This window comes from Brachyhypopomus gauderio, chromosome 15 (genome assembly GCF_052324685.1).
Source record: "Brachyhypopomus gauderio isolate BG-103 chromosome 15, BGAUD_0.2, whole genome shotgun sequence".
NCBI classification, from domain to species: domain Eukaryota; kingdom Metazoa; phylum Chordata; class Actinopteri; order Gymnotiformes; family Hypopomidae; genus Brachyhypopomus; species Brachyhypopomus gauderio.
Genome location: NC_135225.1, coordinates 16,094,419 through 16,166,507, shown reverse-complemented (window position 1 = coordinate 16,166,507; position 72,089 = coordinate 16,094,419). Strand labels below are relative to the sequence as shown.

At 41.6% G+C, this 72,089-nt stretch overlaps 1 protein-coding gene across 1 annotated transcript; it reads right to left on the bottom strand.

Moving 5' to 3' along the window:
• Positions 1–18,997: 18,997 nt before the first annotated feature.
• Positions 18,998–64,450, bottom strand: kcnk12 (potassium channel, subfamily K, member 12). The gene is made up of 2 exons (XM_076974858.1): positions 62,745–64,450; positions 18,998–22,268 (listed from the first exon to the last, which is right to left on the bottom strand). Exons 1-2 carry the CDS (start codon positions 63,082–63,084, stop codon positions 21,376–21,378), a joined length of 1,233 nt encoding a protein of 410 aa, XP_076830973.1. The 5' UTR covers positions 63,085–64,450; the 3' UTR covers positions 18,998–21,375.
• Positions 64,451–72,089: the final 7,639 nt, after the last annotated feature.

The following is a 72,089-nucleotide window of genomic DNA, read 5'->3' as shown; positions in this document are numbered from 1 at the left end:
GTAGCCACAAGTACCACGTCAGAAAGCTGTACTTGAGAGGAGAGAGTCATGCCAACATCGCCAGGAGACATACTACAACAGATCCACAAGACCACTCTCCCAACTATCTGTCGGGATGCCTGTCCGTTTCCAGCAGGAGGATGGACACTCAGCATGCACCCACCACAGACACCCAGCACGCACATACCAACAGCACACAGCCTCCACACACTGAGCCTAAGGACCAACCGCAGCCTAATAACCAGCTCCCTGGTTACACATCAAGGTTTGGCCGTATCACTAGGCCGAGGCAAGTCCTTGACTTATAAGCACTGCCCTGAAGAAAATACTTACATGTTCAGATATGCCTGTTTGTGTTTTACCCTTACCTGTTAACTAAATGTGCTAATATGAAAAGTTTACCCACCTGTGTATGTTATGTTGTGACAGTTGTGAAGCACTATCTTCCAGCATTAATAGCCAGATAATGTGTATGGTGTAGCACATGTTCATAAGTGCACTTACATATTCAATTGCTCTACGAGTACAAATAATTGTTTAGTTCTCCATATGTCTATGACTATTTGCCTTAGAGCTCCACTCTGAAGCTGTTCTGGATCCAGATCATTGTTGCAGAACCCTAGAACTATAGCAGCTGCTGCCCTGTTATGGTAGTTCTGATTGTGGCTTTGTAATTATTAATGTGTATTGTATTTGTAACCCAGGTGGGAAAAGAGACATAAATAATTAAACAGATCAATAGGAGAAAGAGATTTATATATATTATATAATAAGAATTTATATATAGTAATTTATATAAATAATTTTATTTCATTTATTTACGTCAGCAGAGTTTATTTATAACTATAAATTATACAGCAATCTCATCACAAGGTGTGGTTAGCCAATCAGCTTAGAGGTGTGGAGCAGGTGAGCTGTTTCCGCTCTTTTTTTTTACTACTGAGAATCATTTTCAGTAGTAATCATTTTCCACAGCTTTCTCAACAAAACAGGTTATTCTGCAGTGGCAAGGAATAGCTGTATAAACCCTGTCCAGGAAACAAATATATAAGAGGGAAGTGTAAAATGTCTGTATTAGTGTCCATCCAAGAATCTGTGAATCCAGGCAAAAGTGGTTAAAATATGGACAGGCTGAAATAACTCCGATGAATCTATCATAGTCAAATACTGGATGACTACCAGGAAAAAGAAAACTACAACAGGTAGACATAGACACAACAGTTTAGGTTCACAAAATACTGACAACTGATAAGATAAGAAACAGATTTGGGTGATGATTATCAAGACTTCTTGGGAGCCATGCAGAGCAGAGGTCATCAAATACTCAAACTAAAAATCTGGTTGCCTTTTGTAATTACAGGTAGCTAATTTGTTTGTGCCATACATTTTCCATGCCCTCTTTACCTTTGAGTCAAGTGGGATAGCATTGCCCAAGCAGTTATATAAAATGTTTAATTATCTACAATTGATTAAAAGATCCAGAACTGGAAATTGGATTTCAGGTCCAGAGTTGAAGACTGGAGAGTTTTACATAGTTGCGTAAGAATAAAGGAACTGTGGACTTTTCCAGATTTACCACTATATATATTTGCATTCAGAAGAAACAAGAAATTAGGGATAAAATGAATATATCCATGCAGTGGTTTGTTTGTTAGACTGCATATATAAATCTCCACAGATATTTGCAAATCCCTCCAAGAAAGATAGCAGGGATTTCACTGTTGTGCCATAAATGCATTATGCATGCAGTCCTGTGCAACTATGTTATGGTAGATGAAGATTGGGAATATTTGAATGCCAAATATTCAAGAGAGACATTTACTGTAAACTGATCCTTCACATATATGCACACAATGACAAACACAACCATCTACTTTTCACTGAATTTATAAAAGAACAAACAAGAAAAATATATTTTAGCACCATGCTGGTGATGTTTTAACATTTTCAGCATATCGCAGAAAATCCAGATGTGTGTTCCCTGGTACAGCTACTGTTTTGTATTGTCTAATGATTAAAAAAATACATTTTGCTCTCAGTAATAACAGTAATAACAGATAAACAAAGCCTCTCCAAAAATCTCACCCTACAGTTTTTGAGTATAGTAGCTCAATTATACATCATTCTAAATTCTGTAGTTCCAGCTTATCATGTGTATGGTGCCTGTTTAATTCAGGCTACACAGTCCAGTCCTAAAGATCAGATGATGCCATGCATCATCATTACCCACATTGCATCCTGTTATGTCTCCGGCTACCACTGACCCAGAACAGGGACGCTTCCAGTTCAGCCAATCAGATTGGACCAATTTCACTGCTAATTAGGACCAGACACCAAATGACTCTACTGGATGCGATAAGCAATTTATTCAAAAGCTTTTAAAGATATGTTGAAAAAAGCACAACAATCAAAAAGGGGCAAATGTGACCTTGTACACCACTCTCCACATTGGAACAGCCATATAGTCCATGTTCCTCTGAATTCATTTGGTTCTTTGGAACACAAATGTCACTTCAGAGCAGCAGTAAAAAGAATAAATAACCAGTCCAGCCACATCATTACTACTCCAGCATCCCTTCCACACCCCTCAATCACAGACCCTGTCCAACTCCCTGCTTACCTCCCATAAGCTCTGCCTGGTACTGGAGAACAGCAGAAGGAGGGGGCTTGATCTGTATCCACTCAGGCATCCCTGACTGGGTGCCCAAATACATATTCAAACATACTTCATCAGCTTCCTCAATGTCCTAATGTGTTTTGCCCCAGGGCTGGTAAGCATAGGAAAAACATTGCTGTGCTTTATTGCTATGCCATAAATCAAAGGCACGCGATTCCTCCTGTAGATGCATGTTGCATTAAAGCTGAAGACTGAAATGTAGAAAACACCAATTAGGCTTCTCCAAGAAAGACTTATGACCAGTCGATCATAAACAAACACCAAACCTCTGGTCCATATTTACATGATAGCATCACGCAGTTGCTGCAGATTTGTTGGATTCCATGATGCGGATCTCCCATTCCACCACATGCCAAAGATGCTCTAGTAGGCCAATCAAGTGCAGAGAACTCATTGTCCTGTTCAAGAAACCTGTCTGAGATGATTTGGGCTTTATGATATGGGGCGTTATTCTGCTCGAATAGCCATCAGAAGATGGGTACACTGTGGTCATAAAAGGATCAACATGGTCAGCAACAATACTCAGGTAGGCTGTGGCGTTAACACAATGCTCAATTGGTACTAAGTGTGCCAGGAAAATATCCTCCACACCATTGTACTACCACCACCAGCCTGATATAGCCATTGATACAAGGCAGGATGGATCCATGCTTTCATATTGTTGACGCCAAACCCCACCATCTGAATGTCCCAGCAGAAATTGAGACTCATCAGACCAGGAAACGTTTTTCCAATCTTTTATTGTACAATTTTGGTGAGCTTATGCGAATTGTAGCTTTAGTTTCCTGTTCTTAGCTGTCAGGAGTGGCATCTGGTGTGGTCTTCTGCTGCTGTAGCCCATCTGCCTCAAGGCTCGATATGTTGTGCGTTCAGACATGCTCTTCTGTATGCCTCGGTTGTCTGGCCATTCTGTTCTCACCTCTGGCATCAACAAAGCATTTGCACCCACAGAACTGCCGCTCACTGGATATTTTCTCTTTTTCGGACCATTAGTAGAGAATTCTCTTCCCTAGAGGTGGTTGTGCATGAAAATCCCAGTAGCTCAACAGTTACTGAATTACTCAGACTGGTTTTTTTTTTTTTGGTTTTTTTTTTTTGCAGAAAGAATATTCGTGCGTCCTCAAATAGTTTGCACCCTGGGCAGTTGCCCACATTGCCCATAGCTAAAATTGGCCCTGGTAGCCCTGTAACCTCCAACAATTAAGTTCTTCTAGCAACGGCTCAACCCTGGCAGATGGACTACTGTGCAGCTGTTTTCTGTCTGCAACATACCAGTCCCTATACCTCCTATAATTTGTTTTGACACCAAGAGGAAAATGTATTTAAGTGTCATTCTGATCTTTAAGTGTGTTATACATTGAGATGAGTATATTGTAGAAAATGTATTTAATAATTTAATTTGTACTCTTTCATTAAGTCCCCATAGGCTTTTATTGTGTTGTCTCTGAAAGCCTGTATAAAACAGCTCCAAAGGATGTGATATCGAGATTTATTCAGTAACCCATGATTAAAGCAAAAGTGTTCTACATGTCTTCTACATATGATTTACAAGCATAACTTAAATGATATCCAACAGGCTGTTTCCTCTTCTCACTTTACCAGGCGTGTTACACACATACTTCATTCTAAGCTCCCCAAGAGCAATTTCGGCCACTGTAGAGTGTATTACCAACCAATTTAGGTTCTTGCACTGCAGCCAAATTAATCCAGTGCAAAAAGTGTGGTTGGAGCCTCTTTCTGCAGGCACAGGTGCAAATGTATTGGCCGCTTCTGGGAGTTTCACATCTGGGTTCAAGTCAGAAGGGATTTAATGGCCAGTCTCACTGAAAGAGTGTCTATGCACAAGTGTTCGATCATCTGAGTAACAGTGTTCTCTCTGTAAATTAAACCATAGCCAGTTTTGCAGAGTGGACAATTAACTCCAGTCAGCAGATTCCAATCCATAGAGTAGGGAGGAGTGTTTAAAAGGAACAGAGCATGAAGGAAGGAAGGTGTGTATGTGTTTTGTGTGTGTGTGTCTTTTGTAAAAGGGGGAATAACCATGCAGAGTGACTAATTTCATATTTCTGCAGGCATTCTGATTTTGTTATCTATAGAAAATATTTGTTTAATAGTCTAGTTTCAGGTCTAGTTTAGTTGTATGTTCTTAAAAACTGTTTAGTGTTTACCCTGCTCATGTTGTCTGTTTATTATATTCTCTGTGAGAGTTTCTCATAATCATGCCTTGCCGTCATCATGCCCTAAATAATATACTTTCTCTAGAACTGAAAGACAGATTAGCGATTGGCCTATGTTGGAGAGTTCATGGGTGTCATGTCTGGTTCTCCATGTGGTCCCCTGTCACTCTCCTGTCATTTGTAACTCCTCCCCCTCATCAGTGTTTCAAGCTATGTCTTGTTTGTTTGTTCTATGCCTGATATGCATCTTGTGTAGTTAGGTTGTCTTGTTTCCCTTTTGATTCTATGTTTCCCAGGTTTTTATGTATTATTGTCTTTTGTTTGTGCTATTTGGTTTTTAGAGATAGTTTATGGTCTGTCTATGTTCTCTGTTTTTTTTAAACCCCTTGAATATCTACACCTGCGTCCAGCCTCCAACAACCCATTGTTACAGGGTGACCAATATGTGTATGGATGCAGCGGACAGAAAGAAGGTACACCAAGTTAGCTCTTCATTGCAGATGAACCGCGAGGACTACTTGGGACAACTGAACAGCCTACAGGCTCATCTGGTCTGGATGATACTTGGTGATGGGAGAATATGAATGCAGACATGCCTTGTGCCTTTATTTTTATTTTCTGACATGCCCAACACCACCAGAGAATGTTCAGGTATTATTTGTCAGCTCATTGCTTAGAGGCAAAGCACTAGATTAGGCAAAAATTATGTTCATCAACATAACGGGTTAGACACGGGGTGTTCAGGTTAGGCTCTGAGTCTCCCAACCTGTTTACAACCCAACTGGCTTGTTGTTTTGTGCATGTCCTTATCAAAGACAAACATTTACGAATCATGGCAAGTGAGGTGTTCATCTTTTCAGCTTCCAGTGAACTATTGGTTAGAACAGCTATGGTTTGTGTGGTTTGTGTTGTTGTTGTTGTTTCTGTTGTTGTTTCCGTCGGCTCCACTGTTGTCTTTGGGATTCCGCCACCCCTTCTCCATAGGAGAACTGATACTACAACTCCCGCCTCCTCAAACATGCATGCATGTACATTTACTCTCCTCCCCTTTCTACACACACACACACACACACACACACTAGATGCCGAGTCTTCACTGTAAATATACTGATCCTTGTTGATGCTGCTTGTGTTTTAGAAAAGTTGGTTTTAAATAAATGTATCATTTATTTTCACCAAATTGTCTGTGTTGATATCATTCAAAAGTGGTTGTTGCCAAAACCTCCAAAGAATTCATAGTTAAATCCCTTAGATACCAAAAACATTAATTATCCATAGTTGATAACTAAATGTGCGTGCTGATAAGGGAAAATTGAAGACTCTTTCCAACAGGCAATTGCGTCAAGTTAAAAGAGCAGCTGCAAAAATGCCTTGTCATAGCAGAAGACAAGATTTTGAAGCTGCTGGTGCCTCCAACGCCCCCCGAACCACAAGACGCAGGGTCCTTCAGAGGTTTGCAGCTGTGCGTAAGCCATACTATCAACCTCCTCTATCCACTACACATAAGCAGAAAAGGCTCCAGTGGGCCAAACAATACATGAAGGCTGACATCAAAACTGTTTTGTTCACCAATGAGTGCCATGCAACGCTCAATGGTCCAGATGGATGGAGTGGAAGATAGCTGGTTGATGGACACCCCATGCAAACAAGGCTACGGCACCAACAAGGTGGAGGTGGAGTAATGTTTTGGGCTGGAATCATGGGGAGAGAGATTGCATAAGTAGGTCTTGCATACTAAATAAGCAGGTCTTAATCCTCATTGATTACAGACTCTCTACAATAAGCAGAAACTTCAGATGTCGCTAGTGTAATCGCCTTCTTTCGTCTCTTTTGTGTTTTTTGTATTTGGCAAAAGCTCCAATTAAAGTGGTAACTGAGTCTGGACTTTTATAGCACCTGCTGAATTGTAATTGAAGGGTGCTTCGTTTTAATATGAGAATGCATGTTTGATGTGTTTCCATCTTTGGTGGAGGATTTTTGTAAGTAGATCTTACGCACTGACTCATCTAGGTTTGCTGGCTCTCCTTTTTATTTGAAACAAATCCATAATGCTGCCAGTGGATGGGGGTGGTGGTTTTCAATCACAGTTTTTACCTGCCTGGCGAGGTGTAAAGGGTTGAGGTGGGGTTATCAAGTAACTGCAAAAGCGACAAGCTGATGCTTTCGAAGTGATTGATGGCTGTTCCAGCCAATACCTCATTTGAAGATGAAAATATTAACACCTCACTTGCCGTGATTCGTGATTGCTTGTCTTTGGGAATGACATGCGCAACACAAGCCATATCGGTTGTAAACAGGCTAACCTAAGCTAAAATAAGGTAAGCTCTCCAGAGCACACGTGATTGACTTTGGTGAAACTGATGCAGTCACTGATTATTTTGTTAGTGAATATTTTGATTGCATATACTTTTAAACATCATATAAAAAGAAAAGGTTTACTTTACTAGTTTATGTCGAATTGTTTGACTAGAATGCTATACCGGAAGTTAGCTATGATTTAATCATAACATTATGATTTAGTACATGCCATTCTGATTAGTAGCACTATGTTATCTGCCTGTCATCCCTCTACTAAGAGCTGACCTATCAGCTGTTTCTGTGTACACTTGATATGTAGCTTTCTTCTGCTAAAAACAGGACAGCTCCATATTAGGAGGAATACACATGTGAGACAAAAACAACCTACTGTGCGTCAATATGTTGGAACATGCTGCCTGCTAGAATTGTATATATAAGGAGATAGGACTGCCCTCTCTCCTGAGAGCTCTTGTGCTAGATAAGACCCTTGTACTTATTTTACTTATTTAATAAATGTAACGTTCTGCGTGGGGCAGAACAGGGAGGCGGACACAAACGCTGAGGAGAGTGAGATTTATTACAGGAAATTCCAAAAGCAGAGTCGTAATAGCGGGCGCAGGTCACATCGGGAAGGCAGTTCATACAAGAAATATACACGGGCATAGATACGGACAAGGAAAACAACAAATCAGACTAACTCAGGGAGGACAGGCAAGATACACGGAATACAGGTAACACAAAAGCGCAAACTACAAATGGCAGTACTCACGAAGAATAGGTAGGAACAAAAAGACCGATACAGACAAGGGAGACACAGGGACTATTATACACAGAACTAAACTAGGGACAGGTGATGACAATGACACAGGGGCGTGGTAACAAACGAGGAATCATCAAAATAAACGAGCAGGGCGGGACAAACAGGCAGGGAACACAGACATGAGGGAACCCAGAGTGACAGCTACGAGAGGGGGCGTTGCCCTACGTGACAATAAATTTCTCTTTTAACCACGTCTGAGTCCTCATCTGTTTCAGAAATTTCCACAACAATGTCCAACGTTATTATTTTTGTTTTAGTAAAAAAAATGTTGCATGCTCTTATAGCGTAGTATAGTATACCACTATACTATAGTATAATGGCCAACATCTTGGATAAGGGTGTGGCATGTTTGGATAAAGGCGTTGCCTTTGAGACCTTGGACACTTAGTGAACAATACTGTGGAGCTCTTCAGTACTTCCATGTATATGCTCTGTGACAGTGGGTGCAAGACGATGGACGAGGCACAGATCTAGCGTTTCTTGCACACACGTTACTTTATTTATTTTACAAGTAGTGCAGACAGCGCACAAAGAACACTCAACAGTAAGCGTGGCGAGACACAAACAAAGACGAGCACAGGACACTGCATGAACACACATTAAATAGACAAACTACATAAGTCCCGAGTGATGACGAGACGAGCCACAGGTGAGACAGATGAACACAAGATGTAACCGCACCCACGGAGATCCACAGACGCAGACAACTAGACGTAGACAACGTAAACACACGCCCAAAAGGGAGGTGTCATCAGGCAAGGGGGTACATCGGTCGCCCGCAGGTCCCTTGTGTTCAAATACCAGACTTTGGTCGTAATGATTCCTAAGCGGAGTGCTGAGTTCGTGTCGCAGAGAGATTAGACAAGCTCGAAAGATATATTTTTTAATCCCGTAGGGTAAGTTTATTCCCAGCACACATGAACAAAAGGAAAAGAAAAACTTGTAAACAAAAAAGAGGACAAACGAAAGTAAAAAATCTTGGGATTACCAGCAGAGATTTAAACTGTACAATAGCACGTTATAGCAACCTCTTTGTCACTGACTTACTGCAGCCAGTATGGACACGCTCTACAAACAAAAACCAACCTCAACCAAACCAATCCTCTCTTCTCACTGCACTCTGTCTATACCCATAACCCCACCCTCTTCCTAATTGGACCAAACCAATTACCGACTGGGGTGCGTTCATAGGGGTATGCAATAAAATGGCTTTAACATAAACACACACATAAGACAAATAATAACACATACACAACACAGGTACCTTCGAACAATATTTACATGGACATCCATTTTGTATTATTTACCTTCGTGTACTCTTTTCCAAGGATACTTCAGCTACCCCTTATGCTATACGGCCATGAGCTCTTCTGGCCTGCATAAAAGAAGCCCTGAGGTAGAGGTCTGCGCAGGACTACTTTTTTAATCCCGCTCCCGCCCGCACCGGCATGTTTTAGTCCCGCTCCCACCTGCACCAGCCAGAAAATTGCTTGTTTTAATCCCGCACCCGCTCGCCACATACACATTTCTGTCGCCCCCCGCCCGCAGTCCTAACATGAATTGAATTAATTAAATTTAGTACTTGAAATTTTCTTATGTATTTATTAAAACAGCAATATAGTGATGAATCGCGTTGTCCCATTTCTTACCACAGTCCAAAACACATGCCGTCAAGACCAGTTCCCTAACCGCCAGGCCATGACTTCCCTGTGTACATGACTATACACACACACATTTTGGAAGAATTGAAGTAAATCAGAAGATGTTTTTAATACCATTTTAGATGGTATATTTTTCTTTAATTTCCCAGGCCTCTGCCACAGACATCTCCATAGTGCCTAGAAGTGGTCTTCTGCATGCTCAAAGCAAATGACTGGATCTTCATCATCTATAGATTCATCATCTATAATATGAGCTGTCACACCAAGATAATTCTTGTTGCTAACAGAGGTCCAGTGATCCCCAGTCAGAGCCACATTTGTGGCGCTCAGCACAATAACCTGTTTTACTTCCCTTTCCTCATCATACAGCTGCTGGATTTTCTACGACATTGTCTTTCTGGACGGTAGTTCGTAACTTGCATCAGTTGACGCAATGTGCAGCACTTCTTGTAAACTGCTCAGTAACCGGCGAGCAGTTTGAGCTGCTAGGGCACACCAATGTCTCCTTTGGCAGCACGGTGGCTTGGTGGTTAGCACGTTTGCCTCTTAGCACTGGGGTCTTGGGTTCAAGTCCCTATCTGAGTGGAGTTTCCATGTTCTCCCTGTGTTTGTGTGGGTTTCCTCCGGGATCTCCGGTTTCCTCCCACAGTCCAAAAACATGGAGGTTAGGTAAATTGGCAGTCCCAGATAAATTCTCCCTGAGTGTGTGTCTGTGTCTCTCCCTAAGTGTGTGTCTATGTCTCTCTCTGTTCAATAAAAACAAGTTGTTGTCTGAGTGTGTGTGCTTGTGTGCCCAGTGGTGCATGGTGCTCTGCCACTAAGGTCTGTCCTCTCTCCCCTTCCTGCACTCCATTCAGTCCCCCAGGGGGCTGTGGATCCCGGTAGAGAGTACGCTGTGCGCAATTGGCTGCCGCTTCTCGCCGGTGTGTGATTGGTTGTCTGTGACGTAGCTGTGTTTACAATTGTAAAGTGCCTTGGGTATCTTGATAAGGTGCTATATAAATTGAATCATTCATTCATTCTTTGACTTCGGGCAGGGACCTGTGGCGCATGAGTTTTGGGTCGGGGATGTGTTTGATTGCTGCATCCTCGGGAATGACTTCTTGACTTTTTACTTCTACTCCTCACATTTTCACGCCATTATCTGTACTTTCTACTCCTTACATTTTAAAATTAGCCTTGTTACTGCTATTTCATTTCAACTTGTTTTCATTCCGGCGTGTCATCGTTAAAATAAAACCCTATCCTGACTAATCACGCCATCCGGATAGAGTGAATTTCATTGTGGTTGGATGAGAAGTATAAACATATAATATTCCGACACCCTATTGGTTTGTACGTGATCCATCGCACCTGCACACGTCACGTCACTCTCCAGCGAGGACGTAGCAAATGTATAGCTTAGTATAAAGATGCCGGTCGCAGAGACTCAAGAGAATTCGAGCAAAGTGTCCCAACTAGGCACCAGCGAGGAGGTTGGTAGCCAGGAAGACCAACCAACCCTTGTACTAAAGTAGATTCATTTTCAATAGGCATATGTGCCCATTTTTCAACATTAACATTTTAATATAACATTATAGTCATTATGGCTTTTAGAAGAATGGGGTTTTTGGGGAGGTGGACTAGTGCACTATAGACCCCTGTGGTGCAACCTAAGCTTTTGTCTTTAATGGCTTTATTTTTCCTTACATTACTTTTACTTTTATACTTTAAGTAGTTTTGAAAGCCATATTTTTACACTTTTACTTGAATAAAAAGCTTGAGTTGATACTTCAACTTCTACAGAAGTATTTTTAAACCCTGGTAGATAACCCTATACTTCTACCTGAGTAATGAATGAGAATATTTCTGACACCTTTGCTGATCACTGATCAGCTGCTGCCAGCTGTCAGCTATTCTCCCCAACATGACTCCCTCCTCTGGTAAACATGCAAACAGATGTTCTGAAAACAGCTTTGTCAATCAGGCTGTCAAGTATGGCATCTTTGCTCTGTCCCCACACTGCATTCCAATTAGTCGTCCGTCTAAACGGTGAGAATTGTTAACACTCCCTGCCTGTTGGATCTGCCATGATTTTCTGCAGTGGTGGGATTCACTTGCCAAGCAATGTACTTGCTGGGCTGCAGGCCAAATATCCTCAGACCAAGTGCAAGCAACATTACAGCAGACCTGTGGAGAGATGGAATACCTGATGGAAACCCCCATTAAATGGCTGGGCAAGAAAATGGCTGACTGAAATGCTTGCATCATAAATGACAGTCTTCTTTGTTTTGTATAGCTAAAATATTATCTACTGCATTTACTGTACAAGATATTTGCACAATATGGAGTCTTCAATGTAATTAGCTGTTTTTCTATACAGAAAAGCACAAAGGATACTGTGGATACTCTGAAACATCCACAGATGTGTAGAACATATGTACTGATATATTTCATTGCTACCACATGGCTTATATTGAATGATACCAGAGGTGGGGACTCGAGTCACATGACTTGGACTCGAGTCAGACTCGAGTCATTAATATTAAGACTTTTGACTTGACTTGAAAAAATATTCAGAGACTTAGACTTGACTTGGACTTTTACACCAATAACTTGGGACTTGAATTGGACTTGAACCTGTTTACTTGCAAAGACTTGATTTTTTTACCCCAAATCTAAATTTTAAAACGCATATTAATATTTATAAAGTGCGCCCCATTAATTTCATTTCCGTACTTCTGACGCAGACCGGTCCTCTGCTTTTCCACACTCTGTACGTTATGTGTGTGTGTGTGTGTGTGTGTGTGTGTGTGTGTGTGTGTGTGTGTGTGTGTGTGCATGAGCTGCAGCACAACCAATCAAATAGGGGGGGGGTCAGCGAACGTGAATTGTTACCGGGCGGGGTGTAAAATGGACACAAATTAAGTATTATATCGCGATCGATCAATCGCCAGTGGTTGGTGCCAGAGCGAACTAGTAACTCATTGAATCATAGATAAGGATCAGAGGTAAATAAACTAGATTTTTTTTCGGCGTGAGAAATCGGATGTGTGGCGTGAGAGCGTGTAAAGACGGTCAAATGCGTGTGTCTCACGCTCAATGCGTGAGGGTTGGCAACCCTGGGTTCTGTATCTGAACTCAGGGAAGAGAACCTCTCTCTGTCACCATCATATCCAGTTCTATCTCAGCATGGATTGTGTATTTGAAGATATCTACGTCGAGAAAAAAATATATTGACAAAAGTGGAGCGAGTTTTCAGCCTAGTGGGACATCATTCATCGTGCACAAATGACATACAGACTTTTGGCCAGTTTGGTCTTTTGCTAATGCAATGCAGAATAGTTTACTGAAATGTCTAAAGTTGCATTCCTGATTCCTGTTAATTGTTCAGTTCTTATATTTGTTTGTCTTGTGTCACTCACACATGGACACACATGTTCTCCAAGAAACCAGATAAGAGAAGAGAGGGAAAAATGCTGTTATGGTTCTTTGTATTGTACTGTGAAAATATCAGCACTTTTTATTTGAACATGGAGTTCTATTTATGACTTTTTCACAGAATATTTATTTCTGGAAAATTGTAGTTTAAAGTATGAATATTTTTGCAGCTAATTTTAACAAATTGAACTGTGCAATAAAGAGGTGTAATTTAAATTTTTTTTATACTTCGTGTTTTCAGTTACACATGTTTTATCAAGATTTGAGGAGAATACAGATTTAAAAAAGAACACATGTCTATTATTTACATTTAAAATATACCTGCAACATTGGTTTAAAAAAAAAAAAGACTCGAAAGGACTTGAAATTCCAAGTTTCAGACTTGGGACTTGACTTGACTGTTGCCTGTCTTGACTCGAGACTTGACTTGACTTGACTGTCTTTGCTTGAGACTTGACTCGGGACTTGAGGATAAAGACTTGGACTTACTTGAGACTTGCAAAACACTGACTTGGTCCCACCTCTGAATGATACCAAGCACATTATTTTGTAGTTTGCATACCGAGCGATTTCTTCAATGCCATCTTTATGTGTATGACTAGTATTTTGTTATGTGGATTATTCTCTTATGGGATTTGCCCCCATTGTTACCATAGACTGCCATTTTTGGATTGTATTTTGTGCATGACCTGGACTGTTATTGTTTCTGCCTTTTGGATCGTACAACATTAAAAGAAGCCTTTTTGTACCTGAATGCACCTGTCTGTGCTTAACCATGCAGCAGCCACTACAAAGGCATTTTTTATGCTTTTGGGGTGGCAAAGATAGGTCAGCTACTGCTGCATTCTGTCGTTAACTACTTCTTAATTAGTTAAATAGTTGCATTTGATATTCTTGTGTAAACTTGTCTCGACAGTTACTACCTTATTAGGCTTCCTCCAATATTGAGAACTAGTCATTTTAGGCAAGGTTGACCTATAGTTGGCTTTCTAATCTGAGTTTTCAACTCAATATTCAACAATAAAATACCAACTTCTTTGTTTCTTTGTTGATGGGGCATGTGATACAATATCTTCAACCTAGTGTGCATTTAAAGCAGGGCAGGTCCCCAGTAACACATTGCCTAGAACCTTTAGCTGAAGAGAATGACATTATAAATGTACTTTCTCATCAAAATGTTATTGGAACAACAGTAGCGTATTGGCAGCCCTACGCAACCCCCCCCCCCCCCCCCCCAACTCTTTTCTAGAGATAGAGAATTTGGCCTTTCTGACCATTTTTTAACAAACTGCAGCAATGATAAGAATAGTTCCTCCCACATATGAAAAGATCAGTGTGTGGTCTCTGACACCAGTCGATCCCCAGGAGTGTGTGCAGTCTTCTCTGCATAGATACAGCTGCTGTCAGCAGGCTTGTGTTGAGTGGGAAGCAACATTCCACCCTTCCACAGCCGTTGCTCCTGCTCATAACTCCCGTTAGAGGCACGTCTGAGGACTGCATGTGTCTCTCCCCAACAAGGAGAACATGCTAGGAAAAGACGTGGATATGTGACAGTTCGATGCAGAAGCTTGCCCAGGCAGCCAAAAATCAATGGCTCTGCATCTCGGTTTGACCAGGAATGGATCCTGGGACATAATTATCTTGCTTTCGGAAGCGTGGTTCAATATCTGACATTAGGCGTCTCACTGAGGTGCACAGATCATGAATATTCCTGTGATGCTGGTCTGACAGTAGATCACTGCACTTAGGTAGCTTGGCATTTTCTCAGGCATCTACTTGCCTTTGCCTGTGCAGTGATCACAGGCCCACTCAGTGTGGAAAACAATTCGTTCAGTAGTGACAGGAAAGGCAGAAATGTTGAGTGTTCCTTCACTTCGAGTGAGCATCAAAGGCAAAGACTCAGCTAAGTGGGTGGACACACTGTCATACAGCAAAACACACACACACACACACACACACACACACACACACACACACACACACACACACACCCAAACTAGTACATCACAATTCCTATTGTTTCAGGCCATTAATAATAGAGGTGATGGCTGTATGTGAAAACCATTCATTTTTATCCATACTACCCCCCCCCCCCCCACCTCCCCAAAGAAAAAGTATCTATTGGGTATCTTTTGTTGCAGTTTTATAATTAGTTGCATAAATATAAAATTACAATCATTGCTAATAAATGTGCAACTTGCAGCTGGGAGGAAATTGCATACAATAAATCAAGAATACAGCAACATAAGAAATTTAGAGTTGTGGGACAAAGAGAAATGAGAAGTCAGAGGTGTGAAGCCAGGTTTAAAGTCCTTAGGTCATGTAATTACCACACTGGACCCATTAGATACATTAGATTTAGTGGCTGTTAATAAAGAAAGTAAGCTCAGCAGATAGCACTTGCCATTGTTCTTAAATTGTATGTCTGTCTATGGTTATTTGTGCTTCTTGGTAAACATTTAACTTGCAAAACACTAGGTAATGACATTGACTCCTGTAGTTTAGTAGTAGTCTGACTCAAGGGTATCTTGAATTCTGGCCTATCTGTACTAGTACCTAGGATGAATTCTGTGATCAGATGCAAAGCACTGTATAAGTCGCTCTGGATAAGAGCGTCTGCTAAATGCCATAAATGTAAATGTAAAGATGCAAGCAAGTTTATTGAAGTCATAATGACTCATTTTGTATCTGTACCATAACTAAGTTTAGTTTGCTATCCATCACAATCAATGACCTGTAATCAGACATGAGAAAATGGCTAATACTGTCATCAAAGAGGAGATCAAAGAGGAGATGTAATTAAAATAAATCTGCCTCTTTTTACTCCAAGCCATATAATGGACATATAATTGGGTAATTAGCTGACAACATCAAATAAACAAAACCCAAGACAGAAGTGGAAAAAGCACTTAGCTATGCCCATGGCATACCACAGCCTTGTCACACAATCTGAGTCTCGTTTTATTTATTGAACGCTTGAATATTCGTTTCTCAACACAGCTCTGTAAGTCCTCTGACATCAGCAGATCTCATGTGCTCTAAATGTCACAGTGTCTCTTCCCTCAGGTCAGCACTGATAAATGTCACATTGCCTAACCTCACACAAGCAGCGTTGAATTTTACCCTTTACACACCCACAAAAACACATTTCACTTAACAGGCAGTAAACTAAACATGGATTCAGACAATATACATCAAAATTCAGCTTACATGTTTTAAACCAGGCAGCCTTGCGGCAATCTGTCAACTCATTTGGCTTTCATATTGCTGTAGATAAAAAAAATATGTCAGTCAAAGATGGTTGAAGTAAAAGCAATGGTGAGAACAGGAGCTACTGATTCCAGAAAAAAGGAAAAGAAACATTCCTTCCCTACTCCTGCAGATGGGGGGATTATGAGTCTGAGGCATTAAGGTCCATTGCAATCAATGGAGATACATTTTGCAAAATGCAAAAGATTATATGTTCTACCGAATAGGTGATCACGTTACACAAAGAAAATAAGGCAATTGATATTGAATCATGCATGCAATATTTTTTTTTGTGACTAACTATCCTAAATACATTTATTTATAAGGTTTCAAAGGAGTAATGCATCCACAGGTTTCTGAAAACAGCATTATTGTACACTAGCTGTCACCGGCTCCAACACAGACCTATGAGAGATGTTTTGCACATCTTTATTTCAAAGCTTCAATCTAGTTATGTCACATTATCTTATTATCATAGTTAGTCATGTCTGCCTTATTGGCCTAATAACGTACGGGCTATCTAAGCACTTTGTACCAATGTATACCCTCCTACACATTTGTACAGAATTAGACTAATTTAAGAGCTTGTACAAGTGAATTTGTATGGCTTCAACATAAATATATGCAGGAGACTACATCAAGTCTAAAGTACAGTGAGGAAAATAAGTCTTTGAACACCTTGCGACTTTGCAAGTTCTCCCACTTTTTCATATTAGGTGCATGTCCACTGTGAGAGACATAATCTAAAAAAATATATATCCGTAAATCACAATGTATGCTTTAAAAAATGTATTTGTGTGTTACTACTGCAAATAAGTATTTGAACACCTGCTAATCAGCAAAAATTCTGGACCTGTTAGTCCACCTCTAAAAGTCTACCTTCACTCCACTTATTCTAAATTAGAAGCACCTGTTTGAGGTCATGAGCTGCATAAAAACACCTGTCCACCCCACACAATCAGTAAGACTCCAACTGCTAACATGGCTAAGACCAAAGAGCTGTCCAAAGACACCAGAGCCGTCCAAAGACACCAGAGCCAAAATTGTAGACCTCCACAAGGCTGGAAAGGGTTATGGTGCAACTGCCAAGCAGCTTGGTGAAAAAGAACAACTGTTGCATGGAGCAATTATTAGAAAATGGAAGGAGCTAAACATTACTGTCATTCTCCCTTGGACTGGGGCTCAGTGCAAGATCTCACCTCGTGGCGTAGCAATGATCCTAAGAAAGATGAGGAATCAGCCCAGAACTACATGGGAGGTGCTGGCCAATGACCTGAAGAGAGCTGGCACCACTGTTTCCAAGGTTACTGTGGGTAATACACTAAGACGTCATAGTTTAAAATCATACATGGCACGGAAAGTTCCCCTGCTTAAATCAGCACACGTCAAGGCCCGTCTTAAGTTTGTCCATGACCATTTGGATGATCCAGAGGAGTCATGGGAGAAAGTTCTGTAGTCATCTGTAGATAAGACCAAAATAGAACTTTTTGGTCTTAATTCCACTCGTTGTGTTTGGAGGACAAATTATGATGAGTACCATCCCTACTGTGAAGCATGGGGGTGGAAGCATCATGCTTTGGGGATGTTTTTCTGCACATGAGACAGGACGACTGAGAGGATGACCGGGGCCATGTATTGCGAGATTTTGGGGAACAACCTCCTTCCCTCAGTTAGAGCATGGGTCGTGGCTGGATCGTTCAACATGACAATGACCCAAAGCACACAATCAGGAAAACCAATAAGTGGCTCCGTAAGAAGCACATCAAGGTTCTGAAGTGGCCTAGCCAGTCTCCAGACCTAAACCCTATAGAAAATCTTTGGAGGGACCTCAAACTCCGTGTTTCTCAGCGACAGCCTAGAAACCTGGCTTATCTGGAGAAGATCTGTGTGGAGGAATGGGACAAAATCCCTGCTGCAGTGTGTGCAAACCTGGTGAAAAACTACAGGAAAGGTTTGACCTCTGTATTTGCAAACAAAGGCTACTGTACCAAATATTAACATTGATTTTCACAGGTGTTCAAATACTCATTTGCAGCAGTAAACACAAATAAATTATTTAAAAGATCATACATTGTGATTTCCGTTTTTTTTTTTTCTTTTTTAGATTATGTCTCTGACAGTGGGCATGCACCTAAGATGAAAATTTCAGACCCCTCCATGATTTAAAGTGGGAAAACTTGCAAAGTCGTGGGGTGTTCAATTACTTATTTTCCTCACTGTATCAACTACCTGAAGGTTTTTTTCTTTCTGTTTTTTCTCTCATTTAGGAAATGCAGTTTTGTGTGTTCTCAAGTCCTTTCTCAACTGATTTTTTTCAGTTTGTGTGGAAAAGTTCAATTATGACACACTGCACCATTCTCAGGACTCCCCAAAGCTATTTACAGCATGGTTTGGGTGTATGGTGCCACGAGAGACATTGTACTGAAAGACAGTGTGCTATCCTAGCTACACTGAGCTGAGCTGCTGCTGGAAGACAAGGGTAGAATGGACCGTGTGTGTAGGCTTTGGAAGGGCGTAGGAGCTGTTGATGGATGCTGCACAGTCCTCAGTCACACTAAAAGAGAGAGAGAGAGAGAGAAGGAGAGGGAAAGAGATGATGAGAGGGAAAGAAGAGAATAAGAAAGAAGGAGACAGAGAAGGATTGTGTGTGTGTGTGTGTGTGTGTGTGTGTGTGTGTGTGTGTGTGTGTGTGTGTGTGGAGCATGGTTTGTGAGAAAGTTGGGCATTAATGATGGCTAATGTACACTACCTGCTTCATCTCCTCTACAGTGGGACACCCTGTATGTTATCTAGACCTGCCACCCTTCCTGATGATGTGTCTAATACATGACCAAAGGCACTGGACAGCTCTAGATTTTATATGGTCATCATTGGATTACTTCCAATTTTCTGTTATTTCTCTTCATATCTCTCCATATTACTAGCCTTTTTTGTAATACATAATATGGTACACACGTTTCTTCTTGCAGCAGGTACTTCTTATAACAGGTACTATGACAGTTCTTAATTGATAAAAACTGGTCAGTGCCAATTTGTTAAAAGGAAAAAAAATCTCTCTCTTTCAAGATTTGAAACACTGTGTGTTTTCTACAGTTTTCTACAGGCACCAACACCGTGTGTTTTCTACAGTTTTACTGTGCCTCTGGTAGTTTCTTAAAAGTGTAATAAGTAATACACTCAGATTACAGTTTCACTGATGTAGGGTCAAGTTAATGTTTAGAGAGGATTGTCACCACCTGACCTCACAGCATTACCAGAACTCAGAATTCTTGTCTTGAAATTATTGTTTCTTGATATTCTACTACACAGCATACAAACAGGGGGTTGAGTGAGAGAAACAGTGTTTGAAATACAGACAATTAATTTAGTGCTTAACTCCTTCCAACTATAGTCTGTGAAAGTGAGAGCAGCATTCTCAACTCGTGCTAGTTTTCCTGTTTAGGCACTAATACATTACTCTTTATTCCTTTATCTTTGCCTGTATCTCTTTCTCTCTTGCAGAGCAATACTCTCTGTCTCTTTCATTTTAAAGGTTAATGTACCATATCACAGTGCTTTGAGAGGGTAAAATCCTTATCCATTATTGGAGATTTCCCAATATTGATGTTCACTTGTGTACTGCAGAAAATATTTTCTATAAGGTAAAAATATTAAACACTGTTTAAGAGATCCTTGTTGATTCAACATGGACTTCAAGAAGCAAATATATTTCTGTAAAAATATTGAGGGTTACTCTTTATTCTGGGGTCTTATTTATACATAGTACCAGAAGAGGTCAATATGACTGATCCTCCTTAAAGACGCCCAAGATGACAAGCTTTCAGCTGCTTATCTCAACAGTAAGAGTAACCTTGGGTTTATCTCAGAGCTCTCATGCAGGAATGCTGTATTGATTCCAGGCATAAATGATGCTGTATGCATGCCTGGGTCCTTTATATGCTCAAGAATGCATATCAGACTAGACATAATCTGTGCTTAGGTAACAGACACACTGTACAGGAGGGATGCAGAAAAACCTTTGATTTGCAACTTTTGTCAACAAAATTAACAGTTCTCACACCGTAACATTTCCAGAACTGAACATTCCATTAGATAAAACTTATATAATGCTTCTATATAAATAAACATATGTTGTCATATGTGTCAGTTTATTTAAAACCCTTTCACAGCATTTCGTAAGCATGAAATCTTTAGCATGGAACCTCCTCAGCGTTCACTATGTAGATTCAATTATCTAAACCTTGAGTTATTGTCATGCCAACAAAGTTTTATCTGATATACTACTATACTATATATAGTATATAATTTACATTCTAGTACGCGTTCTGCATTCATATGTACATAATTTCCTTTCTCCTTAATCAAGGCTATTTGCAATGAAAAAAATCAGTAGTCTAATGGGAAAAAGACAAGTGATGCATAGCTGTAAATACAGATATGTGCAATGCATTCTGAGCTGACAATAATGCTACTTTCGCCATCATGTCAGAGAGATAAGGCTGCTCCTCAGAGCACCTCTATATCAGGCATGGCTTGCCTACTGAACAGTGCTTGTGTCTAAGACTAGATGTCTTTTTTTTGGGTTTTTTCAATGTAGCTCAGGAACCCATTCCATATATTATACACCCTAAAACAGAGGTAAAGCTGGAATGCCCTGGATATACACAAATATATATTTTATGCATTTCAGAGTCCTTGTATAATTCTTGAAAATGTATAGGCTTAAGCAGGTGATTCAGTCATCCCAATATTGACAGTAACCCAATATGCTGATGCTTTTTCCAAGCTTATCTTTGATTGGTACTGAAAGGTTGTTGCTAAGTTCTATACTTAGCTGAGATAAATCCCTGACCAATGAACTACCGTCACCTCAATATTAACCATGGCTCAAAAAGATAGCAGAGAAACATGCATATCATGCTGTGCCACTGGTACTTTTAAACAAGGCAATAATACAGCCAAAGTCCAATACAATCTCTGTGCCTCTCTACTTCAAAGTTCTCTAGAAAAGCTTCCCTGCAAAACTAACATTATTACAGAAGTATACTTTTTCTGTTGATCCATAAGATGGCTCTACCTGGAGTCACTAGTCTCTGCCAGTCTGTTGTTCATAATGCCCAGTGCTCCAACTCCACCAGAGAATGCATTGTGCCGTGAGCTCCCACACACTGTCCGAGGGTACCCATTCGCTGACTCTGAGAGCTGCTTCTGCATGATGGCCAGTGAAATCTTATTTGAGCCTGTCAGGTCCCGCATGGAGATCATCTCACCAGAGAGCCTCCTTCCCTCTGTGTCACTATCGCAAGGTCCCTCTGTGTCCGGTGGCCTGCCAAAGCGGCCCTGCCTGAGGCGTGAACCAGGCCGGATTGCATTGCGCCGCCCCAAGAAGGCATTGGCTTTGTTGCATCGCTGGCAGCAAAGGCAATTCATCTTGCCCAGCATCCAGTTTAACACCTGCTTAATGACGATGGAGATCACATTGAAGAGTGAATAGATGCAGCAGACGCCGGTCAGAATGAAGAAGAAGTTGGTTATTCGGTACAGACTCTGGTGCTGGTAGGACTCACTCTGACTGCTCACCAGGTCCCCAAATCCAATGGTGCTAAAGGTGACGAAGCAGAAGTAGAGGGAATCAAGGTAGGCCCAGCCTTCCACAGGGCAATACATGGCTGAGGCACAGCAGGAGATGACAATGGCTGACAGGCCCAGGATCAGCATCACATGGTAGACCGATGGTTTCCAGCCAGGCAGATTGCTGGCTGCAAAGTCCCGGCAGATCCCTGGTGGGAGGAGGCCACTGGTGCGCAGGCGGTGCAAGCGAAAAGCCTTCATCACCACGGCTAGCAGGGTAATGATGCGCTCCAGGAAGAGGTTGAAGAAGAGGATGGTGGCAGCACAGCCAAGAAGGCCATAGAAGATCAGGAAAACTTTGCCAGCTACTGTCACTGGGGTTGTCATTCCAAAGCCTAGAGAAGAGAGACGACTGGGTTATACAAGGTATTGTGCATACTGTAAATACAATATCCTTCCCTCTGCCCCTTTAAAATATGGCTGAGCACAGGCATTTGTCATGAGAGCAAACATTGAGTGTGGTGTTTGAGAATAGAATTAAGGGTTATTCAATTTTTCATATTTTCATGGTATAAACAATTTTCAACAAAAGATAGGGATATTTGGCTTATGGGTGAAATTTCAGGAAGTCCCTAAAATGCACTCTACAGGTGAATTTAATGTGACCATTACATTTTTGAATGCACATGTCCAACTTTTCAATGTTTCAGTACTTTATGCACTTGCTGTTCTTTAACAATGATCTTAATGACAAAATTCACAACAGGTGTTTGATCCATGAATTGACCAATACATTTCCTGCTTCAATTAGAATTGGTATTTACAGTCCTCCTCATCACATTTTGACATCATCAAGATGACGCCTAACAACTGATCAACAATACCTTGCCATTGCAAGGCCTAAAACAGGATGTTCTCAGATGGAAATGGCCACTGAGCTTAGAGTGTCACAGAGTGTCATCAGCAGGTTACATCAGAGACTGGATGAGTCACAGAAAGGCATATAAGTGGATGTCCTTTGGCTACATCCCACAATGATGTAAACATGCTACAATTCATTGTGAACAGTGCCCTGCAGAACCAAACAATGAATGCCACATACTGTAGCTCCAGGCACATTTAAGGGAGGTGAGAGACACCCAAGTGTCATGTCAGATGATTTGAAACTGTTTACATCAGAGTGGTTTGCGTACTAGGTGACCTGCAAGGTACATGACCACACTACCTGGCACAGGCAGCATCGTCATGCATGGGCCAGGGAGCATTTACACTGGATGAGAGACGAGTGGTCCTCAGTGCTGTTCACTGATGAAAGTTGATTCAGGCTGTGCAGAAATGATGGCTGCCAACGATGTTGGAGACATCAAGGAGAGTGCGATGTATCAGCCACTGTTGTCACCAGACAAGCTTTTGGTGGTAGTGATGTTACAGTGTGGGCAGGTGTGTCTAGTCAAAACAGAACTGTCCTACACTTTGTGACAAGCCCATACTACTTGAATAACATTATTAAGTTATTGTGCTTCTGCATGAAAAACATAGGCCTAATCCCATCTTCATGGATGACAATGCTACAGCTCATCGGGGTCACATCATTAGGGAATGGCTTCTGGAGACTGGGGTACCTCAAATTGATTGGCCTGCACTTTTGCCAGACCTTAATCTTATACAAAACCCATGGGATCAACTGAGTCGCCATGTAGAGGCTCTTAACTCCCAAGAACCTCAATGACATGAGGGCCAACTTTAAAGAAGAATGGGATGCCATGCCTCAGCAGACAATAAGTTGACTTGTAAACAACATGAGACATTGTTATCAAGCTGTAATTGATGCGCAAGGGCACATAACCTTTATTGATCATGTGCCCTTGAACATCAATTACAGCTTGTCAACAGTCTTGAGACATTGACATTTTTTTTTTGGGATATACCTACCACTGCTGAAATCATCATTGCATGCTTCTTTTTAAATGCCCTACTTTCGTGATATTATATCACAGTAGGGAGAACTTTAAATTTTTTTCCATAAATTTAACCCAAAAGCCAAATATCCTTTTTTGTGATTAGTATTTATGCAATTTAGACACTTCATACAGGTGGATATATTAATTCCTGTGAAAGAGAAATAAATAACATAAATTTTAGCAAACCTAGTAGAAAATGTAATTGTCCAAAGAAGAATATTCTGTCATTAAACAATTATGCAAAAGGAGTGACACTGTTAAATCAGCTGATAAAGTTGGAGCTGTTGTTGTTATCACTCCCCAGTTACAGTCTTCTGTTAATCCACTGTTCATCATACCATTTTTACAGGAGACCTCCCTGATTCTGTATGTAATCTTATTGTAGATACTCCTCATTGTAGCCATTTCTATCTCCTCCAAAAATTCACAAGGAAAATAATACTAGACATCCTATTATATGTGCTTGTTCCTGCCATATAGAAATTATATCCCAGTTTCTGCATAACATTTTTCAAATAACATTTTTCAATTCTTACCTTACCTGTTAAAGACTTTACAATTTCAACCAAATGCTTGATCATCAGAAAGATGATTTGAGATCTTTTAAAGCATTTTCTTGATGCAAGACCTGAGAAGAACCCTCCTACAGATATTCTCTTAAAATTTGTGGCTGAAATCTGATCTGCTTTACCTTTGACTCCAAGTGCTATTCATGAATAGGAATAGTCAATATTGGTACTCAAATGTGTCTTAGGCTGACCTCTTTGTTGGATTTGTTCAGCTATATTTTTTGAGCAATACACTTTAGAAGACATTAGAAGAACTCCAACTGTAAATATCTTCATTCTCCAAGTTCCACCCAGCTCTTGAACAGTGGGGAACCGTCAGCAGAGGTGGGACCAAGTCAGTGTTTTGCAAGTCTCAAGTAAGTCCAAGTCTTTGTCCTCAAGTCCCGAGTCAAGTCTCAAGCAAAGACAGTCAAGTCAAGTCAAGTCTCGAGTCAAGACAGGCAACAGTCAAGTCAAGTCCCAAGTCTGAAACTTGGAATTTCAAGTCCTTTCGAGACTTTTTTTTACCAATGTTGCAGGTATATTTTTAATGTAAATAATAGACATGTGTTCTTTTTTAAATCTGTATTCTCCTCAAATCTTGATAAAACATGCAACTGAAAACACGAAGTATATTTAAAAAATATTAAAATTACACCTCTTTATTGCACAGTTCAATTTGTTAAACTTAGCTGCAAAAATATTCATACATTAAACTACAATTTTCCAGAAATAAATATTCTGTGAAAAAGTCACAAGTAGAACTCCATGTTCAAATAAAAATTTTCACATTACAATACAAAGAACCATAACAGCATTTTTCCCTCTCTTCTCTTATCTGGTTTTAGAGAACATGAAATGAAATGTGCCATATTTTGTCAATTGTGATTTTTACACCCCAATCGAAATTTGTCCTCCGCTTTTAACCCATCTGTGCAGTCAGAACACACACACACACTAGTGATTACTAGGGGCTGTGGATCACACGTGCCCAGAGCGGTGGGCAGCCCTAGCCCGGCGCCCGGGGAGCAGTTGGGGTTAGGTGCCTTGCTCAAGGGCACCTCAGTCATGGCCTGTCTGGGAATCGAACCCACGACCCTCCGGTCACAAGTCCAGTTCCCTAAACGCCAGGCCATGACTGCCCAAACATGTGTGTCCATGTGTGAGTGACACAAGACAATCAAATATAAGAACTGAACAATTAACAGGAATCTGCAACTTTAGACATTTCAGTTAACTATTTTGCATTGCATTTGCAAAAGACCAAACTGGCCAAAAGTCTGTCTGTCATTTGTGCACAATGAGGCCGTAGAATGATGCCCCCCATTGACAAACTCGCTCCACTTTTGTCAATATATTTTTTTCTCGACGTAGATGTCTTCAAAATCACAATCCATGCTGAGATAGAACTGGATATTATGATGGTGACAGAGAGAGGCTCTCTTCCCTGAGTTCAGATACAGAACCTGCTTTCTGAAACAGACCCCCTCTCACTATCCACAGGCAATCATGACCTAACACGCTGCACATTAATCGTGGATGCACTTAAAGGACTGGATATATAGCATGACACAACATAGCATACACGTGAAAGCTCAGCGGTATCAACGTAGCACAGATAATACGAAGTTAGCTAAAGTCAGCTAGCAAAAGAAAAGTAGCAACTACCGTTCTTTGTGCAACTTCAAATGTCGGACAAATGTCTTTTTGCAGGTTTTGCATGTTGCACTTCGTTTTTATGTACCCAAAAGAAATTACTCTCGGTAGTTTATCTGCCTTTAGCGTTTTTTTTTTGCTTGTCTTTTTCATTTGATTGGTTGTGCTGCAGCTCATGCACACACAGACGTACAGAGTGTGGAAAAGCAGAGGACCGGTCTGCGTCAGAAGGATGGAAATTAAATTAATGGGGCGGACTTTATAAATATTAATATGCGTTTTTAAATTTAGATTTGTGGTAAAAAAAAATAAAGTCTTTGCAAGTAAACAGGTTCAAGTCCAATTCAAGTCCCAAGTTATTGGTGTAAAAGTCCAAGTCAAGTCTAAGTCTCTGAATATTTTTTCAAGTCAAGTCAAAAGTCTTAATATTAATGATCGAGTCTGACTCGAGTCCAAGTCATGTGACTCGAGTCCCCACCTCTGACCGTCAGGGCCCTCTACACCCTCTCAGAGGGCCTAAAATATTCTTAAAACATTATATATATAATTATCCAATTTTATTTGATCTACTTACAGTTTTAAAATTGACATCTAAACAATTACAAGAATCTGTGTTGGAAGGTGAGGTTAAGTGGAAGCCTGTGAGCCTATGTCTCCCCCTATCAGGACTGTGATGCCCGCTGTTCGTTTACAGAGGGCCTGGCAGTTATAATTCAGCGCAATACCAGTTTCAAATGATCGTAAAATTGACCAATCACATCTTCCCTCTTAGTGGGCGGGCTTAACTGTATGATAATTTCCGCCCGCTGTGGCGACGCTACCTGTCGTTAGCGTACCACCGCTAGCTAGTTTCGATTCATTCCTTTGATGCCCTCGTGCACGTTGTTTACATATTCCGCTCCCGAGGAACACGGAGCTGTGAACCTTATTTTGTTGGAACCTTATTTTGCTTAAGAAGTTATATAGTACAGATATTATTGTTTATTGCATTTCTAAAGCTGTACTGTCATCTCAGTTTTTCTTTATTGCAGTTTATTAGGAGAGGAAACAAATTTTTTTCGGGGGGGGGGGGGGGGGGGGGGTTATAGCGGGCCCAGGTTTAATGGTCACAATTCTCTCCAACCATTATATAAATATTTAAAAATATCTGGAACAAAATGATCAATTGTCATAACCCATTCATCCTCTTGCACAACAGTGGAAGTTGTATATTCCTTACATCAATAATAGTTCAGTTTTATGATTGCACAGTCTAAATAAATTATGCAGCCTAGCAAATGAATCCAGAATATTTAAACAGTTGCTCATAAGCAATGATTTTGGAAACTGGTCACTGGTCATGGTTGGTCATGTCCTTTTTCATGTGTTTTTGTTATGTTTTCCTTTTGGTGTGTTTTTTATTTTACACACCCCACCCTTGTACTCCCTCTTCATTGTTTTCTGGTGTGTCTCATTTGGTTCCTTGTTTTAGTCAATATACAGTATTTAAGTCCTGTGTTCAATCTTTTGTTTGCTCGGTTGTTGTGAGTATTCTTAATTTATATCTGTCCGTTTTGTGTCCCTGTCTTTTGATTCCTCGCCTGTTACTCGTGTTCCCCTGTTTTGTAATGCCCGTGTTTGCATGTTTTTCGGACTGCCCTCCTGTGATCGACCCTGCCTGGCTTTCTGACGATGAGTATGGTATTCCCTTTAATAAATCTCGCTCCTCTCAGCGATTGTGTCCGTCTCCTCGCTCCGTGGCGCAAGCCACGTTACATAATACCAGACCCTACAAGGACACAGCGAGAGAGCGAGACTCTGGTAAGTTCAATCGCTGTGATGAGATGTTGGCTGGTTTAATTCGGTTCGACTCTCCGGTATTACAGCGTGAACGAACCAGAGACAGGAATTCCCCTTGCGCTGTGGGTACAGGGGAGTCTCGTCGCTGTAAAAACAAGGCGAAATCACTTTCGGTTTCTAGCTTTAGCGACGAGCTCCCTGATAAGCGCTACGTGTCTGCCCGACTCGACACACGCTACAGGGAGGAGCAACCTGTAGCGCGAGATTCGGGTAGACGGAATGAATGTGCAGACGAGCGTTGGCTTGGCTCTCGGTTGGCTTTCAAAAGCCATTGTGAACTCCCGATACCTCAGACGAGGTGGAGTCACAATGAAAGCCACCGAGAAGCAGTTGTGTCTGTATGTTCTTCCAGGCGCAGACCAGACCGGGGAAGGAAGACCACGCCCCCGGTTCAGAGCCCCGCCGCCACAGCGCATGACATCGTCGTCCTCCCGGAAGCCGCTCCCCGAAGGCCCCCCAAGAATTTTTTGGGGGGGGAGTACTAGCCACTCAACCCAGGAGTGGCCGGCTCGGACCCCCGGTGACGTCAGTGTGGCGGACACGCCCCCCGATGACGTCAGTATGGCGGACACGCCCCCCGATGACGTCAGTGCGGCGGACACGCCCCCCGATGACGTCAGTGCGGCGACTCCGCCCCCCGAGGACGTCAGTGCGGCGACTCCGCCCCCAGAGGACGTCAGTGCGGCGACTTCGCCCCCCGAGGACGTCAGGTCCGGGCCTGTTCCTGTTCCCGCTGCCCGCCTGCCGGCTCCTGTTCCCGCTGCCCGCCTGCCGGCTCCGCCTGTCCCCGCTGCCCGCCAGCGGACTCCGCCTGTCCCCGCTGCCCGCCAGCGGACTCCGCCTGTCCCCGCTGCACGCCAGCGGACCCCGCCTGTTGCCCTTGGGACTGTGCTGCCCCCTGTTGGGCATGGACTTGGTGTTCCCCCTGCTCCGCCATGTGCCTCCTATGTTCCGTTGCCCGTGTTCCCCTTGCTCCCTGGTCCCGTCCCTGGTTTTGTTTTGGTCCCTGTCCCGGTGGTTGTGTCTGTTCGTGTCCATGTTCCTGTTCCTGTGTCTGTTTCCTGTGGTGTTGTCTCTGTCCCTGTCCCCGTGTCTGTTCCCCAAGTCGTCACCCACCTTGTGCCTGTGCCTGTCTCAGTCGTCCAAGCCGTGTTTGCCTCCGTGTATGCCTCTGCCCTGTCCCCTGGCCCGTCTCCTGTGTCTGTTCCCGGTCCTGCTCCCGTGCCTCGCCCTGTCCCTGCCTGTATCGCCATGCCCCAGCCCGGCTCCTGGCCCGTCTCTGGTTCCCCTGTCCCTGCTGTGCCTCGGTCTCCGTGCCCTGCTTTCCCCTTGTCTGTTCCTCCGGTCTGTCCTGTGTCTGCTGTCCCTGTCCTGTCTGCCCTTGTGTGCCCCGGAGTGGCACGCTTTGAGGGGGGGTTCTGTCACGTAGGGCAACGCCCCCTCTCGTAGCTGTCACTCTGGGTTCCCTCATGTCTGTGTTCCCTGCCTGTTTGTCCCGCCCTGCTCGTTGGTTTTGATTTCTCGTTTGTTACCACACCCCTGTGTCATTGTCATCACCTGCCCCTCGTTAGATTCCTTGTATTTAAGCCCCTGAGTCTCCCTTGTCCTTTGTCTGGTATTTTGTTTGATTGTTTTGACTAAGTTCTTGTTCAGCGTTGTACCCGACCGTTTTGTGTCCCTGTCTTTTGATTCCTCGCCTGTTACTCGTGTTCCCCTGTTTTGTAATGCCCGTGTTTGCATGTTTTTCGGACTGCCCTCCTGTGATCGACCCTGCCTGGCTTTCTGACGATGAGTATGGTATTCCCTTTAATAAATCTTGCTCCTCTCAGCGATTGTGTCCGTCTCCTCGCTCCGTGGCGCAAGCCACGTTACAATATGCTGTTTGATATCTTGCTGTTTCATGTCTTTATTGCTAGTCTTTATGTCTCCCCTTTTGAGTGTATTGGTGTTTACTGTCAGTGTAAGTTCAGTTCTGTGTTTGGATCAACCTGCCATGTCGGGAGGCAATAGAGGATGAAAGAAGACAAAAGAAAGGACAACATGCACCAAAAAACTAACAACAACTGTCTAGACCTGCAATATAATTTTTTGTAAATGTGTAAAGGGTGTAAAGTATTTTCAAGCAAAATACATAATTTCATTTGACATTCCAAACTATAAAGTAAGTTTGAAGGATACTAGACAACATTTACAAATACTCTAACAAGTAACAGAAATGTTATAAGACTTCATGAGTTTGAATTAGTATACTCTAAGTGAATGTTTTCATTAGTGTAAAATATCATAAGCTCTGACAAAACAGCAATTACATTTCAATTACACTACATCAATACTAGGCCATTTGTTCAGCTACAGAGAGCCTAAATGCCTCTGAACTGAATTTGCAGTAACTATTGCTGCATTCAGAACCTCTATACCATCATGCCAGTTACATTTAAAAAATAGTTATATCTAATAAGACTTCAATTGGCCATCTCTTCATAGCGCTGCATTGAAGTTTATAATACTGAATTTACAGCTACCCATTAGCACAGAATGTCTCTGCTGCCTTCTAAGCTCACTCTATATCCCAGCCAATACAAATTATTGGGACTGGACCCAAGAAGAGATGTATAACAACTAATCAGCTCTCCATTAATCTCCTACAATTAATGCTAGTGCAGAAGAGTGAACTGAATAGCCTATAAGATTGCGTGTAAATTTCATCATCGTAAAATGTTTAATGATTGCTTTCAATGTAATTAGGCCCAAAGGACAAAAACTTGTGGGATGCAAAATTAAAATTGTGTTATCTTTAATTATAGTCTTGTGCCTAAGAAGAACCTAAATATTATTTTGAAACGTAGCAGCAGTGTGACGGGCAGGGGTGAGCAACTAAAAGGAAGTGATCACGCCAAGTCTCAGGGAAAAATGATGGTTTAATAGAAAGTGTGCAAACCAAAACCCGTGCAAAAAGATCCAAATTAAGGATATAATGACCAGCGGTCAACTGGTACAAAGACAAGACATATATAGGCAAACAAACGACCCTCAGGTGAGACGGATCACGGGCTCCGCCCACCTGAGGGACGCACATGACGTCACAAAACAACAACAACAGCCGCTGTGGACGGTGGCGGCCGGTAGGGGGCCGCCTCACCGTGACAAGCAGGAACTGAAATGGTGGTATTGAGGTTGTATCTAAAGAGGAGTTGTCATTTTGTAACAGAGCAATCATGTCAATTATGTTTGAAATAATAAACTGTTTGGTTGTGTGTACATGAAAAATAAGTAATAAACAACAAAAAAATAAATAAAAAGCAGTACATGAGAAAAAATTTTGTTTCAATAAAACAAAAAGAAAATTAACATCTAAAATATTTGTTCAGTTATGGAAATTTGGTTACATAATTTCACCAGGGTAAAGAAATTTATGATGGCTGTGCAATTTGTGTTTTCTTGCTTTCAATCATCTATTACCTTTTTTCCTTCATCTGTTACATACTAATAATGTAAAAATATAATATCGACTGGAGCACATGAAAGTTGAAAAATAAACTGATAGGGAGACTGGTACTAATTCTGTTTGCACCAGACTAGTAGTCTCATATTGTGTTCATGTTTAACATATATACTGTATATGATTCAAGACTGGCTGAGCAGCAGGTGGTATTCTGCAAAGTAAACATGCATGCTTCTGAAGATATTCAATGTCAGTATAACAAGCAATTGAATGTTAAAAGTGCCTGTTGACTTTCCCCCTTTTCTTACTAGTTCAAAACAAGTTTACTATCCACTATCTTTACCGCTTTATCCCACTAATCAGGGTCACAGGGGGCTGGAGTCAATCCCAGCATCGACAGCGCCGTACACCATGGATAGGTCACCAGTCCACCACATGGAACACAAACTCACAGGTAATTTAGAGTGACCGATCAATCTAACACACATGGACTGTAGGAGGAAACCAAAGTACCCAGGGAAAACAGAAAACGCAGACTCCACACAGAATCTATTTGAACCCAGACCCCCTTGTTGTAAGGTGACAGCACTAACAATTACACCACTATGTCGCCTGTTTACTGGTAAGTAAACTGTGAAAAATATAGCACAATAAAAATATATATCATTATAGCAATGGCATCAGCCTGTGCATTAGGTGCCTGAGAAAACATTTTTGAAAAAATGCTCCAGGGTGGAATTTTGTTTGTGTTTACACTGACCTGTCAGTATCTCTGTGTGACACTCCTCAATTACCTAACTCCCTTGTGCTTTGTTTGGCTTAGCAAACATTGTGGAATCCAACAAGCATCATGCATCACCAGGTGATGGTACAAAATGATATGGTCAAAAAAACCTCAAAAGAAAAGATGCTGTGCTGACAAAAAGTAATGACGAAGCGATGTAAATGCAATCTGTATAATGTGTTAAACTGTTTGAATACCTTGAAAATACTTTTTTGTTATTTTTGTAATTTGTGTGTATGGAATTTACAAACATAAGCAAAGAAAACAGTGGTCTTGGTGCTACAAAAATAGGAAACAAAAAGTTTTGCTAAGTGGATTGGGAAAATAAGGTAGAAAAAAGAAGAAATTTGTTATTACAAATAACTGTATTCAGATGCTGTTGAAAATTACAAGACTATGAGCTACTCTGGGCAATAAAATTCTATATTTCTCTAAGGCCTGAACTGTATAGCGTACTGTATAGTGATTAGTATCCAGTGCTGGACTGAATTCAAATCTGTTGAAATGTATCTGTCACGGTACAGTCCCGCACCACTCCCTTTGGCCGTGTGTATGTGTCTGCGTCTGTTCATTGCCATATATGTACTTCCTATGGTGTGGTTGTGTTTACTCCTCACCTTAATGTGTCACACACAGGGCTTTTTATGTATTAAGTATTTAATGTGCATCTTAGTCGTGTTCTGTGCTTGTCTTTGTGAGTCCATTCTATGTTGTTTTTTGCTAATTGCTCCTTTGCGTAGCAGCAATTGTTAATAAAGTTGCGTACTTGTGAAACCCTTGTCTCCATATCCTGCCTCAGCCTCGCACGTTACAGTATCATATAAGGTTTTAATCATATATTGCTGAACAATCATCTCTGTACATATGTTTGGTCACATTTCCCCCCTTTTTCTCCCACAAGGGCTGAAATTTAGATGTTTTATTCAAAAATGCTAATTATTGAAAAGTGCTTAGTTGAGGCTTACTAATGGTAAGATCCAATAATATATATATATGAGATTTACTAAGATACACCTCATGTCCCAATCAGCACCCACTCACACCAATCACCCACTTATTGTCCTCACCTCACCTCACCTCAATGAGCTTGCTTTCCCAAGCATTTTTGAACAAATCTTTATAAACACTGTCTCTTATAGTCTGAAGGTGACACATTTGCAGAGAAGAGTGAGATTCACTGCTTTGTGCAGAAGTGCGCCCTGCATCAAATCACGTATTAAGCATTAACGGAATTCCAAACAAACCAGATAAATAAAAAATTTCCTATCACATCTACATGTATATTGATTTTCAGCTATCTACATGCAGCCGATGGCAAAAAATCCGGCTTTGAAGTTGTTGTTGCAAACAGGTGGACCATGTGGGTCTCTTTAAGAGCAGTGTTGTGTGCAAATCTTCTTCTTCTTCTTTCGGCAATTCCCGTTTAGGGGTCGCCACAGAAAATCAAACCCCTCCATCTGGCCCTGTTCTGAGTGTCCTCCACTGACACACCAGCCACTCTCATATCCTCTACCACTGCATCCATAAAACTCCTCATAGGTCTACCTCTCCTCCTCTTGCCTGGAAGTTCCATCCTCAAGACCCTCCTACCAATATAACTCTCCTCCCTCCTCTGTACATATCCAAACCATCTCAATCTCGCTTCTCTTAACTTTATCTCCAAAACATGCTACATGTGCTGATCCTCTAATAAACTCATTTCTGATCCTATCCTTCCTTGTCACTCCAAATGAGAATCTCAACATCTTCATCTCAGACACCTCCATCTCCCTCACCTGTCTCTTTGTCAGTGCCACTGTCTCCAGTCCATACAACATAGCAGGTCTCACTACTGTCCTATAGATCTTTCCTTTCATTCTAGCCGACACCCTTCTATCACAGATCACCCCAGACACTTTATGCCATCCACAACACCCTGCATGCACTCTCTTCTTTACCTCTCTTTCACTTCCTCCATTACTTTGTACCCTCGACCCTAAGTAGGTAAACTCGTCAACCTTCACCAAATCAACTCCTTGTAACTGGACCTGTCCACCGTCTGCCCTCTCATTCATACACATGTACTCTGTTTTACTCCTGCTCACTTTCATTCCCCTGCTCTCCAAAGCATATCTCCATCTTTCCAAGCTCACCTCCACCAGCTCCCTACTCTCACTACAGATCACAATGTCATCAGCAAACATCATAGTCCAAGGGGACTCCTGCTTAACCTCGTCTGTCAGTCTGTCCATGACAATTGCGAACAGGAAGGGACTCAGGGCTGATCCCTGATGTAGACCTACCCCAACTTTAAACCCAACTGTTATTCCTACCGCACATCTCACTGCTGTCACACTGTTCGCATACATATCCTGCACTACCCTCACATACTTTTCTGCTACTCCTGACTTCCTCATACAATACCACAGCTCCTGTCTTGGTACTCTATCATAAGCTTTCTCTAAGTCAACAAACACACAATGTAACTCATTCTGTCCTTCCCTATACTATCCATTAACACTCTCAAAGCAAACATAGCATCTGTGGTGCACTTAGCTGGCATGAAACCATACTGCTGCTCACAGATCTCTACCTCTCCTCTAAGCCTAGCTTCCACTACTCTTTCCCAAATTTTCAGGCTGTGACTGATCAACTTTATTCCACTGTAATTACTACAGCTCTGAACATCACCCTTATTCTTGAAGATCGGCACCATTATGCTTCATCTCCACTCCTCAGGCATCTTCTGACCTTCCAAGATTCTGTTAAATAACCCAGTCAAAAACTCCACTGTCTTTCCCAAACATTTCCATGCCTCCACTGGAATATCATCCAGCCTTCATTCTCCGAACTGCAGCCCTTACTTCCTCCTTGCTCACCTGAGGCACTTCCTGATTCACAACCTCTACCTCTTATAACCTTCTTTCCCTTTCATTCTCTTGATTCATCAGTTCCTCAAAATACTCCTTCCACCTTCCCAAGACACTCTCCTCACAAGACAACACATTTCCATCTTTATCCTTTATCATCCTAACCTGCTGCACATCCTGCCCATCACGGTTTCTCTGTCTGGCCAATCTGTACAGATCCTTTTCCCCTTCCTTAGTATCCAACTTCTCATACAGCTTGCTATATGCCTTCTCTTTAGCTTCTGCCACTGCTCTCTTTGCCTTACGACACATCTCCTTGTACCTCTATCTACTTCAGGGGTGATAGTGGGAAAAATTCCTGAGCCTGAACTTTTTCTGAGCGGGGGGGGGGGGGGGGGGGGGTGTGTGTGTGTGTGGAGTGTTAGTGTACCATATTTAGAATATTTTATAATTAATATTTAATCATTCTTAAAGGTAATCATTATAGTGAAATAAAAACTAATTTCTATTCATATTCTGAGAAAATGCTGTAACCTAAAGATTTATATTAGACACAATATGTTAAAAACAGGCATGATTAATTATTTATTCATTACTGTTAGTAAATTATAGGATACCAGACAACTCAAAGAAATTATGCAAATAAAATTTAAAAGAATTACAAGTATTATGATTATAGTTAGTTTATATATAAAAAATGTAATAAATTTAATAAATATTTTGTGCTTTTATTCATGTATTACACCTTACGCCGTAAGGCGGCCAGGATGAACCAGATCGTCTGACCACCTGTACCGGCTCAAAAAAAAAAAACACTCTTATATTTCTGATAAAAATGTAACCAATCAGAATAAAGATAAAATACTGAATTTATCTTGTATCTACCTCTGAAGCTCTTCCGATGTCTGAAATAGGGGTGCACGATATGGACTAGAATTACGATGTGCGATAACATTGTTGGATATCCCGATATCGATGTGAACCACGATAAATTAAGATTAAAATACAGAGATGTAGTGTCTCTCTGAACAGCAGCACGTTAATTAGTTTTTTTTTTTTACTGTGTAATGAATCCAGAATAATTCCAAATATTTTGCAGGTTTATTCAACAATAGATTCAATCTAGGTTTATACTTTCACGAGTGACCGTAGCGCGACTCCGCACACCTCGCGTAAACTGTGCGTTCACACCGAAAGCGACGAGAGCGACACGGCGACCGGAAGTCATTCATTTTCAATGAGAGTGAGCGACACCCAGCGACGCGACGCGAAGTGAGCGATTCGAGCGACGCGAACAAGTTGAGCTGTAAATGGAGACGCTCAGCCCCATGCTTTGCAGGCTTCCTAGTTGACTTTAAGCGGTACTTCTCCTCATTAAAATGTGTAAGATCTGAGTATGCCAAAAAAGTGGCTCTTGATGTTTCTAAATTTCTTTTGTTTTAGTGTTTTTAGTGTTTAGAGTTTTTTTCTTGGCCCCCTAGTCCCTCTTTGTTTTCTTGACGTTTCTGTACCTTGTTTTCTCCTACCTCTACGAGTGATGTGTATGTACTTGTTATTCTTCAATTAAAAAAAAAAAAAAAGAACAAGTTGAGCTTGGCTCAACTTTATGCAAATGAGCAGTGACGCGCGGCGGCGACTACCAATCAGAAAGTATGTTTGCACCCTCCTCCGAAACCGCACCTCTGACTTTGGTTCCTACTGATTATTTGTTCCGATTGCAAAATGGAGGAGAGATTAATAGTGGCTGTCTCTGGATGTCCCGCACTTTACGATGTTTATTTTTGGAGGGAATACTGTTCTTTTGTTAAAAAACATCTGCAATAAATTAGCGTATACCCGATTATTGGTTATGATTTTTTAAATTCCTGTTCGATCTTCGGGTCTGGGGGAAAAAGTAAGAAAAATACATAAACATTTTAGGTTTATATACTATATGTGTTTTATACACACACTATGTTTTATACACGTACTCCTTTATAATCGTGTGTCCTGTAATCAATAGATTAAAATAAATACTGCGTCCTGCTTTAAAAACGTGATTTGCATACCTGTCACGTGCTGCATGCAGGCGTGATGTTGGACACGCCCCCACGCGACGCGATGCTGGCGACTCGGCGATTTTATCGCTTTCGGTGTAAACGCACAGTAAACGTCCGCGAATGACGGAAGCGTTTAATCTTGCCGTGTCACATTCTTTGCAGTGTTGTCCGAAACAATATGTAGGTCTAGTAGTATAGAAAAAACACCCCTCAAATACAGGGGAATGAACATTTACCTGACCAATTTTAATGTTGCTTTGTGTATCAGGTTTGAAAAGTGCTGGAATTTAGGCTAAAGTACTTGAAATTGTAACTACTTCGTTTCACAACAAATATCTGTCTGACTGAACAGTTCTCTTGTAATTACATTAACAAATACGAGCCTCTTGTAATTCCAGGACGAAACATGAAAGAACGTGAAGACGTTAAGATTGGGCGTTTTGAAAATAAACAACCATTAAATAATGTGATAAAAAAGTGAATTATTTCGAATCATTTAGAGTATATGTATAAATATTTAATTCAATTAAGTTTAACGAGCTGGGAATTATTGAAATGGACCTTGAAAGTGACGTACAAGTGCTTTAATTCCACCTTGTATAGGTGTATGAACCCGGCAAACATGACTGTTCTCATTGCGCTGAGACGCGGCGCACGCGAACTTACAAAATTCGAGAGGTGCACGACCTCGTGAATCGACAGCGCGCGAGACCATCGCGGACGGGCGAAGCCACCGTGATTACGTTATTTTCGCCTTGCGGACCCTCGCGCTGCGTCAAGTGTAAACCAGGCTTAAACCAAATCGCGTGTCTGATGAGCGTGTTCACCTCACTCTGCCTCTTGCCTACTTACGTCACGTGATCATAGTCTGCAGCGCGAATAGCTCCCTCTATTGCTGGACGAGGATAATGCAATTTGAGTTTGCTGTTATTCAAGGAGTTATCGTGGCTCTTTCGATGTGTTTATCGTGAAACTTCACATCGCGATAACGATAAAAATACGATTCATCGTGCAGCCCTAGTCTGAAATACAGGCGGTCCCCGGGTTACGACGTTGATCCGTCGTAAATCGATTTTCGGTGTAAATCGGAACATACGTACATACTGTACGTAAATAACGTACTATACGCAGTTATCCTATCCTAAAACTAAGCTTTTGGCCAATACCTTTATCCATAGCTGCGTTTAACTAATCATGACGCCGCGCACACCAAACACCAAGTTCCGTTTACGACGCAGAACCACTTAGGTCCAAACGAGGCTTTATACAGTAAATGGGAGATGTGTAGTAACCACGAAAAATCGTAACTTGGGAACCTCGTAAGGATCAAAACAGATAGCATGCGCGCGCGTGTGGTTTATCATTATGATTTGACGGATTTTTCCCCCCCTCAAATTTTTTTTTCTCGCGGACATGTCGGTACGCCGGAATTCCGGCGTGGCGCCTGAAAACTATCAGGCCTGCTACTTTCTTCATCTCGCTGAAAATCCCAATTCTTTTTAGCCAACTGCTTTCCTCTCAAACTTTCCTGAACATCCTCATTCCACCACCATGACTCCTTGTCCCTCTTCCTCTGTCCTGAGGTCACGCCAAGTACCTTCCTAGCCACATCCCTCACTGCATTTGAAGTCTCATCCCAGGTATCCAGAACACCACCACCATTACCCAGTACCTGCCTCACCTCATCCCTGAATTTTACACCACAGTCCTCATCATCATAGTGTTGCGAATAATGCCGTTAAAAATAACGGTGTTAGGTAACGGCATCATTTTGTCAGTAACGGGATAATATAATTAATTACTTTTCCTGTCGTTACAATGCCGTTGAAGTTACTGGTCATTAAAAGCGGTGTGTTACTATATATTGATATACTAACAGCAATCTGAGCGGACCCCTACCCAGGCTAGTGAGGAGTAACAGATCTCGATAGGTCACAGTTCTCGATGTAACACCTGTTTAACTTATCAAGTCAGTAAGCGATTGGCTAAGGCAGCATTATGGTAGCCAATGAGAGCCAGTGTTTTTACACGCGTGACGAAGCACACCAGTGACACACCACACAAATGGAGAAGAGGCAGAAATGGTGAGTCAGGAGCAAGCCGAAGAAAAGTTAGCATTTTCAAGGTGGCAATATAAAGATTATTTAAGAAAATACTTGAAGTTCCTGAATGTCTACCAGACTGGGTATTTGATTTTGTCATGCCCGGAGCGCGGTGAAGGACGAGACAGAAATCCTTGGCTTTTGACGTACGTAACGTTTTATTTATAACAAGAAGCGCAGATAGCGCACGCAAAAGACACGTAAACATATACAACGTGCAGACTCAAACAACGACGAGCACAGGACACTGCGCGAATGCACATTAAAGAGACGAACCACATAAACCCCACGTGATGACGAGACGAGCCACAGGTGAGACGGATTATCACAGGACATAACCGCACCCACGGAGATCCACTGACACAGACGAGCTGACACAGACAACGTAAGCACACGCCCAAAGGGAGGGGTTGGGGACCGCAACGTGACAGATTTATTTAATTAAGAATAGAGGTTTTATTGTTAAGTTTACCTCTGTTGTGAACAAACCAGTTGTCTCAGGTTGAGAGAATTTTATTTAATTTGATAGATGTAAATGCACTTTATATAGTGTAACTGTTTACTTTAGCTTTTTTTAACAAAGATTTGGGATTTTAAATGATTTTATCCTGCACTGGTCTCTTGATGTGCAAGAAATATCAAAAGTTAAACACCTTTGTGATCTACTCATTTCAACTGACTGTGAAAGCTGCTTTTTCAAAAAATCCTTATTCATTGGAATATAACTTTTTTTTTTTACTGTAATGCAAATAGTTACTTTCCCTGGTAACAAGTTACTTTTATTATAGAGTAATTCAGTTACTAACTCAGTTACTTTTTTGAACAAGTACTGAGTAACTGTAACTAATTACTTTTTTAAGTAACGTTCCCAACACTGTTTAAGAGGTAGGTTTACGATGTAAGATGACTATGTTTTGTCATCTAAAATTCATTTACTAACAAAGCTTCAATATCACACTGTAAAACATGTTGGTAAATACCTTTATTTGCTTGCTTACTTCATTGCAAAAAATCACGCAATCCTCCACTTTACTGAGAACAACAAACAACATCATCTCTCCTCGAATTGCAAAGCTACATCTGTCTACTCTTGAAATTCATCATTTTTATTGGATAGGAGTGAGGTGGTGACTTTGAATGACAGCTTTTCTCACCTCTGTCTGGTGAGGTGTGAAAGAGGGAGGGGTAGTTGGCCAACCAAGAAGCCTCGACAGAGCCAAAATAAGCTACACTCTCCAAAACACACACAATTGACTCTGTTTGGCAGTCAGGGATTATTTTGTTAGTTTATATTTTGATTGTGTATACATTTGAACATCATAGAAAAGAAAAGGCTTACTTTGGCTGGAGTTTAAGTCGAGTTGTTTGGGTACAGCATTGAACCGGAAGTTAGCATGAACAACAGCTACGAAGATCTACAAAGGACTCATTTGTGTTTGTTGTCACGGTACAGCCCCTGACCCCTCCCTTTGGGCGTGTTTAGGTCGTCTACGTCCAGTCGTCTGCCTCTGTGTATCACCTGTGCATCACCTACGTCAGTTTCACCTGTGGCTCGTCTCGTCATCACTTGGCGATTATGTGGTTTGTCTATTTAGTGTGCGTTCGCGCAGTGTCCTGTGCTCGTCTTTGTTAGAGTCATACATGTTCTGTTTTGTGTGTCCAATCTACGTGCGCTGTCTGGGCTTATTCATATAATTAAACATATTGTTTGTGTCTGAGAACTGGACTCGTGTCTCGTCCTTCATCCAGCGCCACAGCGTTACATTTCTGAGTATGAATAAACAATTGTTCATAAGAGAATTCATACTAAATATCACCTAAATATTAGAAGATAAACAGTATTCGAGCATTTGAGCATCTCACTATCGTTTAGGGCAGGGGTGTCAAACTCATTTTCACCGTGGGCCACATCAGCATAATCGTTACCGACAGAGGGCCATATGTAAATTATAAATGTACCTACTCCTTAATGTTAAATACTTCTGAATTTATTACTTATTCAAGTTACAAATATTACAGATATATTTGCGTAAATGTAAACAAAGATTTGCTTGTTGCTGTTATTATAACATAAATCCTTTAAATGTGTTAGGTTATGAAACCCATATTACTCCATCAATCAACGATCAAACTATCCAAGTGAATAAAGAAAAATTGACTGAATATATCACATTTACTTTGTTCAAAACTTGAAATATCAAATTACTGTGAAAATAGCTATTGTGCTTCAAAAATGCTCCCTCTGAAAAAGACTGAAGCGCGGCGATTTATTCAGCCACAACAAAGCAGCTTTTACTGCCGTTTCGTTTGTGGTTGTGAACACATTCTGTTGCAATCGCAGTTTGCTTTTTAATTCTTTGACAATTCGTCGTTTTTCTTGATGGCTAATTTTGGCATACTTAGCTCCGTGTTTGGTCGCAAAATGCCAATGTATATTGTACTCTTTGACAACCGCCACTGCTTCATACCCGTTTTTCTCCTTGAAACGCAAACATCGCTTTCCCATCTTTCTTGAAACACCCTTCTATCTGCATCGATGTTTCTCTTCCTGGACATTTTGGGATCATTATTTGTATTTCCCAATTACACTTATTGGGAAAATCGCATCGATATGGAAACACTGCAGTGTCGAGATGCCGTCACTTTGCGGGTAACATAATTGTGTGAAATGTAGTTTTTGCTTACTTTTAGTTCTTTTTTTTTAGACAATTTGGCATTTTAAGCTCTCGCAGGCCACATAAAATGATGCGGCAGGTCACACTTGGCCCGTGGGCCTTGAGTTTAACACCTGTGGTTTAGGGTCTTAGCTAGCATGGTTAGCTTAGCTAGTCTTTTGGACATCTCCTATTATTACTATTATTGTCACGTTGAGGACCCCGGCCCCTCCCTTTTGGGCGTGTGTATACGTTGTCCACGTGCTTTGTCTGCGTCAGTGGGACTTCGTGGTGAGGGTTATGTTGTGTGAATAATGTGTCTCACCTGTGAATCGTCTCGTAATCACGTGGGGCTAATGTGGTCTGTCTATTTAATGTGCGCTCGCGCAGTGTCTTGTGCTCGTCATTGTCTAAGTCTGCACGTTGTGTGAATCGTGTGTGTTGCTCGTGCGCTATTGCGCAATCTCTTTGTTATTAAAGTGACGTCTGCCTGGAAAGCAAGGATTCCCGTGTCTCGTCCTTAGCCCTACCCGCGCGTCACAGAACGACGAGCCATCAAGAGACAAAGAAAGATGCCAGGCTACAAGAGCAAGCCCAAGAAGGGAAAAAAGTCATGCAAGCGGCACCACCGCTCTTCTTCCCCCCCCCCCCGCGCCACGAAGCCCCGCCGACTTTGGCGCAGCTCGAGCTGGACCCGATTTGTGCGTCCCTGCTGCGACAGGCGCGGGTGCACCACGACCCCGAGGCGGCGGAGAAGCTCCGCCAGGAGGCGGTGCGGCTTTGGGGAACATACCACCCCTCTTCATCCAGGGAGCCCTCACCCCTGAGAATTATTATTCTCTTATTACTTATACTCTTATTTCCTATTACAATCCCCCACATCCACTAAGATCACAGGGTGCTGGTCTTTTATTATTTCCAAAAATTAACAACGTAACAGCAGGGGGAAGAGCCTTTTCTTGTAAGGCCCCCCAGCTTTCGAATAATCTTCCTAAATGTGTCCGGGACTCTGACACAGTCACAATCTTTAAGTCTAGGTTGAAAACCCACTTATTTAGTTTAGCGTTTGATAATTAATATCCCCCCTTAGATAAAGGTACAGATCCAGGGGTTTACAGCCAAAGGGTTTTATGGTAGACAGGGGCGCTGGTGCTGTCATCCTGTCACTGCTTGTGGTCACTCAAGTTTGTTTACAGTGCAGTGGACGGATGCCATTGTCTCAGAATGCCCCCAAGCCTATGTTACCTTCTGGTTCTGCCTTATTTAGCTAGGCTGTAATAATTTAACTTAATGCCGGAGTTGCTGCCACACTCCAGAAATGTTTATAATTTCACCTGTCCTGTATATGTCCTCATACAGAGCTAATTTTCCCTGTTTCATTTCTCCACATGGCTGCCCGCCTGCTTGAGGAATAATGAGATGAGGAGACCAGCGATCCATCCTGGGCCGGCCACCTCCTGCCTAACCGGATGCCTACATCATGATGGACATTATTACATCTTTTTCCTTTTCTTTCTCTTCTTTCTGTCTAAATTGTTGTTGTTGTCATGGTGACCGGTGTCAGCCAGAGGAGGATGGGTTCCCCCCCTGAGTCTTGGTTCCTCTCAAGGTTTCTTCCTCATTCAAAAAACTAGGGAGTTTTTCCTTGCCATTGTCGCCTTTGGCTTGCTCACTGGGGGCTAGGACTCGGCACTTGTAAAGCTGCTTTGTGACAACAACTGTTGTAAAAAGCGCTATATAAATAAAATTTGATTGATTCTGGTAGCTCACCACCTAGCTTCTGGGTCTCAATCCTATCATGTTGTGATTTCAAAGGTGTACACGAGGGACCTAGAAAGCTGTGATGGTTTCCTGGTGCAGTGTGAGTATTTTGCCTACTAGCTGCTCATGCTAGATCATGCCAAGGTGTCATTTATTATCAATTGGCTCCAGTGATGTCAGTAACTCTAATCTTACCACTTTTTTCGGTAACGAGTAATATAACGCACTACTATTTCCAGTCCAGTAATCAGATTAAAGTTACTTATCCAAATAACTGTGCGTTACTATTTTTATTTTCCCTAGTAAAATATATATTTTATCTTTCTTCTTGGTCAGTTCTACTTTTGCGTCTGACCGTAGCGCTCGACTCTGCACGCTGTGCGCGACCTTGTGAAAGCGCGAGCACGTTTTACAAGTCATTTTTTGCAGTGTCCTCCCGTAACGATATGTGGTAGTATAAAGAAACACCCCTCAAAAACAGAGGAATGAACATTTACCTGATGAATTTTAATGTTGCTTTGTGTTCCACGTTTGAAAAGTGCTGGAATTTTGACTAACGTAGCCTACTTTAGAATGCCTGAAATTGTAATATTTCGTTTCAGAAGCTGTTTGACTGAACAGTTCGCTTGTATTACGTTTACAAATAAATTTACAAATAATACCGCGCAGCTACACAAACGTAATGTCAGGAGATACTGTAGTGACTACTACTCCTCACGGAGTCTTGCCCTTTAAGTGACACTGGGGGGGCGGCGACGTCGCGCGCCAGGGTTGCGTTATCAATAAAGTTTCCCTCCTCTGGATTTTTGGATTAAGCAGTTTCTGCCTCGGTTACCGAACCTGCTTCAATACATTGTTACTGTTAAAAATGCACTTCCAATAAAGTGAGTATTGGAAATATTTATTTTGCTGCTGAATGTAACTATTAAAGTAACTTGTAATCTAACGTAGTTACTTTTAAAATCAAGTAATCAGTAACGTAACTAAGTTACTTTTAAAAGGAGTAATCTGTAATCAGTAATCGGATTACTTTTTCAAAGTAACTTAGCCATCACTGATTGGCTCACAGGGAGAGCTAAATCCTGGAGCACCACACTGGTGCCTACCAACTCTGCTGAGATGTAACTACCCCGACTTTGTCCACAGCTCAAGGCTGTGTTTCATCATCCCAAGTAGAGTAGAGCCCTGTTTTGCCTCAAACAGAACTCCCATTCAGTATCACAGTATGCCTTAGAGTTGCTTGGCAGCAGCAACATTTTGGAATGAAAAGCCATTGGTCATATTTTAGGGAAGGATTCTGGAGGAGATCTCCAGACTGAGTTTGCATGCAGTGAAGAGATAACAACTTGAATGAATGACTGATTATTCCATCATATTCAAGCAGCTGTTGGAAAAGAAAACATCTCAGAGTGAAGGTGCTGCAGCTGTCTCTCCTTTTTGTGCAAGTGCTGGATTGAATCCCCGTGGGGAAGGTGTTATACACCACACCCCTCTTATTTACTTGCAGACCAGTGGTAAAACACATCCCCTGGTTGCGCATAGACATTAATCTCCTGGCCTGATAATCAAATTATTAAATGGTCCACTTTTTGTCACAACATTGTCTCAGGCATGTAGCCCTGTCCGTCCTGAACACACTATTAAGTCCCAACCCTGATTCTAACATCCCTATTCCAGCACCCTACAGTGACGTTGTCAAGGTATTTAGCCCAGTGAAAGCATCACCCTCTCATAGGAGTACCAACTGTGCCAACGTGATGATAGTGTTTGTTCTCCCTGATGTAAGGTCTAGCCCCTTTCACAAGGGGAGGACCTGGGGCAATAGGACCAGAGCAATATATTCAGAATCAGAATCTCTTTATTTTGCTAAGTATGTTACACATACAAGGAATTTGGCTTGGTGACAGCAACACATATATGACATGTAACAATTACACAGACTATTGACAAGCATTTTACTAGAGGAGAAGTAAATAAACAATAAATAGAATAATAATATAAAGTGAAGAAGTACTAAGGTAATAAGTAATGAAGAGCTGAAGTAGCTAACAGATCAACAAAACTACTGTACACATATGAATATGAGGTGGAGGACTGGAATAGGGATACATATGTCCCTCCACCTCATCTTCCTTAGACAATGCCTTCTTCATAAAGAAGAAGGATGCCAGGTTGAAACATTGCATGAACTATTGGGATTTAAAGGTAATCCCTCTAATCTCTGCAGCCCTAGAGACATAATAATAAATTACATCTATGTACCTGTACACCTTTCAGGGTTAAATAAGGCAACAAATGCAAGTCTTTGTTCACCATGGCTTCTGGCCAGTACGAGTTTGGTTTTGTCCGCTTTTTGAGGATGGTATGCTTCCCCTCCCTTGCAGCTCTCCCTACAGCTCCCTATGTTGGAATCTGCTGTACCAGCACCTCTTCAAGTAATTTGGACTGCATCTGGTTAATCTGGGCATTACACACAGGCCAATGGCCAAGTTCTGAGAGTCAACTGAGATAGGCTACCATCTACCAACCAAGAGATTGCATATTGATAGCAACAAGAGATGCCCAGAACAGGCTATGGTGGTAAACGTTACCCCATGTATGTTGACCCTTTTACTATCAAATGAATAATCAATGAGGTCAACTACCAGGTCAACCTAACTTTGGGTAGCTAGGTGTCCTCCACATTTCATATGTCCTCCTTTAAACCCTTTACTACAGGTCCCCTATATAAAGTTGTTCTGCCTACTATTCCTTTGCCTCCACAGGATGCTGGGGCAGAAATGGCCTATTCAGTCAGCTCTCTGATGAATATGCAATGACGTCATCATCATGCTTGCACTTTCAGGCCTGCTCCACATTGCCTGGGTCACCTCTGCACTTGGTCTTTAGTGTGCCCTTCGGGGCTGCTGACATGCCACTGTCATCGCCTAGTCAAAGCTGCACTCATGCAAACACAATCATGTCTCCCAATAACTACCACATTCGCAATCACCCACTTAACACTGCCCTCATCTATTCCTTACTTCAATTTTCCTTATTTTACCCCACGGGAACTGTTTCCCAGCACTCATCATTAGTCTGTTCTAGACTAATCTAGATTTTTCTAGGATCGAGAAAGCATATTTTTTCACTTTCCCCAGCATTTTTTGCCTTTTTTCAATAAACTTGTTTGTCTCCACCCATCATACTGTCACGCTACGGAGGCCCCCTGCTGCTGCCCCCATCAGCGACAGAATTTCATGTCCTGTGACGTTGTGTTCGTCCCTCAGGTGGGCTTGGCCCATTAGGAAACCTGACACCTGAGGGTCGTTTGTCTTTCTATATAATGTCTTGTCTTTGTTCAAGTTGACTGCTGGTTATTGTATCCTTTAATTTGGATTATGTCACGGGTTGAGCGTTGATGCACTTTATTCACTAAATCCTCCATTTTCCCTAAGACTTGCTTGATCACTTCCTTCTTTTGCACTCCCTTGCCCGTCACATGTACTTTGGTCCTGGGTTGAAAAAAACATCACAATGCAATTCACTGCTATTTATTTGTAACATATTTGACATTGATTCTTTTAAAATTGTATATGTTTTAAAATTCCAAATGCCACTTTGAAAAAAGCTAAATGATCCAGTGGCTTGCAAAAGTATTCATACCCCTTGGACTTTTCCATATTTTGTCACATTACAACCACAAACATAAATATATTTCATTGGAATTTAATGTGAAAGACCAACACAAGGTGGTATTCAATTGTGATGTGGAAAGAAAATTATTCATTATTCAAAACATTTTTATAAATAAAACATGAAAAGTGTGGTGTGCAAAAGTATTCAGTAGAATACATCAATTCTCTGCCAGGGGAAAGCAATGTTCTACTGATGCCCTTCATTTGCCCAGGCTTCTAAACACAAGGACTACCCAGTGAGATAATAGGTATTTTTAAATAAAAACTTACTTATTAAATAATGATGTATTAATAATAAACATCCTACCTCATCACTCAAAAGTTGTCATGCTATTTTTTGTAATGCTATTAAACTGTAAGTGACAATTACAGTTGGTGTGACGATGGGTGCAGCGTGAAGGACGAGACACAAAATCCCTCTATAGCAGCAAACGTCACGTTTAATTCTGACAATGATTGCGCAATAGCGCACGGAGAACAATACACATAAACAGCAACGTGCAGACTTCAGACAATGACGAGCACAAGACACTGCGCGAACGCACATTAAATAGACCGACCACATCAACCCCACGTGATGACGAGATGAGCCACAGGTGAGACGAATAATTACAAGACACACCCGCACCCACGGAGATACACTGACGCAGACGATTAGACGCAGACAACGTTAACACACGCCCCAAAGGAAGGTTTCGGGGACCGTAACGTGACAGTTGGATTCTGGTGGACACTGTATATCGTAGAGGTATACTTTGTGTTCATGGGGGGAATGGAAGACCCATAGGTAAAAATATAAATCAATACTGTTGACCTATGTTTGTTCACCTCCTTAACTGCTAGAGGTGGTGTTTCTTTAATATTGTGCAGCTTGAACACACAAATGCAAAATGCATCATCCACACATATTGAGGATTCATTTTAATTCTTTGTAAATGCACTTTCTCAAACAGCTGTACCCAATTTAGATCCACTTATGAGTTGGATCACATGATGATAAACAATTGTACAGTAGCCATGAACATAATTGTATTAGACACATTGCTTATGCTATGGCACTGCAACTGTATGTCCTAAAATACTTCAAAATGTATTATACAATATCTATAAAGACTGACAACATAATTAGGAAATTTCACTCTGTTGCTCCACTGAAGAGGAGAAGGTTCAAAAAGTATTAATACAAATTAACGATCTAACATGAAATTACATAAAAATAGAAAACAGATCATGTATCTGCAAATTTCAACTGTAAATCCAAGGCTGAGCATCTTTTCTCAGATGAATGATATGGAAACGTCATATATGTAGCATGAAACTTCCATTACATTAGCTTCAGCACTGTTTAGTTGTTTTTTAAAAATGACATTAAGAAGATGTATCACCTTTTGAGCACATTATTGAACACATTGACAACGAACACCCAGTGTGATGCAATTTGGCATTTCTCTTGCCAGAAATAGGAGCTATTTCTGCCATCTGAGGGCCTCAAGGGATATGAATACTGGGCCAGACTCTGGGAAAACAGAGATGATGAGGCAGAATTTTATAGTTTTTCCTGATGCCTGTGTTTCTGTGCCAAATAGGAAATCATTAGTCATAGACTGGAGTGTAAGGCTCCTGCGTAAAACAGGCACAGGGTGGGATGGAGTTGTGGAGGACGCAGGGGTTGGTGAGCAATCTTCAGTCTGCAGCCCAAATTTAAGCACCATCTGCCCATCAGTCAGCTTGATTCTGATCCTGTGCCAGGTTTTGCAGATTCACATTATATTGCCTGGTTGCACATTCAGACATGAACAAGATTGTTTCATTTTTCAAGCTGTCCAAAAATCTTTTTGGCCCTACTAGATTATTTAGTTTATCACATACTATTTATTGTTTATAGAAGCTATATATTTCATAATTCTGCCAACAATTGATAAGAATATGGTGCTGGCCTATTAACTGTTTCATTGGCCCCTTCTTTAGAATTGTTTTGGATTAATAGATGTTAGCGTTAATGCTATGCTAAGAATGGTCTGCAACCTAAATAATATCCAAGTAAGTAAGGTTTTGGGTATGTACCAAACATAAATATGTTCATTTGGTATTAAATATCACTGAGACAGTCAATATGTTTTTTTGTGTGTGGGAAAACAAAAGTACAGAAACTTTAGAAAACACAATTTGGGCTCAACCCCCTATTTTAAGATACTGGAACAACAAAACAAAAAAAAACCTAATATAATATTAAAGTTGGATACTCACAAACATTCCACAGAAGTTCTACTGACCCTTGAAATCAGTCCCCATCAAGATGTCATCAGTCATCTTTTCATGATCTTCCTTGAGATGCTTTGGTAAGCAGTGCCAATTTAATAACCAATGTAAATTTTCAGCATCACATGGGGACTCAAATAGAAGACACTGTAGGAAACTGAAATATGTGACACATATTTCAAACTTTGTTAAAGATTATGCAGACTGATATTACAATTAGACTCACTGTTGTGTTTCTCAGACACATATTGCCCTCTGTCTTAACAGTGCTGTATAAATCATCCATCTGATACACACAATACTTCATCCTGATTAGTAAAGTAATGCAAAGTCAGGTATTATATTTTCCTGAGATTGTTCTTGCTTTTATCTATTATCAGATTCTGTGGCCCTTGAGCCATGCATGGTGTCCCATGGAGGTTTTGGCCGGCCATCAGTCGGCAATTTATCCAGTGGAGAGTGGTAGGCCATGATCGTTGGCACAATCATTAATCCTAATGATTTATTGCCTAAAAAATATGCCATGTTGCTCTTGGTCCTCTCTCAACGTGAGTTCTGATTTCCTTCATCAGCTCCTCTCTGGCTCTTTCCCATACACAGCTTGTTAAAAGTTGTATTAACCTTGAATTATAAATGAGTTCTGGCTATCATGAAAAGAGTTAATGGGCAGCTCTTTGTCAGTGAGAGATCTTCTGTTTAAGCATTGGATAATTACTATATTCTGAATTGTTAGTCTATTTTTGAGTCAGGTGAATCTTATGTGCAGTGGCTGTGCCACCCAATGGAAGATTAGTTCCCTTTTGAATCTTGGTCTTCCCAGGGTTTTTTCCTAATCCTGGCTTGCTCATTAGGGATCTGGACCATGCATTTGTATAGCTGCATTGTGACAACATATGTTCTAAAAACAAAATATATAAATATATATATATATATATATATATATATATATATATATATATATATATATATATATATATATATATAAATAAATTTGACTTAGACTATGACAGTGGCAACCATGTGTGTTTGTGTTATCTGTTACCTGTCCTGGGCTACCTTTGTCAAAGTTACTAAAACTTCCATTTTACAAAAAATCAACGAAAGCCTACTTAGACCTGTTTTACATTTATTCTATAATGTTTTGGTAATAAATAATACTTTGTGTTAGAGGATGTGTAAGTTGTCTTCTGTCTTTGTGACAGCCCAGCCTGTGTTTAAACAAACAGCAGTCCAAAGAACAGAGCACAAAATGCAGCAACAGCATTGTGTTCCACTGCAAACACAGCTGCTCTCAAGACACGACAAAGGCCCTTAAATCCACAAAAGAAAAAAGCCTTTGTATATGGCTCAATGAGTCTAGTGTGTGAAATATATCAAGCGTTTGAGAGGCAATCAGGGTCATTTATGGTACAGGAGTCTAGCTTGGCTCACTGCTCTGAGACTGCTTCAAAAATACTGTAGTAGAGTAGATTATTGAGGCGTAAAGGAGGGAAATGGAATTACTTCCAATGATCAGCATTTATATCTGAATAAGAATTCTTATTCTTCTTACAGCTTAATTCTTCTTACAGCTTAAGCTGTGTGTAAATAAATAATTGGTCCTAAAATTTCTTTTAATACTATGAGTTTTCAAATGGAAGATTACATTCATTGTGCACTGTATTAGCACATTAAGAGCTAGTCCTCTGGTGGCTGTGAAAATGTACAATTGAGACACAAATAACTGATCTTTGATTAAAAAAAAGAGATAAAAAATAATACAACATATATTAGAAGTCACTTTTAGATCATTGAACAAATGTAGTACCTTACAGTAATAATGCAAATATATAAACTTTATAACAGCAGATATATTAATTATATGAAGCTGCTTATATTTGCTAAAAATGAGTAATCATGCTCTCTGTAATATTAAAAGAGCCATAATCACAGCAAATCTGGAAATTCCTTTTTTTTCTCAAGTTACTTTGTCAAAAGGCCTGGAATAGCTTTGCCTAAACACTAGCCATCAAAGCACCACTATGTGCTGTCTCTGCTTGTTGGCTTCCAAATGCCACAGTACCCTTAAGGAACCAAAACATCCCTTCACAAGTTAATTGCTCTATGTGATTGTAAGACCAGTAACTTCAATCTCCCATTCATGAATGAATGAATGTTCAACTTATATAGTGCCTTTCTAGATACCCAAGATCGCTTTACAATTTTAACACAGGTACAACTCTTACACTACCAATCACACACTGGCAAGAAGCGGCAGCCAATCACACACAATGTACTCTCTTCCGGGATCCACAGCCCCCTGGGGGACTGAATGGGGTGCAGGAAGGGGGGAGAGTACAGATCCTAGTGACAGAGCACCATCCACCACTGGGCACACAAGTACACACATTCATGCACAGACACTCAGACAACTGCTTTTTATTGAACATGAAGACACACATACACACTCAGGAAGAATTTATCAGGGAATGCCAATTTTAGCTAACCTAATTCATTATTGTTATTATTATCATATTATACATAATTATAATAAAGGTAGCAAAATTGCATCAAAATCATTTTAAAAGCCTTGGCAGGGATGAATGGCCAAGTGGGTATGTCATAACTTTTAAGATAGGAGTGATATGGCAAATTTGACTTTTGGCACTGAGAAAAGTGTCTAAAAGATTTTTAACAATCTTTAAAAAAAAAGTTGTAGACGCTGAAGTGCTGCAAGTCCCTGAGCTTGATCCCCTGATGGCATGTTATTAGATAAGAAGACTGAATTGAGATTGAAAGTTAACCTTAGGTATTTTGCAGACCTGGCACTTCTTAACAGTTCCAGTAATGAAACTCATATCTTATTATACAAAGGAGAGCAAGACAAAGAGAGACTAAGGAGTGGATGGGTGGAAAGAAATTCCCTGTAGACTATAATTCAGTTGACACTGTTTGGCAATCAAGAGTTGGATTCTCCTATGAAAGCTCTACCCTGTGCCACCTCCTTCTTCTGTCATACTCTTTCAATTCTTCCTTCAATCACACACACACTAGGGTTGCTACCTGTCCCGGTTTTCCCGGGACTGTCCCGGTTTTCACATCACTGTCCCGGTTTTCCCGGGCTGTCCCGGTTTGTCCTGGTTTTCCATCTTTTTAATATTCGGTCCCGGCAAAAAAAAAAATAATTATTTAATGTCCCGGTTTTCACTAGGTTATTTCAAATTACTATTTAGTGTCATGTGTTCCTGTCTCCCCCCCTTGTCAGTCTTGACTTTTGTTTTGTTCTCTGTGTTTGCGTGTCTTTTATTTTGACATTTCCTAGTTGTCTCTGGTTTCACACCCCTGCCATGTTCCCTGCCCCTCGTTATCACCTTCAGGTGTGTCTTGTTGTGTCCCTTGTTTAGTTGCTGTATTTAAGTCCTGTGTTTGGTCCTGGTTGTTGTGGGTTATTGCATGTTGTCAGTCGTAAGTTACCAGTTGAATGTGCTAGTCTTTAATAGTGGTTTTTGTTGAGTTTGGTCCTGCTTTCTGTGTCTTTTTGTGTTTGCTGTCATATCATCTGTGGTCTTTGTATGTGCTGGAAGCTTTTGTGTTAGTCCTTTACATTAAAACCTCCTATATCTGCATCTGCGTCCTACCTGCCCAGCCTTGTTTGTGACAGAATAACCCACCGTCACAATGGACGCAGCAGCTACAGGAGTAAGACCTGTGCCAAGCCTACCCCCTCCCAAGGATGTGGAGGACTATGTGGCACAGTTGGACTGTTTGCAATCCTGTCTCGCCCTGGACACTACGGGTAGGCCTCTTGCGCTGCCCTCCCTGACTCACTGCCCGGACATCTACGATGGTGAGGTGGATTCAGCCGATGGCTTTGTACTTCAGAGCAAGGCCTATGTCCAGTTTTTAATGTGCCCACAGCCACCAGACATGGTTCTCGTACTATTTCTGAGGACAAGACTAGTGGGTAAGGCGCTGGACTGGGCAAACATTGTCCTTACCCACAGGTCTGAGGAAGCCTGGACGGTAGAGGGCTTTTTCAAGCTTTTGCAGGCACGTTTCTCTGGTGTTGTCCCCGGGCCTTACAACGTGTCGGTGGTGGACCATCCCAAGACTTTTTTGGGGGGGCGCTGGGAGCCTGTGCATCAGGTCCTCACGTCTCCTCAGTCCGACCCCACTGACGTTGAGGGGAGGATGAGGGGACTGAGGGGTGGCATAGGGGCAAACCTGTGTTCCCCAGACCCGCAGCCGCCTGCGGCCACGGCGCCTCCAGACCCGCGGCCGCCTGCGGCCACGGCGCCTCCAGACCCGCGGCCGCCTGCGGCCACGGCGCCTCCAGACCCGCGGCCGCCTGCGGCCACGGCGCCTCCAGACCCGCAGCCGGAGGCCCAGGAGAGGCCTGCACCCGCGCCGGAGGCCCAGGAGAGGCCTGCACCCGCGCCGGAGGCCCAGGAGAGGCCTGCACCCGCGCCGGAGGCCCAGGAGAGGCCTGCACCCACGCCACCTGTTCCCGCGACCCGGAAGGGGTCACTGCCGCTTGTTCCCGCGACCCGGAAGGGGTCACTGCCGCCTGTTCCCGCGACCCGGATGGGGTCACTGCCTCCTGTTCCCGCGACCCGGATGGGGTCACTGCCTCCTGTTCCCGCGACCCGGATGGGGTCACTGCCTCCTGTTCCCGCGACCCGGATGGGGTCACTGCCTGCCGACGTTCACGAGGGCCGCCTGGGGCCTGCCGACGTTCACGAGGGCCGCCTGGGGCCTGCCGACGTTCACGAGGCCCGCCTGGGGCCTGCTTCTGTTTCTTGTGCCCTCACAGGGCCCGCAGTGGCGATTCCACCCACCTGTGGGCCCAATGTTGACATTGCTTTTGCTCCCCCTAGTGTTGGTTCCCCATCTGTGCCTGTGTCCCCGTTTTTGCCCTGTTCTGTGCCTGGTTTTGTTTTGTTCCCTGTCTCTGTGCGTGGTGATGTCATTGTTCGTGTGCCCGTGCCCGTTTCTGTCTCCGGTGTTGTTGTTTCCGTCCCTGTGCCTGTGTCTGTTCCTCGAGTTATCACCCATTTTGTTCCTGTCCATGTGTCTGTAGTCCAAAGTATTGTTGCCTCTGTCGCTACCTCGTTCCCTGTTCCCCGTTCCGATCCTGTTTCTGTTGCTTGCCCTAGCCCTGTCCAGTCTCCCGATGTCCCGTTTGCCTGTCCCCCTCAGCCTGTTTCAGCCCCTGTGTTTGTGTTCCCTGAACCTTTGTCCTCTGTGCCTTCTTTTGCCCCTGGGTCCTCTGTTTCTGGTGTGTTCTCCTCATTGCCTTCGCCCCTGTTCCCTGCGTGTCTGTCGTCTCCTGCTCTCGGTTTGGTTCCTCCTGTCTGTGCTTGATGTTGGGTTTTTTTTGGTTTGGTTTCCGTTGCGCACCTCGGAGCGGCGCGCCTTGGAGGGGGGTTCTGTCATGTGTTCCTGTCTCCCCCCCCTTGTCAGTCTTGACTTTTGTTTTGTTCTCTGTGTTTGCGTGTCTTTTATTTTGACATTTCCTAGTTGTCTCTGGTTTCACACCCCTGCCATGTTCCCTGCCCCTCGTTATCACCTTCAGGTGTGTCTTGTTGTGTCCCTTGTTTAGTTGCTGTATTTAAGTCCTGTGTTTGGTCCTGGTTGTTGTGGGTTATTGCATGTTGTCAGTCGTAAGTTACCAGTTGAATGTGCTAGTCTTTAATAGTGGTTTTTGTTGAGTTTGGTCCTGCTTTCTGTGTCTTTTTGTGTTTGCTGTCATATCATCTGTGGTCTTTGTATGTGCTGGAAGCTTTTGTGTTAGTCCTTTACATTAAAACCTCCTATATCTGCATCTGCGTTCTACCTGCCCAGCCTTGTTTGTGACATTTAGACTGTTTCTGCACACTTTAAATCCGTCTCTTTTTTTTCTCGCTGTGTCCATTTTACACCCCACCAACCGGTTTATTTACTTTGCATCATTGTACTTCACTGGTGAAAGATTACACTGGTCAGCAATAAATACCTGTTTTTTTATGAATTGTTTGCACACTGTAAATATGTTTTCAGAATTTCTCTATCACAAAGTTTTTTTTCTGAATACATGCATGTCATTATGTATAATGGAAAAGTGTCACGAAAGTAACAGGATTCCCTCTAAAGTGGATCCCCTCTAAATTGGCAAAAATTGGCAGACCATACACATATTATAAGTGTAATAATATCCTAATTTATGTAGGCTATATGTAATGTAAAGTTTAACTGCCCCGTCACTTCAAAGCCTATATGTTATTGTAAAATGACATCAGATTCAAATCAGACATCAGTAACATCAGATTCAAATCAGATTAAACATTGGCAATAAATTCTCATATAGCCCACTAAATTCTTATATACCCTGCCAGACTCTAGGTTACATAAGCCCATTTTTGTTTCCTTAAAATAAAACTAAATATACTGACACTGATATATAAAGCCAAATATTAGAAATCATTAGTAATGCAACAATTTCAACTTTGTAAGGCTTACTAAAAAAAATTAAAATATTGGACTATTTGGAAAACAGAACATAAGAGTATTCATACATTTTGCTGCAAGCCTGAAATTCTCAGAGGCATTAAATCACATGCACATTTGTTAATGAGCTCAATGTATAGAGGTGATCCATATATAATGTGCCTTAATCACATAGGTCCTACTGCATAATAAAGAGTTTCAAAAACCATTTGGCTAAGTCTAAGTCTACATAAACCTTGCATTGCACTGTACTATGGGCATGGTTTTCAGCAGCTATAGGCTATGAAAGCTATGTCATCAGAAAATGCATCTTCTGAAAAAGTCAGAAAGGCATGATTTAACACAATCGTTTGTCGTATGTTTTTAATTAATGAAATTACTGCAGAAACTTCACAGGGTGTCATTCACTGCACCCAGACATTTCCTTACTGAACCCACCAATCAGGTTAATTCCACCCAGACCATGATGCTCCTGTACTAGATCCAGATGTCCTTGAGTAGCACTGATATAATTAAAGTTGGAGTTCCAACCTCACTGTGAGACATCAAAAATCGATATGTGTGTGTGTGTGTGTGTGTGTGTAAGCGTGGGAGAGAGTTTTATGAGGTCACTGTGTGCAGAATCAGTTGAATAATCAGTTGGAGACAGGATGAAGAAAAATCAAGATTTGCTGTCTCCTATTAAATTTGTGTGAATGTGTGTGTGTGTGTGTGTGTGTGTGTGTGTGTGTGTGTGTGTGTGTGTGTGTGTGTGTGTGTGTGCATGTGCCTGATTTATGCACTCATCTGTCCTAAAGTGGGTTCATGTATGCTTACAAAAGCTATGCATAGGCAGATGCACTTATACAGAGAGGTGGGTTTATTTATACTGTTGTTGTGTGAGTGCCACCCCCAACTCTTACACAGAGGGCATAAACGAAGGAAATGGGGATGCAAGATCAGGACAGAAAAAAACAAATAAACAAATGACCCCGTCATATTCTTGGATGTGTACAAATGCATCTGTTTACTTAGGTGTCTTTTTACGCAGATACCACTGTGCAATTATAATAAGTCATATTTTGTTGTCTAAATTACCATTAGCACTGTTTATCCATGTACATCTCAACTTTCATTTGTTTCAAGTTCTCATCTAGTCAATTTTGGCTCTTATGTATAGCCATTTTAGTCTTTTAACATCTATGTATTGATAATCATTTAATCATCTGAAAATAATATTTTGTTATGATTTATCATTCCTTTGTTACATGGCTTTTTAATTTGTAAAGTTTTCATACCAGTTTCCTTAAATGCTGTCTGTTTTGACACCATTGGTCTGTGTGTGTGTGTGTGTGTGTGTGTGTGTGTGTGTGTGTGTGTGTGTGTGTGTGTGTGTGTGTGTGTGTGTGTGTGTGTGTGTGTGTGTGTGTGTCTGATCTCCTGAAATCAGAGGCCATAGAAATGTCACAGTTAAAAATGGAAGTGAGCGCCCCTTGCACAAGGGGATGTTCAATCACATGAAAGCCGCACATGCAGTATCCTTAACAGAGTGGTGATGTGGTGGCAAGACTCATGAAACTTACATTCACATCTACACATAGGAGATCAGAAATGCTGGAGTCAGTGGTGGAATGAGAGGGAGATAGTAGGGAGAGGGATATGGAAAGAGGGAGATAGAAAGAGACAAAGAATGGAGAGGTGGGGGATAGAGAACCAGCACAATGTACATACAGGGCAGTGGATGAAGCTGCTGTTAGTCATCCTGGAAAGCTGACAGTTCAATAGAAAAGCACAAGAGCATGAGGATTCCTGTTCTCGATTACCGCACCGTCTGGAAAGGGACAGAGGGCTTAGTTATCAAATCACACCCACCTGCAGAGACTCTCACCCTACCGAGCTGATTACCTTCACCTGTTCTGATTGTGAACTGAATGTGCTGAAATGCTTTGAACTGTGTATGAACTGTAGGGCCAGTAAGGCAAATTCATTTTAATGGTTTAGACAAGGTGAAAGTAGCAAGCAAAGAAAAAAATGAAGACAGGAAATGAAAACAGATGTATGAACAATATACCTCTGCATTGTCAGACGGTTGTAAAATGAACCAATAGAAAAAGAGGTGGCAGGACAGAAAGAGAGAAGAAGATAAGTGTATTTACTATTTTCAATGCTGATACTATGCAACAGACACTGAAAACTATTGTTTTCAATAGTGTAATGTTGTTACACTGGTACTGTATTCCCTCTTAATCCCCCATCTTATCACTTCACTACTCTTGTATTGCATTATTGTCCCGTTTTGTGACTCTTGTCATGTGTATGTCTATATCTGTGACCTTGTACAGTTATTGTCATCATTCTCTTATTATTTATAATTTTATTATTACTTCTCAGTGTACTTCGTAATGTTTTTTAGCTGGAACTTGGGAAGGAGAGTACGTAATTTTGATTCTCTGTATGTCCTGTACATATGCAGAATTGACAATAAAACTACTTGACTTGAAAGAAACGTGATAAAAGAGTAAAATATGTTCCCTGAATAGTGACTTTTTTTTTTGACCAAGTACCAAATCATTGTAGTACTCAGAATGAGGGTCCAGGACCAAAACCATTTTATAGTATTAGGGCAGCGTTTCTCAAAGTGTGGGCGCACCCCACTAGTGGGGCGCATGGGTATTGCAGGTGGGGCGCAAGCAATTGGAAGAAATGAACCTTTTTAAGCCTGTCGTTTTAATGCCTGTTCGTTTTGCATAAGCCCCGGATATTTAAAATGTCTGCGGAACAGTGTGAACCAGGGCTAGATTCGGCCCTTTTAATGAATTTGTACCGTCCCCCCGTTAACAAATTACGTTCGCCACACCCCCCTCAACAAATTACATCCGACACCCGGGTGATATGGGACAAGTGGGGCATGGACTTTCCCCTTCTTCTGAGGTGGGGAATGATATAAAAAGTTTGAGAACCACTGGTTTAGGGGAAGTCTCAGAAACAGGAGGAATATTTATGTGGCAGGTCACACATATTCACATAATGGCATGAAAAGGAATCAAAGAATGTCAAACACACCTTTTGTTTCCTAAAGGTAACTGTGGTCTTTAACAGGTTTTATAAAAGCGATTTGGTTCTTCATTCCAGCTTCACTGCTCATGCTTAGGTCCTGGCCCATTGACTCCTGATCAGGGAAGCGTATAATAGACCAAACTAACATTACTACAGTATCTGCTCTTTTCCCATCACCTCCTACCCTCAAGCCCCATAAAATCCCTCAAGCAGAGCAGGGCACCTGAGGAGAATACCACCATGCCTGAAAGCAATAAATAAATGTAAAATATTTTAACATAGTAGTAGATTTGCATGAAAACAAAACATAAAAGTTTAGGAAAACTTAAAAAACTATATAGTGCAGATTGGTATAGTGCAGATTGTTAAATAAGTTTCATGAAAATGATCAAATCAGATTAAACTTCTAGATTAATATTTATTGTAATGTTGCTCCTTCCCTTCATGTACCAGGTAAGAGATTTCCCAGGAGAGATGTTGACTTTTTCTCCATTCCTAAGCCAGCTAAACATCATTCTGATAAGCATTGTCCATGCAGCAAATGAATTCACTCAATAACGCTAAACATAGGAGTGCTAGGGTGACAAGAAGTCCTCTGAAAACGAGGTGACAACAGTACGTTCTGAGGGGCAGAGATCTACCAGCCAGTGAAGCTGCTTATAAAAGCATTGGGCAGTTTGTGAGACGAGATATTTTAAAGTTATATCTCTATATTGCAAACTAATACAATGGTGAAAATGTGCAGATGCACCAGCTGCACTTCAGTAGATTCAGAGGAGACAGATGCACCAGACCACTTACATTTCTAGCACTTTGGCAGACATTAATCCAGAGCAACTTACATATTTAGCAGTATGACTGTATGTGTATTTCTGGGAACACAGCCCATGTTCTTTATGCTATTTGTACCTTATTCTACCTCCTCTACTAGGAGAGCTACACAGCAAAAACTGTTAAATTTTCAACATTTCCCGAGTATATTTTCACTCCCAAATAGTAATTTTAATACTGTTAGATTTAAATGATGTTCAGTGTTGGAGTTATCTGACAGAGTTGACCAAATAAGTATTAATCCCACAAAATGACTCCCGCAAAGATGTCATTAAACCCCACCCACGCATTTCACTTTGCCCATTGAAAGTCGGTGCCTTTTTTTCTTGGCGAAAGATTTATTTACCCCGACTAGCGGGATTAAGCGGTTCGGATAATGAATGAATGAATGAATATTATTATTGTTATTTAATCAGTCTTATTGAAAAAGGTTTCATTTCATTATGTGAAATGCATTATGTACAATAAAACACCCTCAGAGATTGTATACGTACAAAACTGTCACGTAGGGCTACGCCCCCTCTCCTAGCTGTCACTCCGGTTTCCCTGTTTCCTCGTGTCTGTGTTGTTCCCTGCTCCTTGATCCCACCCAGCTTGTCTGTTGCCCTGGTTTCCCCTGTCCGCCACGCCTGTGTTCTCATCGTCTTCACCTGTGTCTGGTTTAGTCTATACTATATGTGTAAATATAGTCCCTGTATCTCCCATGTCTAGTGTCGGTTATTTTGTGCATTCATGTTCCTTGTGATCGCTACTGTTTGTAAGTTTGTGCTTTTGTGTTATCCATTATCCGTGTGTTTTGCCTGTCCTTTCTCAGTTAGCCTGCCTTGTTGTTTTCATTCCCTGTCAGTATGCCTGTGTACATTTCGTGTTCGGACTGCCTGCCTCGGTATTTCAACTCTGTCTATGGAATTCCATTCAATAAATCTCGCTCTCCTCAGCATTTGTGTCCGCCTCCCTGCTCTGCATCATGCAGATTGTTACAAAAACCTTGATGCCAGGGACCGAATAGCTAATGTGTTGAGGTGATTAGCACAGTTAATGTTAACATACTTAACCTAGCTAATTTAGCAAACTGGTAGTGATAGCTAGCTAGCTAGCTCTCCATAATTGGCTGATTCAACATATGAGCAGTTGGACCTAATGAAGTGGCCCCGGTGAGTGAGTGTATGTATGTATATACAGTGTTTATATATATTAGTATGTAATAGGGAACATGTGGCCTCATTCCAAACTACAGTGGCTGTGATTGACAGTGTTTTTAGTTCCCTTGCACGTTCTTGCACATTTTATAGTTTTTTCACATTTGATGCAATATTTTTTCACAATTGTGTTCAGATTTGATTTTTCCTACTGATCAACACAAAAACACAAATCACTCATGTCAAATTGAAATAAATCCATAATTTATGATTGCATAAGTTTTTACTTCCCCCTTGCACTGACATTTAAATCCACCTGTGTGCAATTGTGGACTTACTTTGTCACTTACTTCACCAGGTCACATAATTAACGGTCCACCTAATTAAAGTCCACCTGTGTGCAATTGAGGAGTTACATATTATTTCAGTGTAAGTACATGTGTTGATATGTTAGTTAGATTAGTGCAAACCTGACACTGCATGTCACACTGAGAACATTAAATTTGTTGTGAAGTATTGGGTAGAAATACGTATCTTGAAGGAATACTTCAGGTTAGCTATTTCAGAGGTGCAAACCACCATGCACAGCAGTTTCTGACCAATTCAATCAATCTACATTCCACAAAGACAAAGCAAAAATGCAGGTTATTGGAATACTTTAAAGATTTTAACATAAAAAATGGAAATATTGCATTGACTTAAATATTCAGACCATTAATTTAGGACTTGATTAAAGTGCATGTGGCAGTAATGATAGCCTCAAATCTTCTTGGGAATGATCTTACAATACTTTTTGTTGGAAGTTTCTTTCATTCTTCCTGGCAAAATTGTTCACGCTCAGCCCTGTGAAATAGTGGGAACCAGTACATAATCATTTCCATATCTCTGGCTGGCTAATCCAGAACTTTCAAAACATTTTCTTGAAGCCACTCCTGTGTTTTCTTCCATTTATGTCTTGTTGAAAGTAAACTTTAACTTCAGCATGATATCTTGGCCACTCTTGAAAAAAGAAAAACAGCCAGAATTGTTCTTCACACAAGTCTTCACACAAACACACACAAATTCATAGACATAACTACAAACACAAGCACACACACACACACACACACACACACACATACACACACACAAACACCAACTGACCAGTGGGCACCCTTGGAGGTCCCCTTGCTCTTTAGTGACCTTTGCTCTTTAGTGACCTATCACAGATATAAATGTTATTTGCAATGTGCAGGCATTAGCACACTTGGTTTTTGGGACCTAGCCATTTAGCAGACTTTGAGCCTCAGGCTGTGTCCTGAACTTCAGCAGCAGGGATCTTTCCTCGTACCAATGTCACTGGCACGCCCTAGAGTGCACTACACACTCTTTGGGTGCCTTGGGGCAAGAAAATGCTTATCTAGTTTGCTGGTGCAATGCCAATGGAAAAAGTGAAATGTGTGCAAACACTGAGTGCATCTTTTATCTGCAGGCAGGAGGATGCCGAGAGTGGATGTAAGGTTATAAGGGCATCCATTTTGCCTTTGGGTTCTGCATTATTGTAAATACATATTTGTACCATTGTTACAGTTTTGTTGTAACACTTAAATCTGAGATGATGCACATATATACCCACACTCCATCAACAGACAAGCCAGATATCCATGGTTTGTTGCAGAGGTTAGAATACTGTTTGAGAAAAAAAGTCAACTGAAATATTGGCATATGCTATTTGGAAGGGAACTTTTACAAATGCTCAAATGTTAAGATAATGCACGTAATTAAAGTGTGGAATCCAGTTGTTTTCAAACACCCTTAAACATTTCAGAAATATTACTTCAACAACTTACCGATAGTTGACACAACTGTTCCAACAAAGTAGAATGCCCCTGTAAAATCCCATCTTGGCCTGAGGGTGTCGGCTCTAATTCCTGCAGCAACAGCAGTTTCATATTCCCGCAGAAAAGAGTTCAGATCCAGCAAACTGATATTGAACCTGTCGCTAAAGTTGTACAGAGTCCGGTTCCAGCGTACATGGGCTTGCAGCTCTGATGGCCTCTCTATTGCGGAAAAGACTGCAGCACCACACAAAAGGTATACCGAGATCAAGATGGCTAGAAGCAAAAAGCGGCCGTTGTCTTCGTTAATGTGAAGGGAGCGGCAGCCTGGCAGTCGCTGACCAGGCATCATCCAAATTTTAGCACCACCAGCGCAAGGGACAGCGACCAGCTCCGCGTTGGAGCTTGCAATGGCATTTGCGTGGGTCAGATTTTACGCGAGAGCACTACTTGTATCATTCTAGCATTGATTTCTGGAATACTAACATATTTATAGCAAAGGTAGAAAATAAACGATTTTGAAGAGACATTTTTCGACCTCTTGTAAAATTATAAAACAGGCAACGTCATCTTTAAAGTAATTGTGTTACGTTTCAATGCATCCCATGAAGTCATAATCTTTGTAAATCCGCAAAGGGCATCACGCTAATTCGTTATTTTATAAATTACACACTCAGAGAAAAATATCTAGTAGTAATGTCCAGTGCGAAAGCTCTTTTTTATACTTTTTACATGCTGCAACAGTGCTCAGACCTGTTCTGGTTGGCCATTCTGCGAGGATTGCCTGAATAGGCACTCTGTTCACCCTTTGTGTTACTGCATCAAACTGCCCGTCCCGACAATCGCATACATTTTGTCTCTGAAGCTGAGTTCAAAGAAACAACACGTTATTTACTTTTTCATTTTAATTACATTGTCATGTTATATATGAATTCGGGGGAAAATGCAGAGCTACGATATTAAAGGTGAACGAAGAATAAAAACAGTATAATGCATCAAATTTGTATATCAAATGTGCTCACCGCCCTCAAAATAATACCGTCATTGGAAAAATAGACGAATTACAAGTGTCAACGAATGAAGATAATTATGCCACGGAATTAAGCTGTACATGATCTTAAATCACGTTAAGTTTATTTTTGTATGTCCTAGGACCAATATATTTGCTTTGCTTTAGCCGTTCTTCTTCTCTGCTTCTGCGGGACCCGCGACCATATGCATTGTTGCAATATGGCTCATTATTGGTTCATTCGTATTATAGTTTAAATCCACCGGTGCAGAAAAACATGTCACTTCTCGTTTGCATCATCCCATTTGCACACTTTGCTCTTGTTTTAAATCCTCTTCCATGATTCTTTCTATTTAGTTATTAAAAAATTACTTAACGGTCACTTTCACTCTATCCTTCTGCCGTTTTAGAGTGCGTAAAATGAACAGGTAATAAGTAGTACCAATCTGCAAACGTGTCCCAACAGCGCTCACATCCTGCGGTGGCCTTGCTAATCGACAGTAGCAAGCAAATCCGCCGTTGAAGCTATTAGTGTGGAATACTCCAGTGAAGCTATCCTCAACGTGTCCCCAGCCGCCAAGCACGCGTGAGGTGTAGGAGGGCAGGGCGTGCGTAGTGCTACAGGCTTGCCCGAAATGTGCCATGAGCAAAAAGATGCGACACGGCATACTCATGCATGCACATTAACAAAGTGCAAAAATAGTGTGAATCAGAGATATGAGTGTTTAAGCCAATAACGCGTTCTCGTCAAAAATCTTGTGCATATCTCGTTCAGGTCAGTTTGCGGTTACATTGTCCACGACATGTCAGACTTCAGAGAAGAAAATTGGCACTACTGCTGGGTCATGGCTTTTTCTGTTGAACCGAGCTTGACTAATCCTGATGCTAATTGCTAATTAGATATGGACACCTATATTTACAGTACAGTTCTATGCCAGTCTTTCTTTCTTTTTTAAATTTGCGCCGAAGGAGTGTGCGTGTGTGTATGTATATATATATGTGTGTGTGTGTGTATATATATATATATATATATATATATATATATATATATATATATATGTGTGTGTGTGTGTGTGTGTGTGTGTGTGTGTGTGTGTGTGTGTGTGTGTCACGGTACGGCGGCCCCCTACTGGTCGCCTCCGTCTACAGCAGCAGCAGTTGTCGTGTTGTTGTTGTTGTGGTGTTCGTCCCCCCGCCTCATGATTATCATTCCCACCTGTTTCGAGTTGTTAGTCCAGTGTATTTAAACTCTAGTTTCCATGTAGTCTATGCTATTCATTGTTTGTATTGCAGCCATATTGTCCTTGTCTGTATGTTTACGGCTGTTTGTTGGTGTCACGTATGGCCACGCCCCCCTCCCTTAGCTGTCACTCCGGGTTCCCTCGTGTCTTTGTTCCTTGCCCATTCATCCCGCCCTGCTCGTTTGTCTCTGTGGAAGAGGACCTCCCTCCGCTACTCCCGGAAGCCACTCCCCGAAGGCTCCCCAAGAATTTTTTGGGGGGGAGTAGTGGCCACGTCAGCCGGGAGGCCCCGTCCTCCGATTACGTCGGTATGGCGGTCACGCCCCCCGATGACGTCGGTATAGCGGTCACGCCCCCCGGTGGCGTCAGCCCGCGACCCGGATGGGGTCGTCCACGCCCCCCGATGACTGCGTTCCGGTGGCCACGCCCCCCAATGGCGTCTGCACGGCGGCCCCGCTTCCCGATGGCGTCTGCACGGCGGCCCCGCCTCCCGATGGCGTCTGCTCGGCGGCTCCGCCTCCCGATGACGTCGGCCCGGCGACCCGTCGTCCGGTCCCTGCAGCCCGTCGTCCGGTTCCCGCTGCCCGCCGCCCGGCTGCTCCTGTTCCCGCTGCCCGCCAGCCGGCCGCTCCTGTTCCCGCTGCCCGCCAGCCGGCCGCTCCTGTTCCCGTTGCCCGCCAGCCGGCCGCTCCTGTTCCCGCTGCCCGCCAGCCGGCCGCGCCTGCTCCCCCAGAGACTGTGCTGCCTGCGTGTGGGCATGGACTTAATATGTTCCCCTTGCTCCCATGTTCCGTCCCTGGTTTTGTGTTGGTCCCAGTTCCTGTGTGTGTGCATATTCGTGTCCTTGTACCCGTTCCTGTGTCTGTGTCTGGTGGGTTCCTCCAGGTCCCTGTCCCCGTGTCTGTTCCCCGAGTGATTACCCACTTTGTACCCGTGCCTGTCTCTGTTGTCAATGGTGTCTTTGCCTCGGTGTTTGCCTCTGCCCTGTTCCCTGGCCCCACTCCTGTGTCTACTCCCAGTCCTGTCCCGTCCAGTCCTGCTCCCATGCCTCGCCCTGTCCCTACCTGTGATGCCATGCTCCAGCCCAGCTCCTGGCCAGTCTCTGGTTCCCCTGTCCCTGCCGTGCCCCGGTCTCCGGGTCCTGCTTTCCCCTGGTCTATTCCTCCAGTCAGTCCCGTGTCCGCTGTCCCTCGTCATGCTCCGTGGTTCCCTGTCCTGTCCTAGTCTGGTTCCTGTCCTGTCTGCCCTTGCGTGCCCCGGAGTGGCACGCTTTGAGGGGGGGTAATGTCACGTATGGCCGCTCCCCCCTGCCTTAGCTGTCAGTCCGGGTTCCCTCGTGTCTTTGGTCCTTGCCTGTTCATCCCGCCCTGCTCGTTTGTCTCCGTGATTCCCTATGTATTACCACGCCCCTGTGTCATTGTTATCACCTGTTCCTTGTTTCAGTTCTGTGTATATTAGCCCCTGAGTCTCCCTTGTCCTTCGTCGGTTATTTTGGTTGTCTTGGTTGTTCATGGTGTGTTCAAGTTTTGATTCTGATCGCCTGTTATTCTCGTTCCCTGTGTCTCCCTGCCTTGTTCGCGTTTCCTTGTTTTCGTCATGCCTGTCTATGCATGTTATTCGGACTGCCCTCCCGTTATGACCCCGGACTGCTTCTCTGACTCCGATGATGGTATGCCCTGTAATAAATCTCGCTCTTCTCAGCATTTGTGTCCGTCCCCTCGCTCCGCAGCACGAGCTGCGTTACTGTTGGGTTTAGTCTTTGTGATATCATTATGTGGAACTCTTTAATTCATTTGACCGTAGCCTGTCTTCATGACCCTGATTTTGGACCCTTCATAAATCCTAATTTTTCTCAGCATATGTGTCTGCCTCTTTGCCCCATGATGCCAAGGTGTCACACTATAGTGCTTGTTGAAACAGTCTTAACCTTTGTATTAATGTAAATGAGTGAAAGGATTTAAAATACTTTAAAGCAAAAATATTGCTTTAATTAACGTGCAACAAATTATTGCTGGTTATGGTTTCCATCTCTGTTCTCCCAGCTACCTCCCACTAAAGTGAAGAATTACTTTAATGGTTTTACAAAATTTTGTTTTGTTTCCTCCATGAAATACATTACTGTGACGCAGGAGGCGGCAGACGGATGAGACACAGATCCGCTGGTTTACACACGGTCACTTCTTTATTTTTACACATATAGCGCATATAGCGCATGGAGAACACTTAATGGACATGGCAACGTGTAGACTTTAGACAACGACGAGCACAGGACACTGCGTGAGCGCACATTAAATAGACAAACCACATAAGCCCCACGTGATTACGAGACGAGCCACACGGATAATCACAAGACACAACCACACGCACGGAGATCCACAGACGCAGACGAGTAGACGTAGACGACGTAGACACACGCCCAAAAGGGAGGGGCCGGGGTCCTCAACGTGACAATTACACTCATATCCATTATAATTGGAAATTTTAAAACCGAAAAATGTTTATGACTCACTTGTTTTTTTAGAGCATTAGTCAGTGAATTATTATTGGTGGCAGATCTGTCCTTCCCCTGGCCAACCTGATCAGGTTGAGTACACATAACAAATTAGATTCAGTTCCACCAGCTGTGAAACATTCACTGTGTCATTCTCGTTATAAAACTAAACACACTGCAATGTATAGGCCTTTGTAAATGATTCTGAAGGTGAAGGTCAGAGATTATGATTTATTTTTGTCATAGCAATAAGCATACCCACCAGTTGTCTCTCTAAACCACTCTCACAAAATTACTTGGATATATAATGTCTACAAAGCAATAAAGATTTACCTACTTGGTTTGTCAATCAAACATAGTTTAGTGTCTTACAGTATATTGATCATGTTTACTTGTTTAGATGGAACACTGCTAATTCTGAATGAACTTAATTCCTTTCGCAATTAAAAATTCCTTCCATTTTGAAAAAGCACTTCCAACATAAAATTTTCATTGTATTTCTTCTCATGAATGCTTCTTTTGTTTTTTGGGTTTTGTTTTTGTGTGTTTTTTTTTTTGCTGCCAGCACAGTATGTTTTTTGTGTGTCCACTGGTGTTACATGGCACTTCTCAGATTCTACCATGTTTTCTTAGCCAGTCAGATGGAGATGGGGTTTGAGTAATGGCATGTTAAGGAGTGGCGCGAGTGACTGACAGGAGTTCAATATACTTGCAAAGCAAAATTCCATCCAGGAATGCTTTTCAAATGGGTTTTCTCAGGATCCTAAGGTACATGTGTTGATGTCACTGCTGAACAGTGAACAGTAATACTACTGTTATTTTTGTAATGTTCTACATATTCAGTTTACAAACCGAAATATTCTACAGATTTCAGTTTATATGAAAAAGTACAAAATGGGGCAAAATCAACTAATGAATCATTACATGTGTTTTAACCTCCTTCTCAGCCTTTGAGCTGCAGGAAGACAACTAGAGGTCTACGAGAGCAGAATTAATTAAGACAGAGTGAATGGCAGTCTATAAATAAATTAAGATTCCATCATCTTTTGAAGCAAATGGAGAATTGATGAGGTAAGCCAGAATCATCTTGCCCTAATCAACAGTGCATCCCTGCCTGACAATGTTGTATGATCATCAGGCCTTTAAAAAATATATGGCCTCAGAACTTCCAAAGCACTGTTATTTTCATGTTGGCGAACACCAAAAAGTTACTTGCTTATTGTGGCAATAGAGAAAGTTTTCATGTACTGTTAGAATATGTCAGTCTGGCAGAACAATATCATGTGTCTCATACATAGTGGTGTGTTGTTATCTTATTATTTTATGATAATATAAGAAATACTTTGAGGTGACATGTAAAGAGGCAAAAAGGGGGGGGGGTCATGGATCTGAAAAGAGAAAGTAGTGAGTCCTTCTCCCTTGACATTACTTCAGCACAGAGGGGGAATAAATGAGAGGTAACAGGGGTGCTGAGATGCAGCACAGAAAGATAATGACTGCTGAAGAGTAGCATGCAGGTACTGTCTACTTTGAAACCTGAGAGCAGGTGTAGAAACTGGGTTCCAAGCAGAGCTGACTTTCACATCCAAATACACCTGTACATCAGCATGTGTAGTAAACACAAACAATACACTTGTAAATGTGTGCATGTACATTTTACATTCAAATGAAGATGGCATGAACTGGTTTTAGATTGTCTACGCAACTGCAAATCATGTGCAATTAAATGATACATGAAAATGGTTCATAAATACTTATTATTATGTTAAACAAATATGCATATGCACTTTTTCACCAAAAGCCATTAAACACATAGCAAATAATATGTATGTAAAGCTATGAATATATATATATATATTAGTTGTTTAATCTTCACCACTGTTGTTGTTGTTCATGAGGACTATTTAAATTACCATCTAAACAAAATGGATGTTTGAATTAAAAAATACCAGCCTCTGCAGTAGGTTGGAAATTAGCTTCTTGAATGTAATTGAATGTCTGGGTAATGACTGATCGTTGGGAATCCTACAAGATAAAGCTGGCCTATATTCTGTCCAGTTTGTTTATTTATTTATTCGTGAGAAAGGGGTTTTATAACCATGGGTGCTCATTGCAGATTAAAGAGTGTATATTTACACACATTTGCATAATTTTCATAAACAACAGGTGTTGCGCCGAATTCCGACTCCTCAGCAAAATAGTATAATTTCGGGCATTGTGTTGGAATCACCAAAATTTTACTCCCCTTATTAAAATTCCCCTTGTTGAACGTAGAGACATGTGCTTTATATGGAATAGCCTACATATCTAGATAAGTCACCAAAATAAAAAAGACATTAACCAGACAAAAGCACATGGATTAAGGAAACAAGCGACTTGATAGACATTTGGGGGTGAGCCAGACGTGACACCAACAGTGAATATTCCATCTGTTGGAAGCTATTTGTACCTAGGCTGGAATGGTTTCCTGTTCTCCTGGGTAGAAAAGAAGTGACAAAAGTCTATCAAAAGTCTGTTCAGGTTCAGGATCCCAGCAGTGCTTGGTCATTGCTCCTTTTAGGATGGCTGTGAGTGGTGCAGCAATACTGATGAACTGCCAGTAGAATTGAACGAAACAGAAAACTTGAGCTTCTTGACAGTGGTAGGGACTGGCCAATTAAATACTGCTTCTATTTTATGCTCATCCATACATTTACCTGAGAGACTGATGACATATTCAAGAGACTGGACTGGAAGTGGAATTTACATTCCTCCCCTTTCACATATAGTTGGTGTTCTCAAACTTTTTGGAGCATGGAACATACATGAGTGAGGAGTCTCAGAAATATAATGAATATCATTATACATAGGATATCATCATATCTTTAAAGGAGAAGGCTGTACCTCTGACTGTAGTCTTGCAAATTTTCGAATCAAGAGAAATCCTGCATTTTGAGAGCGCAGCAAACAAGATGGGTTACAGTATGCAATGAGTTCACTCAGATATTGTGGGACAAGATCATTTAACGCCTTATAGGTCAACAGAAGAATTTTAACTGGAAGCCAGTGCAACGCAGAGAATGTAGGACTAATTTGATAAAATTTTCTAGCTCTAGTTAGGTCTCTGGCTGCTGCATTCTGTACAAGTTAGTTTCTTTAGAGATTGTTTAGATTGTCCAACTAAAAGACCATCACAGTAGTCCAATCTTGAGACAAAAGCGTGGACCAGTTTCTCTGCATCTGATAATGACTGTTAATGTCTCAGCTTGGCAATATTAAGTAATTGGAAAAAGGCAGCCTTAGTGACATTGCATATGTGTGTGTCAAATGAAAGATCTGAATGAATAATAACACCTAAGCTTTTTGTGGTAGATTTAATTGTTACTGAAAAACCATAGGGTAAGAGAAATATATTACCAATTGCTTCTAGCTGCTTTGGGTCCCAGAAGCAACACCTCATACTTATCAGAATTTAGTAGAAGAAAATTAGATGCAATCCATCTAATTTTATGTCCTGGATGCAGTTCTCAATTTTGAGCGTAGTATTGATATCATCTGGATTAGAAGATATAATCTAATACCATGCCTACGAATGATAGTGCCCAGCGGTAGCATATACAATGAGAATAATATGGGCCCCAGTACAGATCCTTGTGGGACACCATATTTTACCTTTGTACATTCTGAACATTCATTATTTACTAGTACAAATTGGTAACAATCTGTCAGGTAGGACCTGAACCAGGAGAGTGCTTATGCCAATGAGTGTCTCCAGCCTATTTAGTAGAATGTTGTGATCAATGGTGTCAAAAGCAGCACTGAGGTCTAACAGTATAAGAAAATAAACATGTCCTTTATCAGAGGATATTAAGTCAGTGCAGTTTCAGTGCTGTGATGGGATCTAAATCCAGACTGAAATAACTATAGGACTTGTTCTGTCTGTAAGAAGGAAGAGAGTTGCGAAGAAACTACTTTTTCTAAAATTTTGGATATGAACGACAGATTGGCCTATAGTTGGACAGTTCCTGGGGATTAAGACCAGGTCTTTTAATTAGCAGCTTGATGACTGCAAGTTTAAATGAACTGGGAATTGTTAGGGCATTAACTTCTATCAACCACTTTAGCTCAGCGTGTTCGTTTGATGCAAAGGAGATAGCAGGAACAACATACCAAAATTATTACAATAGAACAAAGGCCTTTATTAAAACAGATATATCTCTGGGGATCTCACACATTCTAACATTTACATCAGAGAGATCCAAAGTTCTCTGGTAACAAGCAGGTTTATATACTACTGCTCCACCCCTTCAGTCCACTTGCATGCATGACTTTGCATTATTTCATGTTCACTGTGTCCCAACCTAATAGGATGTCCTTACAGGCAGTTGGTGCAAGTCACCTTCTGTGGAGCTTATCAGTATATCACATATTCTACAGACACTTCACTCCCTATAGACCAAACTCTTCTCTGTTGCAACAATATATTATGTGGCCCCTTGTGAGGCCCTTCTAAGATTATGAAGAAACTTAAAGCATTTAAGGCAGCAGTTATTTATCTTTTATATATTTATATTTTATATATATTATATATCTAATTTTAATATAAATTTTATTGATGAGCAGAATCAGGGCCGGCA

What these genes read in the sequence shown, in the direction of transcription:
- kcnk12 (XM_076974858.1), bottom strand. Translation starts at nt 63,084, where the DNA reads ATGATGCCTGGTCAGCGACTGCCAGGCTGCCGCTCCCTTCACATTAAC. An exon ending in AACAGTTGTGTCAACTATCG is followed by an intron (nt 22,269 to 62,744) that starts GTAAGTTGTTGA and finishes TCTCTTCTCTAG; the next exon opens with GCTTTGGAATGACAACCCCA.